Genomic DNA, 72,089 nt, shown 5'->3' on the forward strand with positions numbered 1-72,089 from the left:
CATTAATAACCTTGCTTAGGAAATATTAAGTTACACAAAGTAGAACTTACCTAAAGGAGGGCTGCCGCCAATATGACTTGAGGATTAGTATACCAACCAGGTGTCTTGGTTAGGGTTTCCATTGCTGTGAAGAGATACCATGGCCAAGGCAACTCTTAACTGGGGCTGGCTGACAAGTTCAGAGGTTCAGTCTGTTATCATCATGGTGGGAAGCATAGCAGCATCCAGGCAGGCATGGCGCTGGGGAAGCTGAGAGTTCTACATCTTGTTCTGAAGGCTGCTAGAAGTCTGGCTTTTTTTTTTTTTTTTTTTTTTTTTTTTTTTTTTTTGGTTTTTCGAGACAGGGTTTCTCTGTATAGTCCTGGCTGTCCTGGAACTCACTCTGTAGACCAGGCTGGCCTCGAACTCAGAAATCCGCCTGCCTCTGCCTCCCAAGTGCTGGGATTAAAGGCGTGCGCCACCACCGCCCGAAGTCTGGCTTCTAAGGAGTTAGGAAAAGGGTCTCAAAGTCCACGGACAAAGTGACATACTTCCTCCAGCTGACACACCTACTCCAACAAGACCATACCTCCTAATAGTGGTACTCCCTGGGCCTATTCAAACCACTACACCAGATGTGTTAGAAACTATAGGATTAAAAATTCTATACTATAAACGAAGCTTAGGGTTACTCAGAATACTTCTGCTAAAGGTTATTCACCAATATATAACTCCAATTAGGTCTCATTCCCATAACAGGAGACAACCGTGACTTAACAATTGACCTTAACTCTATCCCCAAAGAACATGCCTCTAAGGGACAGCTCAAGGAGGCAGCGCAGGATCACAGCCAACATTAATCCTTGTTCTTCCTGTGCTTTTATTAGGAAAAGCATATCTGCCAGGTGGGCAAGATGACATCAGGTAACAAAAAGAACAATACTGGTGTACTTAAGAAACAATTCTGCCAATATCCTGTAGTCTCCTGTCTCATTTAAATTATTCAGAGTGTAACCTGGAGCCTGGACCTGAGGGATGACAGTGCATTCAGAATGCATAAGCCTGAGGCTTATGTAAGCAAGTGAAACTTTCTGTTTGAGGCTGGTTCTTTTTTGTGCGTTAGCCAGAACCAGTCACATGCTATTATTAAAGTACGTTTTCCTTTATTAATGTCTAAGGGTGTGGAGTGGTTTCTCACTGGGAAGGCTTCTTGATCCTACAGCATTCAGACACCTCCACTGCTCTGTGTGGCCCTGCCTGCCGTTGACCCCTGACCCCACAGACTGTCTGCCTATCACTGTTTGCCACATATGAAGTTTTTCTGCTTGCCTTCATTCTCCTGTAGTCTCCCCACTGTAGGCTGAAAGTCTGCTTTGCAGCCCCGACTCCCCTCCTTATCTATCTGTAGTAGGCCTGGAAGAAATGAAGATACTCTAAAGAGATGCTGTGTCTCTCAGTCTGTCAGACAGTTGTGACAATGAATGCCAAAGAAATGGGAATTTCTTCAGGGTTCTCACGCACTAGCCACACAGGGAACTTGTCACCCAGGAAGAAAAAGTTCTAAACAACTTGTCAAACCTACCTTGCAGGATGAGACTGAAACCCAAAGAAAGATGGTTACTGGTGGGCATGACTGTACCTTGACCAGGATTCTTACATGTGCATAGCCTCGGCCCTCTGTTTAAATTCTAATCTCATTTCAGGCCTGTGAAGACAGACTCTGGACTCTGTCCCTCTTCTCAGTGTGGCCACACTGAATAATCTATTTTTCTCTACTTTCCAGTACTCATTTTGTTTTTTTTGTTTGTTTGGTTGGTTTGGTTTTGGTTTTTGGTTTATTGAGGATGGTGGCCAGACCTGACTTGGGGCACAGTTTACGACCACCCCCAGTTTGATACATCTTGTTTTGCTTCAGTTGATCAAGCTACACATTGCTATATCCTGAGTTTGAGGACAAACGTTGCCTGACTCCTCACAAAAAAAAAAAAAAAAAAAAAAAAAAATCACAGGAGCACAAAGTCATGTGTGGGGTCCTGTCCTGTCCTCCCCAACAACCCCCACCCCTCCACCCAGCACATAAACCTTCTCTAGCTAGCCCTGAAGGAGACTTGAGTTTCTGTCTGCAGGGTCAAGCCATCCCAGAGGCCTTAGGTGATGGAGATGAAGTTCACCACCTGAGGACCCACATTTGCTTTGTTTTCCTTCCCTAAACTTATGCTGGCTGTGTACATCAGAGATGTCTACCAGGTGATGTGTAGAAGCTCAGGAACACAGTCTCATATTTGGAACATGCATAGGTCTAGATTCAGATAAAGAGTTATCCAGGCTTAGGGAGAGAAATGTTTTGATTAACACTGGCATTTGGCAGGAACCTCACTTGGTGTCCCGGTTCAGGCAGCTACTGTTTATTTATTCAATACAATAAGACAAAGTCATTAAAACCCCCATTGCTGGTAATTGTCTCAGAAATTGCATTCCTTGGCCTCACAATTAGTTTGATACAAAGCAGGGAGACACTTGGGTTAATAACCTCAAGTTTTTTTTATGACTCGATCAATATTTTGGTTGCTGCAGGCTGCTTTGCCATTGTAAATTTTGAGTACAGTGCTCGTGGAGTGTGTAAATATTTAGCTAGCCATTGGAGCATCAATTAATGAAATCATTTCTTTAATTTAGACGACACCACTGGCAGTGTGCCGCTGTGAGGCATTTATGCTAGCTGCTCTCATTGGCTGGGAGACTGGATTGCTGTTATGCTGTTTGGCTTAGGCCTATACCACTTCATGGCTTCTTGCTGCAAATATTCCTTGTAGATTAAGCACCTTCAGATAGAGCCGAATAATTGAGGTGCATGCCACAGATGGTTTTATCTTGATTTTTAACTCTACAACCATGCTTCTTTATCTGTTTAAGATCTGTAGTATTTATGTGAGCGCCTGTTAATCTTGCAGATGAACTGGGAGTCACAGCTGAGACTGATCGATCCATCCTCCTTTTTAGAGTGGGATACTATTAAAAAAAAAAAAAAAAAAAAAAAGCAAAGAAAACCTAGCATAGTCAGAGTCCTGCACTATGGTTCTCAGATACCAGAGCAAACTGTACAATGATACTCTTTTAACTGGATCTTTTTTATCTTCTTCTTAAAATTTGGTTTTGGAGTCCGGCATGGTGGCACATGCCTTTAATCTCAGAACTGAGGTGCCAGAGGGAGGTACATCTCCCTGAGTTGAAGGCCAGCCTGGTCTACATAGCAAGCTCCAGGTTAGCCAAGGTTACACAGTGAGAGCTACTGTCCATAAATAAATAAGTAGATAAATAAATAAATACTGGTGGTTTAAGTGTTTGCTTTGCAAGCATTAAAGCCAGGGTTTGGATACCTGGAACCCATATAATTGCCAGTTGGGCAAGGCATGGAACTTTGCCTGTTATTGAAGCTGTGGAAGGCTGGAGACAGAGAGTCCCCAGGCTGGCTAGCAAGATTAGCCATATCGGCAAGATCAAGGTTTGATGGAAAATCTGCTCCAAAGAATAAGAAAAGCAATCAAGGATGAGTCCCAACATAACCCCGGACAGCAAATACACACTCTCACGCATGTGCCTGCACACAAGAAAAACATGTATACATGCATGCATACTACACACATATACAAAATGGAAAAGAAAACATTTGCCGGCTTTGGGCTTGAGATGTGGTCTAAGGTATTGTCAGGCCGGCCCTGAGCTCCGGAACCTTCTGCTTTCTCCCTCCAGGTGCTGCTATTAGAGGTATGTAGCAACACACCCAGTTTTCAGTTGGTTGTTCTAAATCAAAGTTTCCAAACTCTGCTCCTGGGAATATGTTTCCATGGGTTGCTAAAAGTATTCTACTTTGTTTCTATTTGGAAAGTCAAATGAAAAAAAAAAAGGGTGGGGGGAGGTTGTATTGTTTAGTTATCAGTTTCTTCAAGGCAAAGGCATCTTGGGGATGAAGGAGTGTGCATACTGTGTCCTATGTTCTTCAAGTTGAACTATCAGGAGGATTTTAACTCTTTAGCTGTGTCCTAGAAAGGACTTATCTTAATGTAAGCTGTCCTAATACATAATTTCTTGGTTTTGTCACTTGGTTTTTAAGCAATCACAAACATGGAATAGAGCATGCATTTTATATGTACTAAAAGCCAAGTGTAGTGTTTCATACCTGTAATCCAGTTACATGAGAACCTTAGGCTGGAGGATTGAATTTTGGGCTAGCCTGGGCTACATAGCAATACTATATCTCCGGACACAGGAATAGAGCTCAGTCAGTGGCTTTATAAGCACTGGGATCAGAATTTTATTTCTAGATCCACATTAAAAAGCTGGGTTTGGTGACACTTACTTGGTGACACTTGTAATCCCAGTGCAAGAATGGAAGAGACTGTCTAAACAAACAAACAAACAACAAAATCCTCCAACAACAGAAAACAGGTCGCTGGAGCAATGCCCAAGGAGGAATAACACAGAAGGTTGTCATCTTGCCAACACACACCTAGGCACACAGGTGCATACACACTGAACCACACACATTCACTCACACACATGTGAGCATACACACACACACACACACACACACACACACACACAGGAAAATAAATTCTCTCCTCATTTTCTATTATACATATCAAAGTACACACAGATAAAATTGCATATTGTCTAGAATTCCCTTCAGAACATCCCAGCAGCCTCAGATCAGTCCTTGGTCAGAGGATAGGGATTCTGTCTTTTTCAGTTAAGAATACAGTCTCAGTCTATTGCTCAAACTCCTTTCCAACTATTTGGACTAAGTTCTTCTACAGCCTGGGCCTTCCAAGTAACTGGGACTATGGACATTCAGGACCACACCTGGGCTAGGACCCTGTCTTTTTCATCTGCATTTGTCTATTGTTCTAACACGGGTCTTCAACCCCAAAGGATGAAAAGAGGGTTCACTCCAGCAGATCCTGGTTCTTGAAGTCACTGAGAGACTCATACAACAGTATTCATGGACCATTGGACCACAATCTAGCTGCAAGAGAGGCTAGACAATACAGTCTCTATTCCAGATCTCCTTAGTTGAAGCACTGTTCTATCGATCTATCTACTTATCTATCTATCTATCTATCTATCTATCTATCTACCTATCTATCTACTTATCTATTTATCCATCCATGCATCATCCATCCATACATCCTTCTATTATCTACATACCTACTGGTCACCTTGAGATAAAGGTCAAAGTTAGTCCTCCAGAGAACAAATTGCCCATCGTCTGTAACGTAATGATGTAGGGTAATAAGCCAGGTTCAAATATCACTGGGACTTTGTCACTCTGGGGAACTGTATTGTCACTCTCTGACAAACTATTTAGAAAAGGCAGCCTTCAAGTTGTGAAAGAGGTAGTGTAGCAGTCACAAGCACCACTGAGGAACAGCCAAGTTCACACTAAGCATTCCAATCATGTGGGTATTTGCCTAGGCAACGGCTGGACTTTACAGTTATTACTTCCCAGGTCTAGGTTATAAAGTCATGGATCTTCTAAAAGTACAATATAGACAGCAAAAATAAACCCCTGACTTTACTCAGACTACTATAATAATACTTAAAGATCTTTTGAAATGTCCCCTTAGAATGAGCTCTCTGCTGGTATATGAACAGTTTTGGATAAGATGTCATGGGGTTGGGGACATGGCTCAGTGGATAAAGCAAGCCTTAGCCGTACAAACATGAGGACCAGAGTTCAGATCCCTGGAACCCACAAAAAGCAAAGTTGCTTGTAATCCCAGCACCCAGGAAGCAGAAGACAGTGACTCCCTGGAGCAAGCTGGCTAGCTAGACTAGAAGGAAAAAGTGGGGAGCTAGAAGATGGTTCAGTGATTAAGAAGACTGGAAGCTCTTCCAGAGGACCTGGGTTCAATTCCTGGCACCCACAAAACAGCTCGAATTTTCTATAATTCCAGTCCCAAGGAGTACAACACTCTCTGGCTTCTAAGGGAATGACACACAGGTATACATGCAGGTAAAACATTCATACACATTTTCCTGCAGTGGGGAACAGGATTAAGTAGCAGTAAAGACACAGATAACAGAACCTGATAGGCAGAGCCTCCTACAACATCTTTGTTTCTGAAGTGAGATAGAAGGGAATTGATAAAACCAAAAGCACACAGTGAGGTGGCTAACTTGTGGGAAATAACAAAAGAATCTGCCTAAATTCTAAAGCCATCTTACTGACAGACCCTGTCCTCTGAAAATGGTTCTCTCAACGGGAAGTCAGTATAGATAAAGACTTTCTCTCTTTCCTCTGTCCTCCGTATTCCTTAGGACATTTTTTTTTCTTATTAAACTTGGCCAATGCGAATTAATTAGAACAATATTAATTAGAACATGTGCTGGGTTGTATAAGAAAGATGAGCTACAGGAGAGGGCTGCTTTCTCTGAATCCCTAACCAAGGCCACATGTGAGATTTGGGAAGGAGATCAGCCAAGAGAGGCCAGAAAGGTGTCTAAAGGGATGGAGAACTGACCCTGGTAGGAAAGGAATTAGCCAGGTGAAGCAGGAGGTGGCAGAGAAGAATCATTACCACACAGACTTCTAGCATGTGAAGACTCGGCATGAATACAGGTCTCAGGGGTAGACTGTAACGTGGCGAGGGATGGGGAAGCCTAAGCAAGCAGACAGGGATGAACTCACGGAGGCCTGAGACAGTTACATTTGTTTGTGTACTGAGCACTTCCTTGGGAGAAGAAAGCCTGGGACAAAGAGGACATGGGGAAGTGATACAAGGAGGGTTAGGTGTGTGGCTGTACCACAAGGAGGTGCAGGACCATAGTACACAGGACTTTCCTAGAAAATGAACAAGAAAAACCGTGGCTCAGCTTTTTTTTTTTTTTTTTTAAATTTGAGACAGGTCTTATTTCATAGCCCAGGCTTGTCGTGCCCCACTCGACCAGCAAGGAAGACGCGAACAACCGGATCCTTCTCAACAGCCTTTATTGTAGAAGCGCTTCATCATCTTGCAGGGAACCCGAGTGCCCAGGGCGAGCTGCTTATATACCCTCAGCCCTGGGCGGGGGAAGCGTGTGGAGGTGCACGATTGGTCAGAATTGCAGTGCTTAATTAGCATACCCCGCTCGGGAGGGGGTGATTGGTCATGATTGCAGTACCTCATTAGCATATCCCACTTGGGAGGGGTTGGCGCCAAAACTGAATTGGCCCAAAGATGATCGCATGTGCAGTGCACTTGTTTACCAGTAGATCATACCAAAAGCCGGCGCCATCTTGACCAGCCAAGTCGGATCGGTGGCCTACACCAGCTGGCTTCAATTTCTTGGTAATTTTTCTGCCTCAGCTTCCTGGTGCTGGTATTATAGACTTGGTCCACCACGTGTAGCTTTTAAGACCTTTTAAGTGGAGAGGAGTGATAATCTAGCCATCTCTCCTCTTCTTGCATTGCATACCAGTCAGGTTTCACTCCTTAGAAACCAACTCTCTTGTTCTTTTATAGGCTTCCTCCTGCCCCTGGATGGTCATGCCTGTGGTGAGGCATTTATCCAAGCAGGAAGCAGACATGTCAGGAAACAGGGGACACAGTAAACAGGATGGGAAAGGTTCATGTCTAATGTATCCCAAAAGGGTCCCATCAAGAGAGGGGTGTAACCCAGCAACACTGAAGGAAACTATTTTGAAGAGACCGAGAGTGAAGGTAGAAGGGCCAGTTGGGGCATTACTGTAGCCCAGAGAAGGGAGCAGATGTTGCCCGAAGCTGCAGAGTAGATATGGAGGTGGGAAGGTGGGAACATATGAGAAAATTCTGGGGCAAGGGCCTAGAAAGAGAGCGTAGTGGTTAAGAGAACTTGCTGTTCTTGCACAGGACCCACCTTGGGTTCCCGACACCTACATGGTAGCTCATAACTACGGTAACTCTTGCTCTAGGTTCTGGCCTCCTCAAGCACGAGGCATGCACACAGCACACCTATATCCATTCAGGCAAAACACTCATTTAAAAATTAAAATTTCCAAGGCTAAAGAATGCATTGTTTGAGAAATAGGGCTGGTTGTAGTGGCGCATGCAGGTAGGATTTTCTGAAGGAGGCAGAGGCAGGAGGATCACGAGTTCGAGGCCAGCCTGGTCTACAGAGTGAGTGTCAGGACAGCCAGGACTACACAGAGAAACCCTGTCTCGAAAAAAAACAAAAACAAAAAACAAAAACAAAAAAAAACAAAAAAAAAAAAAAAGAGAGAGAGAGAGAAATAAGAAAAGGAGTCAGAATGTTTAGTTTTCTGACTTGAGCAACTTGGGGAATGGATGATGGTATGTTTCGCTGAGTAAGAGTCTGAGATGGGAGGACCACTCACGCATGACCTGAGGTTTGGACACGCCTATGAAAACCTAACTACACAGTTTGAGTAGTGGAAATGGGTATCAAGGGCTGGAGACGCTGAGGCAAGAAGCTCACATAGTCCTGGCATTCAATGGCCTTACAAAGACAAAAGAGCCAACAAGAGAAGAGGGAAGGCTGCTGGGTTTCCTGGCAGTCCTGGAATCCATGCATTTGGGAGGTTAAGGCAGGAGCAAGAGTCCACACCAGCCTGTGTCACATAGTGAGACTGTGTCTCTCAGAAAGGAAGAGCGAAGACATGGGAGGAGAACAAGCTTAGAGCTTTGGCGGTCTGAAGCCCAAGGAGGCAGGATGGAGAGGTGAATGCTCCCCGGAGACAGTGGCCGGCAGAGACTCCACCGGAAGTCATGGGGGAGGAACCAAGTGATGGGGCACTGATGAGAAGGAAGAGAACTGACGACTTATTCTGGACTTTTCACTGGGAGGAAGAGGAGGCTATGGGTTTGCCATCAGTCCCCAAGGCGACGATGACCTAAGTTCACGCTCAAACACGCACATAGGTAAAGGTGGAGGGAGAGAGCCGACTCATGTAGAGTTGTCTCCTCACCACCACACCTCCACTCTCCAACATGCGCAGATCACACACACATAAACATAATACATAAAAGTATTCTCTAAAAGAAAGAATAATAGAGAAGAGGGGGCGTGGTTTTAAAGCGCCGTTTTTAAAGAGCTGCTCACGTTCTGTCTTAAGAGAGACCACATTAAGACGTAAACACCGAAGGAAGGGTTTAGGTATCCGAATACAGGGGAAAAGGGGTGCTACATAGTGTGAGGCTGGAAGGAGCAGGAAGGAGCTGGGATCTCGGTTACCGGTACAGAGCCTAAGCTCAGGGCAGGAAGTGTCCACCACGGGTGAGGGCATGTGGGGACGGAAGCTGAGGGGCTGGTTGAACGGCAACAATTTGTGAAATGTAGGAAGCAGGCCAGAGACAGACATGTGAGGTGGGGGAAAGGGATGGGCTTTGAAACAGAACAAACTCAACGTAATGATCTCAAGAGAATGTCAGTCCGGGAACACCTGGAAGAAAGATGACTGAGAAGGGAGAGGTGGCAGAGGTGGGGTGTCACCCCCCCTCAAACACAGCCCCCCCCCCCCCCAGATTATGCTTTGCCAGGCTTGACTCTGATCTAGCTCAAAGGTAGGGAAGTCTGAAGCAGCCACCCCAGCTCTTTGACTTGCAGAAGGAGAAAACTCGAAGGCTGCTGGTTTTATGAACTCACAAATACTAGCTTACCACAGGAGCCAACCATTTAAAAATGTCTTTTATTGTGGCAGGGTGGTGACACTTCCAAATGCTAAGACTAGAAACCAAAACACTGAGCAAGCACCCACTAACAGCTTAACCCAGAAGTGTGTTAAAGCACTCTGCCCCTTGGGCTTTTTCTCTTTAGCTAGAACAGGCCCGCACTGTTCAACCGGTGGTGAAGGACTGTTTGGATTATTTGTGTCGGGCACCTCCGTAGGTGAAATGTAGTGAAACTCTGGGCAGCAGCTCCAATTACAAATCTCGGCCATATAAAATAACAGGAAATGTGGGGCGTGGAGAGTTCACTGGGGAGATTAACTGTTTGGAGGAGTACCACATTAGCATCTTGGTGTTTAGAGAAAAGATAGCCCGCACAGCTTTTAATAGTGTAAAGAAAATTCTGCCGCCAGACTGAAAGAGAGGACTGTCCATTCTGTTTCTGGAAGGGCTAGCGTTCAGTTTGAAAGCCATCTCCCTTTTCTGTAAGAAACATGGGGTTGAAAATGAAAGCCAGGCCAGGCGGTGGTGGCGCTCGCCTTTAATCCCAGCACTTGGGAGGCAGAGGCAGGCGGATTTCTGAGTTCGAGGCCAGCCTGGTCTACCGAGTGAGTTCCAGGACAGCCAAGGCTATACAGAGAAACCCTGTCTTGAAAAACCAAAAAGAAAAAAGAAAATGAAAGCCAGATGGAGCTGCAGCAAGATTTGAGGTTTATTTTTAATAAATAAATAAATAAATAAATAAATACCTGGCTATCTTAATTTTCCAAGATGACCTTCCAGGGTTGTTGGCTTTAATCCCCTTTAACTGTCCTCTCCCAACCCCCATCCTGCTTCTTAACACTGAACAGAGACTTTCTACACATCAGCTCACCCGTGCCTTCATTTTTTTCCTGTAGGTATATTGCTATTCAGATAAGCTTTTCCTGTAGATACAAGCGTTCTAGTCAGGTAAACTCAAAATGTCTAGGGGATACTAGCACTAGATTGAGGATCCAGAAGGGTGGGCCAACATTTGTGGCATAGCTGGGAAAACCCCAACTGATCAGGCATGCTGGCATGTGTACAGACTTGACTACAGCTCTCCAAGAAAGGTATCTCACACTTGGTGCAAAATAACCCAGCCCTGCAGTGTACGCTGACAGTGATCTGCTGAGAAATTTTACTGGAATTGATGTTCACAGTGTATGGGGGAGGAACAGAGAAAGGGGTGTAGTAATGAACACACAGGACCGACCTTCAGGCAAAGGGTTCGAAAGCCCAGACAGAGCAGCGGGGAAGGTGAGGGAAGGATTAAACCTGAGAGCAGAGTTAGTCACTTACGGTCCCTTGGGAGACAGTAAGGGGAAGGAAGATGTTGTTCAAGAACATGGACCCATGGTTGACCAGCTTCATCCAACTAAGAAACATTAGGTTTTCCAGTGTTTCTGGCTGAAGCGGGTGTTTAAAAGATCCAAAAGACATCCCTGGATAAGGGGATCCCCGGAAGAACAGCAGACTAGCAGACTAGTCAGTAGGCCATGGCACAATTTGTTTGGGGTTTGTTATTTGGAAATACCTAGTCCCCTGGAGGCAGGCAGGGCCACTCTGTTTATAGCTGGTAGAGGGTCTGTGATCTAACACTCTTGAATTCTAGAAACACCCATGGGTAAGTGTACACAGAGCAGAGGCATGTTTTCATGTAGATGTATCACTTTGTTTTGTTTTTGTTTTTGTTTTTGTTTTTTCAAGACAGGGATTCTCTGTGTAGCCCTGGCTGTCCTGGAACTCACTCTGTAGACCAGGCTGGCCTTGAACTCAGAAATCTGCCTGCCTCTGCCTCCCAAGTGCTGGGATTAAAGGCGTGCGCCACCACCGTATCACTTTGACTGGGAGTGTCACTCAGCCCAAGTGTTCCTAGAAGGGACTTACATGACAGGGAGGGGCTTTGAGGGAAGGGGATGTGCCCATGTCTACACTGCTTGAATTGAACCTGCCCTCAAAGTGTGATGCCTACTTAGTATCTAAGCTGACTGAGAAGCGGGCTGTCTAAGTTAATAAATTATGTTTGTGGCCAGTTTCCCTTGCTGTGGGACTCAGATAGGCTGAGAGCACAAGGAGTTAAGGGCGTTGGAGTCTTTGGTACCTTGGGTCTCAGGCGTGGTAAACAACAGTGATCCCCGTAGAAAAGAGATGTGAACTAAGCAGGTGTCTCCAGAAGAAGCCACTGTGGGCCTATTGTTTCAAAAGGAGAGTTCAAAGGTCAGACTAGCAAGGTTCAGGAGAGTCGACAATGCAAATGCATGGTCCCTTGCTTTCTGAGACCTAACAGCAGAGCCCATGGCTTTCTGAGCAAGAGAGGCTTCATCCTGATCATTGCATCTGGTCTCTGGTTTCTCTATCCCCCTTCCCCATCATCTTCTGTACACTTAGGTGCCTGTTATCTCTCATTCTCTCTATTGGAGACAGAAGGTCGGACCCAGGGCTTTGCACATGCTCCACAACTGTGTTTCTCCCCTACCCCAGCCATTGCTGTGCTTGTCTGTTTGTTTTGAGGCAGTGTGTCACTATATGTAAGGTTAGGCTTGAACTCATAATGCTCTGTCTCAGCTTCCTAAGTGCTGACCCAGCATGCTTGCTGACCCAAGCATGACCCAGCACGTCTAGCTGCCACTAAACCTTCAACAACCTTTGTATTAATGGTCAAGACTGAGAAGATACAGAATCCCTGAGTCCAGGGGAGATCCATTTTAGCTGGAAAGACAGGACATCAGGGCCAATCAAGGAATCAGAGGCTTGTAGTAGTGTATACAGTGTCAGGAGTCTCCTCTGTCCTGTTGTTTAGGAGAGAGCTAGAGAGGCAGAGGCTAAAGGAAGTCCTGTCAGCTCCCAAGGCTATTATCCAGAGTTAAGGAGCTGGACCCCTGACTGAAATCTGAAAGTGTCAGGTGGAAAGAAACATTTTAAAGGAGGAAGAATCTATTTTGGCTCACAGTTTCAGGGGTTTCAGTCAGTGCGTGGTCTGCTGACATTGTTTCTGGGTATGGCAGAGCATCGAGGCAGAAGGACACATGAGCAGAACTACACACCTCACAGCAGCCAGGAGACAGAGGGAATGCCCGGACTAGTGACTTCCTGCTTCTCCTGTTACCCCAGCCTGTTGGACAATGTCTCTGGTGTTCACCATGAAAAACTCCTAGGTATTTCTCAGTCTAATCAAGTAGACAACAAGGCCAACTGTCCCGCTGGAAATGGCTTTGATTCTTTTCTGCTGGAAGCCACCTCTGGATGGTGCTCTCAAGGGCAGATCTGCCCACTTTTCCAGCATCAGTGAGAAATTAACCCATGATCTGCTGGCTCCACCTCAACCAAATAGCCAACTTTCTCATCAACTCTAGCCTTTTCTCATCTTCTTCTTTTCTTTTTTGTGGTTCTAGGCCCATAAACCCAGGACCTCGAAAATATTAGGTCAGTGTTTTATCATTGAGAGATACCTCAGCCTACCCATTCTTCTGTTCCTCCTGTCTTTTACTCCACAGAAAGACTGGGAGATCAAGATGGGTGAAGGGTGGAAACATTACCTGACTGGGATCATTGGGAAGAGCCATCGTTAGGTCACATGAGTGATTCCTCAAACATTGCCACTTTTTAAAGACCAGTGGTCTTATCAAAGCCAGTATCCCTGCAGACCACTACTTAAACCCTCCTGCTTTTGTTGCTGAAGCACATGTCCTCATCCCTACCCTGTGTGCCCCACATATCCCGACTCTGTAGACATCTATCTCAGCAGGCAAGTCTGTTCTCTTGTCCTCAACAGGAATGTGAAGACAGCTCTTTCCCCTGAAGTCTGTTCTGCATCCTTCAGGAGGAGAGATTCCCCAAGGCCCTGTACAAATCACAGGCTCTATCCACTGAACCTACTCCCCGAATTAACTGTCAGGAGAAGGGTTGACCAGGTCCCTCTTAAAACCTCAGTTTTCAGAAAACTCATGGCAGAGGTTCTAGGTGTGTGTCTGTGTCCTCTCGCATGGCCTTAGGGGACAGGAGATGCCCAGGTATCACATAATCATCCAGTTGGTATCTTCACTTGTCACTTTTACACTGAATTGCTTAAAGGTAAGTATTGAGGCCAGAAAAAACAGGATCTGGTTTTGCTTGATTAGTTTTATTTTACAAGACATGGTCTCTTGCAGCCCAGGCCAGCCTAGCTAACCTTGATCTTGCTATGAAGCCAAGGCTGGCCTTCAACTCCTGATCTTCAAGCCTTAGCCTCGTGAGTGCACCACCAAGCCTGGCAGAACTCTGTGGGTTGCTTCTTTTTTAAAAGTCTCCTTCTTCTTCTTCTTCTTCTTCTTCTTCTTCTTCTTCTTCTTCTTCTTCTTCTTCTCTCTCTCTCTCTCTCTCTCTCTCTCTCTCTTTCTCCTTGTTTGTTTATTTGTTTGTTTGGTTTTAGTCTCTCTATGTTGGTAGGAAGGCTTTGAAGTCCTGGACACAAATCATCCTCCTGTCTCAGCGTTTGGAGTGACTAGAATACATGTGCTGGTTTGCTTCTTTGCTATCAATTTAAACAAGGTCTTGCTGCATAGACCAGGCTAGCCTTGCTACATAGACCAGGCTGGCCTTGAGCTCACAGTGGTCTGCTTGCCTCAGTTTCATGAGCACTGCAGTTACAAGTATTGCACCCCATCTGGCTCTTTTTTGGTTTTGTTGTGTTTTAAGATAGGGTCTCACTATGTAGCTGGGAACTCACTATGTAGACCAAGATGGCCTTGAGCTCACAGAGATCCTCCAGCTTCTGCCTCCTGAATACTAGGATTAAAGGCACGTGCCTCCAAACCTAGGCTTTATTTTTGTTTATATTCCATAAGCCTTGTCCAAAATTCCCAGGACTGTGTGCATGGGGGTGTCCATGTGTGCTGGGAATGAGACTTATATAGTTCAGCAGTGGGGCACTTGCCTAACACAGAGGAGGCCCGGGGCTCCATCTCCACCACTGCAGGGAGAATGAGTAGGGACAGGATGGATATATTCTCTTCACCAATTGAAAGCATTGGTGTCTCATGATAAATATGAGATAACCCCTTCTGTTCTGTGTAACCACATGCTTTTCCTTATGTGCCAAGTTCCCGAAATAACGACTCTGAGACTGAATTATTTATGAATAAATGCCTAGGCCAAAAGCTTTGGCTCGTTCTCCATAGCTTGTAACTCCCACTTATTCTATTCTAAGTCCTGACACGTGGCTAGTAACCTCTCTCGTCAGCTTTGTACCACGGTCTCCATCAGCTTTTGGTGAATCTCTTCCATGACTGACTCTATCCCAGAATCCTTTCTCCTGCCGGAACTCCCACCTCCTATTTCCTGCCTAAGCTAATAGGCCAACAGCTTTTATATTGACAGATGATGCTTCCATACAGTACACAAGAGATTCTCTCTACAGTCCTGAGCATTGATTTTGGAGGGGAAAGCCTTACCTTGCTGACAGGCAAAAACTGGTCAACATCTTCATGTTCTGCATCCTCAGGTATAAACTATGGACAGCTATAAACGGCACTGTTGCTGCCTAGTGAGATCCTCTTGACCCCAGAGTCTCTGGTATGTATCAGCACATTCAACTCATACACACCAACTTCTGAAGGGTGGGGCTTGTATAATTATCTTTGTCCTATGTGCTCTATACAGAACCTGACTCAAAGAGCCAGGATATATGTGCTGGCCCAGTGAGCTTATCCAAAAGCATCACATTATAAGGCCCGTGTCTCCTTCTTTATGGAAGAGTCTTTATACCAGGCTCTATCTCAGGTTCTGGAGTAGAAGAACAGAATTCATCCAAAACAAAGTAACTCTTTTGGGGCTAATGTGTTACCTATGATTAGTCTCTAGTTGGGAACAGTGTTTGCACTTTACTGAATTAATAGCCAGATGAATTAAGTTCAACCTATTTGAGGGCTGAGGTGTCACTCAATGGTAACAGGCACACCCAGAAAGATTTTGGATTGAACCCTCAGTATCACCACAAAAACGAAACAGAGCAAAAGTCATATTTTTTTTTTACAATCTTAAAATTTGAATATGCTTTGGCAAGACCCTGACTTTGGATAGCTTTCCACGTCATCTATGCACCTAAGAGTAAGGACAAGCAGCCAGAGATAAGTTTGAGAGCTAGGTTTAGTGGCATAGGCTTATAATCCTAGTACTCTGGAGGCTGAAGCAGGAGGATCACAACCTCAAGGCCAGCCTGAGATGACAAGTGAGTTCAAGGCCAATCTGATCAACTTAGTGAGATGCTGTTTCAAAATAAAAGAAGGGGTTTGGGCAAGGTACAGTGGCATTGCCTATAATGTCATGGGTCACCTGCTCATCTGCATCCTGTATTGGAACATGGGTAATGTGAGCACTTCCTTCTGAGCCTGTGGGCAACACAACTTGATAGACACTGCGGTAGACCACAGAGAGCCTCAGAGCTCTGCTGTTGCTGCCACTAGCTAGTGGGCTTGATTTCCCTTCCCACTAGCCTGGACTCTACTTGTCACTGACCATGTGCTTGACAGAAGACAGTTCCCTCTCCAGGACATGCTGCTCTAATCCCTAGAATCTGTAGGTAGATAGTACATATTGTGGCAAAGGGGAATCTAGGTTGCAAATAGGATTGTTTCCTAGTATTTGCTGTCCTTGAGCTGGGGCCACAAGGGTACTTAGATGTGAGGGAGGGAGACAGGAGTCCAACAACACAAGGACTTGACTAGCCATTAGTAGCTTTAAAGATCAAAGGAGCAACAAGCCAAGTAGTACAAGCAACTGTTAATAGAAAATGGAAAAGGCTGGGCCAAGGATGTCGCTCAGCTGACAGAGTGCTTGCCTGGCATGAATGATGTAGGCTTGGGTTCCATCTTCTGAACCACGGAAACCTAGCACAATGACACTAGCCTGTTATCACAGCACTTGGGAGGTAGACAGGAGGATACGGAGTTTAAGGTCAGAATTGGCTATGTTAGGTGCTGGTGAATAGTATCCAGGTAGACTGAGGCAGGCACTGATGGGTGGCATTGGCAGTTGAGGGACAAAAGTTGCAATTCCTGGGACTGAAATTGTCTAATAATTGTACATTTTTCTCTTCCCTTAACTCTTTGTTATTCTAAGGCCAAATTAGCTCCTGCTGCTAACAATAAGATATTAAGAAAAAAAGGCTTAGTTACTAGGCTGGTTTTTTATCTGGCTCAAGGGCCTAACACTGGCCTGTCAAGAGGCTTGAGGTTTGTTAATTCTTTGTGAATAAGAGAGAAAAGAAAAGAAGGAAGGAAGGGAGGGAGGGAGGAAGGAAGGAAGGAAGGAAGGAAGGAAGGAAGGAAGGAAGAGAAGAGTCACATACAGAGACAAAACAAACACTCCTAATGAGGCAGAGAAAGAAAAGCTGCAGCAAGCCTTTATGTCTGTTCTCAGAATATTATATATACTTTCTCTAAAAATTTACCTCATACAACTATCAGGCAGAACCATTAAATAGGATAACTTACTACATGATTTTCTAAATACTTTTAGATTCCAGTAAGTTCATGTAAGTTTAAGGCAATAATTCATGTCATAGATTGCTAGGAGCTAAGGAATCAGAGAAGACTTGTTTACATGTGTTTCCATTAAAACTACGATCCCACTAACATTCATTAGCTGTTACTAGCTGCCCCCCATTAAGTTCATTATAAGTTTTTTGTTGTTGTTGTTGTTTGGTTTTTGGTTTTTGGTTTTTCGAGACAGGGTTTCTCTGTGTAGCCCTGGCTGTACTGGAACTCACTCTGTAGACCAGGCTGGCCTCGAACTCAGAAATCTGCCTGCCTCTGCCTCCCAAGTGCTGGTATTAAAAGCGTGCACCACCACTGCCCGGCTAAGTTCATTATAAGTTTAAAGCAATATTTTTTACACCACAAGTTAGCACGGTTTGGTGAAGATACAAATCATCTGTTTTGTGTCTTACTAGTTTTGAAGTTTTGTATGTATAAACTAGTCAATATTTAATTTTCTCATACCTAACCTAGAAGGAATGTTTTCCTTGGTCATAAATTTGTTCCAAGCCTGCTTTCTTTTCCTTGTGTAATTAGTCCATGGCACATGAAGGTGTACAAAGCTCTATATGCAGCTTTTACTCTATAGAGATCTTGAAATTACTTGTATAAATTTAGGAATTCTATAAAAATCATTATCAGGGATTATGAAATCGCCAATTTGTCTATATAGTATTACTACATGAGAGTATACCTTCACGTTGCTCTGTAGAAAATCTGCCCAATAGTGTGGGCTAATGCCCAGGAACAATTAGACTGTGTGATAATGGCAGGAAAGGTAGATCAGCTGCGAGAATCAATCCTTGGATGAAGTCTCTAAGAAATCTGAATTCTTGGTGCTTACCCATCGCAGGCCATGCAAAATGATGGGCCATCTCCAGAAAATTCACTTGCATGCCTTGACTTTTCCTGGATGGCTTCTGATAGGTTGCGCTATTAAGACCCTGCCTCAAAAAAGAAAAGAAAAGAAATAAAGAAAAGGCAACTAAAATGTATACTCTTTAACCTCTTCAAAGACAAGCAGCCTTACAGAAACCTGAGTTTAATCCACAGAGACCCATTTTAGATTTGTGACCTCCAGAACTATAACACTGTTGTGTTTAGTTAAACACTACAGATCTAGTCATCCCTTGCAGCTGCAACAAGAAGCTAGTACATACCAGTAGAGTTATGCTTAGTGGTAACTAAAGTTAAGCTTTTGATTTCAACCCTCTTGGAAGGCCACTGTCATGAAAGAGAAGTCCAGCCATGGTATGATCCATTATGGGAGGAAGCCTAAGCTAGCCACCTGAAGGGCAAGTGTCATGATTCCTGCCTCTTGGTGAGCACAGGGCACCCCAGCCATCAGCTGAGTGCAGCTGTGACCTTTGCCAATGGATGTACACAGGAGAGCCATCCAGTGAACCTGCCTCTGACTCATAGAACCGTAAGCTGGTAAATGGTGGTTGCTTAGACCCCTATGTTTTTAGATTGTGTCTATGCTTTTATACTGTAAATACTTAGGAGATATCTGTCCCATAAGACACCTCCATCAAGTGTTCATTATTGTCATGACACTTCAGCTGCATATATACAAATTCCCCAGGAACCTGATAAAGACATATCATCCTTTATGTGATAGTTGGAGCTTTGGTTCCACAAATACTTCCCCTTCCTGCCATCATGAGCCCTCATGCCACTGGTGCTGGGCTTTACCTTGTAGATTTTGGAGATCAGGACTTTTCTGCTCCAGCCTCCCAGGTGCTAATACTATTATATGCATGAGTCACCATGCCTAGTACTTGTCAAAAGTCCAATAAACAGGGACAGTAAGATAGCTCAGCAGGCAGAGCCACTTGCAGCCTGATCACCTAAATTGGAAGGGGAGGGCTGACTCTTGAAAGCTGCCCATTGACCTCCATATGCACACGATGGCATGAATGTGCGCAAGTCAGCACATGTGTAGACTCATACATAATGAAATTAAGATGTAATGAGTCGGTAATTATTGAACGTTTTCTATTAAAAACAAAAAAAGTAAAATAAATAAAAATAGAAGACTACCAGGTGTATAGTGTATGTTTGTTGTCCTAGACACTGAGAGGTTGAAGCCATTACTCAAGTCTGGAAACTTGAGACTAGCTCAGGCAAGTGCCATGAAGTGCTTATGTCAAAGAAAGTTGTTCAGATGGTTGTTTCAGGTTTTTTTTTTTGGGGGGGGGTGGAGTATAGGGAGCGTGTTTTGTTGTATGTGGGGAGTTGAGACAGGGTTTCATATGTCTAAGGTGAGCCTCAAACTCTCTAGGCAGCTGAGAATGAATGGTACCTTCAGATCCTATGGGGAGCGAAGTCCTGAGTAGATGTGCCTCGTTGGCATTAGCATGAATATGTCAAGGACCCCAATGCCTCAGAATGGCAAAGCCTTCCCTGGTCCATGCGCAGATGTTGACATTATAGAAAATGTTGATGATAGCTTTTTCCTCCAGGATGTGAAGAACCTAAAACTGCCCCCCTCAGAGACCACCCTGCTACCAAGATTAGCTAAACCTGCCTCTTCATTCAACTGTATGGCATAAACCTGCCTTCTCAGTTCATATGTATAAAATATATGTACTGAGTTTCTGGGCAACTGCCGATGCATCTCCATCGGAGGCCATGGCTTCAATTCCAGATTTCTATATGTGTGTTTATCTTTCCTTCATTTCCTGCTGCCCCTGCTAGGTCAACCCTAAGCCATGCAGGCTGCGGCAGGGTCGTCCTGCCTTTGTATTCTATATTCTTGAGTGGTGGTATTATAGGTGTGGGCTACCACACCCAGTTTATGTGGTGCTGGGAATCAAACTTAGGGTGCATGCGTGCTGGGCAAGTATTCCACCATGAGTCATCACCGGCTAGAACGCCAGTGTTTGTTTTGTTTTATAGCCAGCCAGAAGTCTCAGTGTGAGTTTCTTGGGACTGTCAGAAGAATCACTCCAACCTAAGGACTTTAAACAATGGAAATATGTCACCACCCCTAGAGGTTAGAACGCTGAAGTTGGAATGCTGGCCAGGCATGCTGGCCTCCTGAGGGCACCATGGAGAATCTTCACTTGCCTCCTTCTGCTATGGCAGTTTGGCAATGTTTGGGATTGTAGCTCCATCCCTCTAATCGCTGCCTCCACCACACCGCCTTCCTCTTGTGTGTGTCTATATTTCTAACTCTCCTTCTCTCTCTTCTAAAGTTACACTAGTCTTGGAGCCTTCACCTCATCCACTATGCCTTCATCTGAGCTAGTTTCAAAGATCCTATGTCCAAACAAGGGCACACACTAACTTTCTAGTGGACTTGAAATCTGAGAGGGATATTATTCAATCTGGCCAAGTCCCTATGTTTAATACTAAAAACTAAAGGTATGATCAGACTGCATCCAAATGAAAGCCTCAGGTACACAATCAGAAGCAGGAGAGTTTCACTGAGGAATGGCATGGGGTGGGAAGAGGTCTCTCGGAAGGCAAGATGGTATAGACCAGTTGTGTCCCTCCAAAACTCCTGTCAAAACCTAGCCCTCACTGGGGTGGACTGAAGAGATAGGGTCCTTTGCAAATTAATTAAAGCCTGAGGGCTGAGTGTGTAGTAGAGTACCTGCCTATAGTGCATGGATGAGACTTTGTGTTTGATCCCAGCACTGCAGATTTTAAGGAAAAGGGGAAAGAGAGAAGGGTAGTTGGGACTAGAGGCATAGTTCAGGGGTGTATAGCCATGTGCAAAGCTATGGACTCAATCCCTCTCTCCCCTTACCCCAAATCAACAAGGATCAACACTTTAGTGCTGTGAATGGATTACTGCCCTTAGAAAAGAGGCTTCAGTGCCCGGGACCTGGTTTTCTTCCACTGATTTCCTGTTAGTGCTACTGTACTGAGCAACCCCTGACCTGGATCTGGTGAGCATTAGACTCTGCTAGATGACTTATCGGAGGGATGGATAGAGACCCGGAAAATGGCTCCAGAAAACAGGAGCAGTGCCATTCCCCTCAGGCTCAGTGAGGGAGTAAGACAAGCTGGAGAGGAGGAAGGAAGCAGAGACAGGGCTCCTCTGAAGCCTTGTGTCCAGACCAGCTCACACAGAAAACAGAGCTGACCTGTCTAGCGCAGTCATCAGTGTTCTACACTCCTTCTTTCAGCTTTACACGGTTATCTTCTCTCCAGTTCCAAGAGGTGAGTTAGGGTGTTTATCTGGTCTTCATGGGCCTGAGTCTTCCCCTTCTAGCCCATCCCGATCCTGGACCTGCACAGGAAAGACTGCATGCTTCTGCAGCTCAAAAGAATGTTGCTCTGCTAATTAAGGTCAAAGTCTAGCACTGTCTGGATAGCCTTCTGAGCTCGGCACAAAATGGTGACTTCCTTTGTCAGCAGGACTTCTTCTCTGACCTTGTCTGGGGAGCCTGAAACTCCCACCCTCTCTGCCTGTGGAACGTTGTCAGGTAGCCTTGGTTAGATTACAGGTTCAGCTTCCCTTCTCCTGATAAGAACCATTCAAGTAGCAGATTCTATGGAATGCCTCTCCAAGCTGATGAGGCATCTCAGTACCTTAGCCTCCAGCCAATGACCTTTGTCCATCTTGGATACCCTGTCTGCTTCTCCCAGACTATATAATCCTTGATTGACCCTCAGTATAGTTGATCTGTCTCCTTGAAGCTGGTAAGTCACTATTCCCACTCATGGGCCTTTATCAACTCTGCTCCCTTTGTCTTCGTGGGCTGGTGGCCAGTGACCCCAGGGAGAAGGGAGACCCACAAAGGAGCAATGAGGAGACAAGATAGACAAAGGAACAAGTGACTTATTTGGAGGAAAACCTGCAGAGAAAATCTCAGTAGGAATTAGCACTTGGAAGCCTTAGAGATACCTTAGAAGTTAAGAGCACAGCTCTGCCAGAAGACCCAGGTTCAATTCCCAGCATCCACAAGGTGATGTAACTGATCCAGTGTCCTCTTCCAGGAGATCTGACATCCTCTTCTGATTTCTCAGGGCATGGGGCACACACATGGTGCAGACATACATGCAGGCAAAGCACTTATATGCAGAAAATAAATTCTTTTTTTAAAAATCGGAGCCTTCACTTATGATCTAGGCTGGAAGAGAGGGGGTGTTGTAAAGTTTCCCCTTTTTGCCCAAAGTTGCCCATCGCTAGGGGGCAACCAGTTAAAGAATGTTAGGTAAGCCAAAATTGTTTTTTCCTTGCTGACCATTACTTGGGGGTCTGCGGTGCAGGGAAGGCAAGCATCTAGAGAGACAACTTATGCTAGGTTTGGAGACCAAGTGACTGTAGTTCAAAGAACTGTCACCTTTCAGTCCCACACACAGGAGGTCTTTCAAAATAACATGGTTCTGCCTAACACATCCTTGGCACCCCTTCACAGGCGGTGTAGGGGGAGGTGCTGATACCAAAATCTGGTTCCCTAATTGGCTCTTGATTTGGTCAATAAAGATGGTAGGAACCAATCAATGGTCGAAGGGTCCAGATGGGGCTTCCAGGTCCCAGGAGGAAAAAGCAATGTGAGGAGAGAAGAGTCCTTCCCATCATTCTTTGGAACAAGAAGCACACAACAACCATGTAAGATCTTGGGGTAGCTAGAACCAGCGGCCTCTGCCACCAGTGAATGGCTGATATAGGCTAGCTAAAAAGGGTAGGGCAGGAGATTCTGCACCCAGCAATTGTGTTATCTGGCAAGTTCTAAGATAATAAAGTTGTCTGAGTGTTTTTCATCCATGGAACAAAGGTGGGCAGAGAAAGAGAGAAATCCGGGCTGGTAGCTGGCAGCTAGCTAGCGTAGTTAGCCAGGAGGAACCAAAGAGAAGCCAAGAGGGAGCTGGTGGAGCAGGGACAGCAGCTCAAAGCCTTCCCGGGTTAGGGGATGGTTGTGATCAATCCTGGCCTAAGCCAGATGGGGCAAAGGGAACCAGGAGAAGTCAGAGCTCGGGCTGATCTCCCAGGAAGGTGATAGTGTGTGTTTGTTTTTCTTTTTTCTTTTTTTTTAATTACATGCAACAGGGTGGGGCCCACACTCCTGCTCTGGAGAACATATCGGCACAGTCTCACTGTTTTAGCACCTGTCTCTCCTGTCTGGCCTTTGAGGGCCGGGGAAGGATGGGCATATGCTGTTTTAAAAGATTGAAGTGACCTGTCCTGTTGTCAGGCCATCACTAAGCTCTTTACTCTGTGACTATGGCAAATGGAGAATTTAAATGGCAAACATCACCAGGAGAAAGGAGAAGCAATGACTCGAACTCAAGCCAAGTTTCAAGGATTCTGAGAGCCATGTTTAGATCAGGAAGAGACAAGAGGCTAGAGCTAGGGGAGCTCAGGGGAGAGCTCACAGGAAGGGAAGGGGCAGGCGGGAATGGAAGGGGTGCATTTGCCAGAATGAATGAATAGTCGTTCTTCCAACTGAAAGAGCTTTTGGGAGGTCTGTCTGCAGAAGTCCCCAGCTTTAGCCAGGACGCTATGAACATAGCTGGCTGAAGACGGGGAGAGTGAAAATAATTGAAGTCACTTTCTGGACACCAATTTACTAAAATTAATTAATTAAAATAACATTGGTGTTGTCAGGGATATTCTTTTTACTTCCTGGTTACATATTCAAATATAGAACAATTAACTTAGCCCCAATATGACAGAGAATAAAGTAGGTAACCCCCTGGTGGCACCATAACCAGTGTGAGTGACTGAGTCTTCAGATAGCAGTGCACAGCTGCTACCTCAAATGAAGACAACAAAGATAACGCAAGAAAAGGCAGCTGATGCCTGAGGTGCCCATGCTTGGAATCCCAGCACTCAGGAGGCTGAGGCAGGTGCCTGTGGCTATTGTGAGTTCAAGGCCAGCCTGGGGTACAGAGTGGAATCCTGTCCCGCAACAAGATCCTGGGGTGACTCCAGTATTAGGCAATCTGAGTTAAATCCTGACCACTTTCTCAGATGGCCAGTTCAGGGCAGGCTAAAGAACAGGCCTCCTTTTTGGTGTTCCTCGGTCTGCTTTGTCAACTTTTCCTTCACAGTGAACTTATCCTCTTGTTGATCAATTCTTTCGGGACTTCTTGTTGTTTTTGTTTGGGGTAGGGTCTTGCCATGTAGCTGGGGCTAGTCTTGTACTCAATATGTCGAACACACAATCATCCTCCTGCCTGTGCCTCAGAAGCGCTGGGATGACAGGTGTCACCAGGCCCTGGCATGATGCTTTGTAGTGACTGTCCAGGACCCTGTGGGCCTCTTCTGGTCTCTCATGCTGCTCAGTGTCACTTCCATTGAGCTGGGTGTGGACCCAATGCTGACGAGAGCTGCCCCCTAGAGGATCCATGTGCACCCCCTTTAGGTGACAGTCATATTCTGAGAGGGAGTGTTCCAGGAGCAAGCATTCTAAAGGCCAGGCTGATTTCATTGTGAGCTCCTATGTCACTTATGGGTATTTAATGTCCTGCTTAGCCAGGTGAGTCTCAGCCTAGATACCACAGAGGAGAATTATCTTCATCTTCCTTTCTCTAAGAAAAAAAAAAAAAAAAATATATATATATATATATATATATATATTCATTATCTGTGTGTGCTCATGGTGTGTGTGTGTGTGTGTGTGTGTGTGTGTGATCAAGGTGTGTGAGGGCATGGATGTTGTGTGTGGAGGCATGATGTGGGGTAGGGAATGCATGCCACTGTGAGACTGTAGAATCAGAAGAAAACTTGATGGTGTTAATTCTCTCTTTCTACCTTTACTTAGGTTCTGGGAATCGAACTCATGTTTACAGGCTGCGTGGAAAGCACTTTTACCCACTAAGCCATTTCTTCAACCCCTGATTCTTGCAATTGGAGGTGCAGAGATGAGTTTGCAACTGTCTTCAATCTATACTGCCTAAAAATAGATGCGACTAGGGTCAGAATCCTGGCTGGCTGGACGCCTTTTCCACAGTCACTTTGAGGCCTAATTATGAGCCTATTCAACCACTGGAAAGTGGCCATTATTGATTCTGGTGTTTGAAAAGGAAGTTAAGTGGCTGTATCAACACCACTCAGCCTGATAAAAAGGCCAGCAAGTACAGGCTGGACAGTGCTCCACCAGGAAGGCCTAGTCCTCCCACTGGGAGCTGTTATCTTTTCCAGGCTTAGAAGCTACTGAGCCAGATGCCTGTAAGACTCTGTCAGCCCTTCTTAGCTAGCTGATTCTTCCGGCATCAGAAGAGGGCCCAGATACCTCCACTAGAACTTCTAATGAGAATGCTCTCTGACATGTAATCATAAGCAAATGTCTGTGACCTTTAAAAGATTTAAATCACATTTGTTTACTTATTTTGTGTGTGTGTGTATGTCTGTGTGTGTGTGAATGAGTGATTACATGTGTATGTGTGTATGTCTCTGTGTGTGTACGTATTAGTATGTGTGTGTGTGTGTGTGTGTGTGTGTAGGTCAAAGGACAAATTGTGAGAGTCAGTTCTCTCTTTCCATCATGTGGGTATTGGGAATTAAACTCAAAGTCTTCATTTTGTTAAAATAGGTGGCAAAGATTTTTAACCCACTGAACCATGTATCTGGTCTTTTTGGGAAAAAAATTGTGTGTGTGTGTGTGTGTGTGTGTGTGTAAGCCCATGCTTGATATGGTACATGCCTCCCTGTGGGAGCACATTTGGCCTGTGCTTTAATATCAGGCTATCTAAACGGTATTGATATGGCCACTTAACTTTCTTTTCAAACCCCAGGATCAATAATGGCCACTTTCAGTGGGTGGGTGAGCAGTCACTTGGAGGAGTTAGTTCTCTCCTTCTACCATGTCAACTCCAGAGACTGACCTCAGATCAGTAAGCTTGGCAGCAAGTGCCACTAGCCCATTCTCCGGACAAGACCATAGTCTTGAAAAGTAATTTTCACCACAATTCTTTTTAGCAACTGGAGCCTGGCAATCCTTGGCTTCTCCTCTACAGTAATCTTTTTTTCTCCAGACTTCTTTGCAGGACTGGCATGCAGCTCAGTGATAAAGCACTTCACTTGCCTAGCATTTGCAAGGCCCTGGATTTGATCTCTAGCCTGGGTCTGGGGTAGGAGGCCGGGTGGCTCATCTGCACGCCCAATCACACTTTAGGTTCATCTCTGCAGCTGTGTCTTACCTCACTCCAAAGCTTTCCGATGCACACTGAGGAGCCTGGTGTGGTAGCCACATGTCGTCCCAGCAGTGCAGGGGACTAACTAAGAGCAGGAGAATTACTGAAGTTTAAGAAGGCTTGTCTAAACTGCACAGGGAGACTGGGTCTCGCACGCGCGCACACGCACGCACGCACGCACGCGTACCAGATAGAGACTGGTCTACACACTCTGAGGCACTGAAGCTCAGGGAGGGAGTGCTGCACCAGGTTATTCTGACAGAATCCTCCTGAGGACCATAGAAGGTATTTCCTGCCGTTAGCACCCACTGCAGCTGAGGGTAGAATATGCTGGTCCCAAATCGCCTCTTAGCAGAAAGCCCTTGAGAATCAGACAGATGTGGCTTCTCTGACAAAGGGCAGAAAGAAGACCCTGAGAAATCAGAACTGCCTAAGTCCTCCCCCTCCTCCTGCTCCTCATGTTCCTCCTCTTCTTCCTCCTTCTTCTCTGTCTCTGTCTCTGTCTGTCTCTATTTCTCTGTCTCTCTCCTCTCTCCCCAGAAGAGATTTTGTAGCCAGGAAGGAGATATAAAGAGAGCACCCAGATGGGCCTGCACAGCTTGACTTAACTTTCAGGCTGGAGTGGTGTGGCTCAGTGGCTGAGCTCTGGCTTAACTCAGCAACATAAAAAACAACTCCCCTATTGGTCTCCCCACCGTGCCACAGCTGAATCCCATTTAAAGACTCACACCCTTTTTCTCTTGTCCTAGGAATGTCCCCACATGTAGATTAACCTTTGTTAAACGGTATAGGTGGCTGTGTGTGAGGCAGATCCATGCCTATAAGCCAGCACTTGGAGGATTGTGTGAGTTGAAAGCCAGCTTGGGCTACAGTGTGAGTTCAAGACCAGTCTGGGCCAAAGGGCACAATACTGTTTTTAAAATAATAAACAAACAAACAAATAAATAAATGCTGAAGCCACCACACACAATTGTCTTCTTGGAGGTTTCACTTCACTTCTGTGAGGTTCCTTGTGTTTATCCAACTGATCTGCCCTTTATCTTGCAGCATCCTTGTTGCTGAACCTCAGATGCTAAAAGGAAATGTTTTTTCTTCCTCAGCATGGTTTTCATTCATGCGTGCCTCAAGATTCTTCTAAATCTTGTGTGTAGTGTGTATAGACGTGTATGAGTGTGTGTATGAGAGAGTGTGTGTGTGTGTTTGTATATGAGTGTGTGTATGGGTATGTGTATGAGCGTGTGTGTTTGTGTATGAGTGTGTGTATGAGTGTGTGTATGGGTGTGTGTGTATGAGCGTGTGTGTTTGTGTATGAGTGTGTGTGTGGGGGGGTATTTGTGTTAGTGTCAGAGACACCCTTGGGTACTAGTCCCTGTGAGGCAGGGTCTCCTTGTTGCTATGCTACGCCAGCTTACTCTTGTACCCTGGGGAAGTTTTCTATCTTACACATCCATCTTACCATAGCCTTGCCGGCTTACAGATGTGGGTTATTGTGACTGGCTTTTCACACAAGTTCTAGGATTTCAAACTCAGTTCTTCACACTTGCACAGAAATTCTTTACACATGAAATCATCCAAAAGCTCTCGTCACCCAGAGTTTAATTTCATCTCTGTCTGAGCCAGATACCTTTCTAGGGTTGGATGGTTGCTAGCACCTCAAATGCACTGATCATTCCCATTCTAGGCATCCACCTCCTCTGCTGAGAAACCCACCTGCTGCTCCTTTAGGATGGAGCCTCCTGTTCTCTGTGCTCATGTCACACCAGCTCCCAGTCAGTTTCCAGCAGAGCTCCTGAATAGCAGGTGTGCTGGAGAGTTTTGTTTCAACTTGACCCAAGCTAGAATCTTCTGAAAGGAGGTGACCTTAACAGAGAAAACGTCTCCATAAGACCCCTCTGAGAGGCATTCCTTAATTAGTAACTAATAGGGGAGGGCCCAACCCATTGTAGGTGCTGCCATCCCTGGGCAAGTGGCCCTAGGTTGTATAAGAAAGCAGGCTGAGAAAGCCACAAGGAGCAAGCCTGTAAGCAGCACCCCTTCATGGCCTCTGCATCAGCTCCTGCCTTCAGGTTCCTGACCTGCTTGAGTTTCTGTCCTGGCTGCTTTTGATGATGAACTGTTACATGGAGCTGTGAGTGAAATAAAACCTTTCCTCCCCAAGTTGCTTTGGACATGGTGTTTCGCACAGCAACAGAAACCCTAACTAAAATAGCAGGTTTCCTGGAAAAGTGTAGAATAAAGTTCTCAGGTTGAAATAGCACCCAGAGTGGTAATGCCACAGACTGGAGAGTTGAGAACTCACCACCACCCTCAGACAAGGGCTTCACAGGGCTTTTATCAGTGCTATTGAGAGATAAAGCAAACTTTAAGTTCACAGTGGCGGATGGAGCCTCCTAATAGAGAAATCAGACGAAGACCTGTGGGGAGGAACCTGACTTAAGAGGATCAAATCTTTTGTTTTATCCATTTCCAAATAACAGATTTACTTGGAAACTTCAAGTATATCTTCAGCTCTCTCTAACCAAGCCACAAAGACCAGCATTAACTGAGGTTTTGTGTCATATAAGTGAAATTAGAGTGACAGTCTTTCAACCGCTCTCAAGCATCTTGGTGTCAAGCACGGTGCTGTGCACTCTTAATCGCAATGCTTATGAGGCCACTGGTGGGTCCCTAAATATGACGTCACCCTGGTCTACAACATAGTGAGTTCCAGGCCAATCCGGTCAACATAGTGAGAAATCATCACCATCTTGGGGCTGGGACATGGCTCATCAGTAGAGCTCTTGCCTAGCATGCCAGAGGACATGGTTGGACTCCCCAGCATAGGGAGAGGGAGGAGGAAGGTTGGGTTGCGGCAGGTATTAGAAAAGCCGGCTTGGCTCCCGGCTTAGCCACCAAGTTCCTGCACTAATGCTGGCTACAGGTGGGCCTCCTGGCCTCATCTGAGTGTCCTCATCTCAGCAGGCTCTCCTGTGCCGGCCAGAGCTCCCAAGTTCCCTTAACAGCCATGCCAGCCCCACACAACGTCCATCCTCCCCTCAACTAGCCACCACACCCATCACCCAGTAAATCAAAACTCTAGATGCTTAAAGTTACCCAATGGATTTACATATATCAATAAAATCTCAATACACAAAATGCCCACACAATTTAGACAAGTTATCCCAATTTTCCTAACCTTTAGACTTCGTAACTACCTATTTACTTGAAGCCACACGGGTCCATGTCCACTGCCATTTCGCCTTCCTTGCTCTCTCTCTGTGTCCCCTCTGTCTCACCCTCTGTCTCTCCCTCTCCACCACCGCTAGCTCCACTCCCTTTCCCTGTCCAATCACAGGCCTCCTGCTGCAGATAGCTTGGACAGGGAAATTTCTGCCACAAATGTTGAAATCCTTACATCTGTTTGCTCTACAACACTCCAAGTGTCCAGGCAAAGCCTCTTAGGAATGGAATTTAGGTGAAGCAGTGATCACAACTTTAATTCCAGCCCTAGGGAGGCACAGTCAGGAGCATCTCAGTGAGTTTCAGGACAGTCAAGGCTACACAGTGAAACAATGTCACAAATAAACAAACACACAAACAAGAATGGAATTCAGGCCAAATACGGTAGCAAATACTTATATTCCCAGTACTCAAAAGGCTGAGGCAAGGAGATCTTGATTTTTAAGTATAGCCTGGGCTCTGGAATAAGACCCTGTCTCAAACAAAAACGAACAAAAACCAAAACACAGCAGTAAACATCCAGAATTGAGTGAGCTTAGGATCCTCCCCGTCAAACAGGAAGCACTGGGACCACATCATACGGTAATGACTGAGATGGAATGAGACTCGGAGAGCAAAAGACTTGGAGAAAACTGTTGAAAACAGATTGCCTGGTGTAACACTATCCTGGTGCCGCCGCCCTTGCCCCTGAGTAAGGTCTTCCCTTACTACTTGCCAGCGTCTGCTGCCTCAAGGAAGGAGGAACATGGCAGAAGTGCAGCAAAAGGAGTTTTACCAAGCTTATGGTTTGCACAGAGGCAGGGGACGATCCATGAGTTCAAAGCTATCCATCCACAGAGCCATCTCTCCAACCCTTTACTTTTTATGATTATCATGTTCTTTGCAACACAGTTCTGTCATAGAGCTCAGGCTTGCCTTGAACTTGAGATCTGAACTTAGTCTTCCTTAATTAGCTTCTTGAGTGCCAGGATGGCAGGCAGGGACCACCATGCCTGGCTTCTATATAGAGCACCAACACTAGGAAGGGTCCTGGGGCCCCTGGAATTTCCCTTCCCCTCAGGTCAAGAGTTGGACCCAGAGCATTGACTCGACTTCCTGCAGATGAAGGACTGGTACGTGCAGTGTTATGAGCCATAGGTAACTGAGTAGAAGCAGATGCAAGCGGGGCTCTGCCCTCTTACTATCTGCCTAAAAGCAGGATGCACATCGTGGAGGTGCCATCCTCTCCACCCGACAGGGCAGATGTTAATCACCAGAGACACTTGACAACTTAGGGGCCGTAAAGGGTATGTAGAGTACTCCTTGCCCATAAGTCCCGCCTCCCTTGATGGCTCTATCTACTGGTCTTCCCACATCTGACACTCTAAGAGCTTAAAATCCTTCCCTTTGTCTGTGGTTACTGTGACTTCTGTTAAGATATCAGCTGTAACCTTTACTTTATGTTGCTGGCTTGCATTGCTCCCATAGACCAGGGCATTGTGTCTGTTGTCAGGCTAATTCACAGAGACAGCCAGAGCGCTACAGATGGCTAAAGGAAAATGTTCTCTTCTCTCCATGAAAAGGCAGGAAAGAGCCTTTGGTGGGCCCGTGTGTGTGTGTGTGTGTGTGTGTGTGTGTGTGTGTGTGTGTGTGTGTGTATGTGTGTGTGCGCTCAGAATGACGATCTGGGTGGCAGTTACTCGGTGGTCACGTGGACAAAGTTCATTATGCTGCTGTTAAGTCTAACTGAAACATCCCTGGTGCCAAATGCCTGCAACCTCCTGTATGAGAGGCAGAGACAGGAGGATCCCCACAAGTTTGAGGATATCCTGGTCTACATAGCAAGAGCCAGGCCAGGCAGAATTATAGTGTGAGACTTTCTGAAAGCAACAAAACCAAACAAATCCAGCGTGCTAGGATTCATAAACTCCAAGAATCCTTCCACTTAGGAAGCTGAGGCAGAGGGATTTTGAAGTTCATGCTTGTGTAGTTTCCATGTTGAGTTTCAGGCTAGCCTGGGCTATATAGCAAGAACTGGTCTTGAAAAGAGAAAACATGGGCAGGAGAGATGGCTCAACACGTAAAAAACAGAAACAAACAAACAAAAAAAACCTTCCTGCCAATCCTGAGTTCATTAGGAGAAGGAAGTAACCAGGTCTGACACGATGTCTTCTGACATCTATACCCATGCCATGGCACACGTGCCCCCCCCCCCAACACAAATACATATAATTAAAACAAAACACTTTAAACTAACAGTAGCAACAAAACATCAGGCAAACTGTGGACCAAAGCCTGTAGATTTTTGCTGGTCTGGATGGTTAGGCATCACCATTTGTGCGGTCCCTAGCTGGCTGTAATCCATGGCCAGCACTGAGAAAACATATGTGAGACCTTCCCAGCACATCCTCCTGGGGACCATATAGTGACTAAACAAGGCTTATTTAGCCTTTGAAAGTAAGACTCGCTTCCTTCGGTGGGGATGGGCGGTGGGAGAAAGAGACCAAAGCCTTCCCTTCCTAGTCCCCTGTATGATTCAACTGTACAGATATTCCCAGCAGGCCTAGCTGTCCATCAGCTCTGCCTAGACAGCCACCCCCAGCAACAAGGATTTCTCAGGGCCAAAGGCAAAAGTACAAGTCCCCTGGCCAGAGCATCGAGTGTGGGGACAGGGAACAGATATCTATGACTACAAGAGACTGCCTATAGGAAGTGAAGGGCCACAGCAGGCACCTCAGTGCAGAGATGGTTTGCTCAGGAGTACCAGGAAGGCGTATAGGTAACATCTGTGGTCAAAGACACATACTTTTGATGCCTCCAGTGAAGTGAGACCCAGAGTGACTTAGGCTGGGGAGCCCCGACTAAATTCAATATAAAAGCTTTGTGATTATAATCTGGTGAGTATTTGCGGCCATATTTATCACTGAGAATGGCTGAAGTCTTCGGAAATGGCTTTTGGGGTGGGGGAGCACACAGAACTGGCATATCTCTAAATTAGGTAGTGAAGTAGACAGGTGCTGAGTTACTGGACACTAAGAACTCAGTGTGAAAATGGAAACATCTTACAGTGTGCTCTTGCAATCAGACATTTCAGGTTATCCCCTGGACACCAGAAAAGAAGAGACATCGAAGAGATGTCTATCCAAGGAGTTTGGAGCTTTCTGCAGGTGGCCTTGGGCACAGCCTTCTCTTGTTAAAGGGCACAACGATTGCAAGCCATATCCATTTCCCCGAATGATTCCTCGTGGTTCCCCAAAGTCTCCTAAGCAGCCAGAGTTCCCCAAAGTCTTATCATCTTACCGGCAACTCATTTACTCTGTAGACCAAAATGACCTCAAAGTCACGCTGTAGACAGGCTGGCCTCATAGTCTCAAAGTTCTACCAGCCTCTGTCTTCCAAGGGCTGGGACAAAAGGCAGGCAGCATCACACCTGAAAAAAAATAAAATAAAATAAAATAAAACAAAACAAAACCAAAACATGTGAAACATTTGTCAAAAAACTTGTTTCTTAAATGATCCGATGGAACTGGGAGGACAGATCTTATCACTGACCCAAAGGAAAGAGGAACCCAATATACATGAATACAGGAAGGCTGAGCTGAGTACAAATGAAGGCAAAAATTATTGCTTCCACCTGCAAAATGAGTAGGGGTTAAATCTCTACCAGGAAGACTTTTTTGTTGTTGTTTATTTTGTTTGTTTGAGAAAGGATTTAATGAAGTCCAGCCTGGTCTTGAACACTTGATCCTCCTGCCTCTATCTTGAAAGTGCTGCAATTATAGGCATGCATTGTTGTCCTTGGCTCAAAATTTGTGCATTTACTAATTATATACAATTTACTGAGTTGAAATATAGTGTTTAAAGTATCTGAATATTTGGTGTACATGCCTGTGGACCACCCTGGAAGCAGAGGATCATTTGAACCTAAAAGTTGGAGACCAACCTGAACAGCACAGCGAGATCTTACCAGAGCCAGGCATGGTAGTGTGCACCTGCAGTCCCACAAAGATCTGAGGTGGAGGACATTCTGGGCTACATAGTAGGGCCCTCCCTCAAAACAAAAGAACAAAACCTGAACAGAGGAGATGACTCGGCAGGTAAAGGGTCTGCTCTGCAAGCTCAAGGACTGTGGAGATTCCTGGCCCCCACCAAAAGTTCAGCATGGCATGATGGTAAATCTGTCATTCTGAGGTTGCAGGGACAAAAGCAAGTAGGTTTCTGTCACTGAATGGCACTGAATAGCTGTCCTAGAAAATCAGAAAACTCCAGATCAAAGAACAGAAGCATGCCTTTTTCTACCTACCATTCTTGAACTAGCCCTGTTGTGCTGATTGGTGCTTCTCTAACCACAGAGATTTTAATCCTTCAACACACTGCCTTTCCATCAAACCATAGTGAGGAGAGGACATTCGATTGCCTGGCTTGGGCAGGAGGACTGGAGATTTGGGATCCAGGTGCCATTCATCATTAAAATGGAGAGAAAAGGTGGGAGTGGACAGCCTGTATCAAAGGAGTCTCTAGCTTAGGAGTTTTCGACCTTCCTAATGCTGTGACCCTTCAGTACAGTTCTTCATGTTGTGGTGACCCCAACCATAAAATTAATTTTGTTGCTACTCCATAACTGTAATTTTGCTACTGTTAGAGTCATATGTGTTTTCAGAAAGTCTTAAGCAGCCCTTGTAAAAGGGTTTTTCTACCTCCAAAGGGTCTCAGTCTACAAGTTGAGAACCAGTGCTCTGGGGCCCCAGACCCCAGGCATTTGCTCTGATGTTTGCTTTTAAAACCCAAAAGCTCCAGAACGTAGAAAAGTAAGAAGTTGATACTCATAGGCATAGTGTCCCTCATGGTTAGTTTTTGTCAATTTGACACAAGCCTGGCCAATACCCAGAAACTCTTAGTAGAGTGAATCTCTATGAAGAATGGCCTCCATCATACTGAAGTGGTAGGCACGTCTGTGGGACATATTCCTGACTGTTGGTTGATGTGAGAGGCCCAGTCCCTTTGTGCAGGGTCCCATCTCTGGGTAGATGGGCCTGGGCTCTATAAGAAAGCAGGCTGAGCAAGCCATAGCGATTGAGCCAGTAAGTGGCATCCCTCTACGGTCTCCGCTTCAACTCCTGGCTTTTCCAGTGATGGACTGTGACCTGGGAATTATAAGCTGAAAGAAATAAACGCATTCCTCTCCACATTGATTTGGATCAGTGTTTTATCACAGATCAAAACTATGACAACCCAACTATGGCCATGGCCCATGCCTATCTATAATCCTAGCATTTGGAAGGCTAAGGCATGAGGACTGCCATGAATTCAAAGCCAACCTAGGTTACATAGTGCGACCCAGTCTCAGAAAACCAAACACCAGCCCTATGACTTGGGAACTCCTCCTGTTGGCTTAGACCCAGCTTATCCTTTTCCTAAGGACCCTCTCAGCCTTTCCTTCTAGCCCATCCCCATTCTTTAAGTTTGCAGCTGAGCAGCAGAAACCCTTACTACCAGGAACTCCCAGTGGCCACAGTGGGCTGGGACTCAAGTGGGGAATTTTCGCTATCTCTCCTGTCCTCCACTCTAATATCCTCCTATGGTGCAGAGAGCCTCCTGGCCTGGAGAGGGTAGCGGCAGAGGCACAGAGTAGGACTCTGGTGATGGCTTTAAAGTCTGAGGGTCTCAGGGCTTTCTGGCTCTCTGACCTGTATTGAAATGCTGATGATAACTTTTAAAACGTCCTAAAAACTTTTTCTGAGGGTAAAAGGCTGCAGGTTTAGGTGATTAACACCTGTAGCCTAACAGCAGAGGATTAGGCAATGTGGCCTTTGTTCTATCTCAGCAGGAACTGCTGGGCTCTAACTTATGCCCGCTAGTCTGAGGTCCCAGGAAGAAAAAGACACTTAGAGAAGTTATTATAAAGTTTATTACTAAGTGTAAAAAGTCTCCTATGAAAGCTATCTAAGGGGAAAAGTGGAAAGGTCCTAAGTGGGGAAAAGGAAACTATTCTAATAAGGGAAAAATTCTAAGGGAAAAAATTCTAGGCAGGGGAAAAGGAAGGGAAGGGACAAACGACGACGACGACTACTCTCTTTGTCTTTGACTTCAGTGCTTATACATCTTTCGGAGAACATGATCACATGGTACAAAGTTCATCACAAGTTCACACCAAAAATCAAATCGTAAATTGAAATAGAAGTTTACAACAGAGAATATTTACATATATATATCCATTAGGAGTAATTATCTGGCTAAACATTCATCACCTGTCTAGCTCCACAGGTTCACTGAAGGTTTCAAACTTTAAGTTATTAGTGAAGTTTTGTGTAGATAAATCCAGGCAATATTTTATCTTCTGTCCTAGAACCTACAATAAATCATTGGTTCCCTTTTAATGACTTTTAGTTAATTGTTTTACAACCTCTTGGAATGTGCTCTGAGTAGAAGATCTGGTTACCATCTAAGAGCAATTAACTGATGACCCTTGGGAGACTGGCAGAGTTCTCATTGCAGTTTTGACTATCAGAAAGGGACCTAATAGTAGTCCCACTATAAAAGAGCTTAATAATAATCATTGATATAATTTTAGGAATTCTTACAGGATCATCATTAAGACTTAAGAAGTCATCTATTTATCTACATAGCATCACCACAAGACAGTACATCTTCATGGATCTGCAGAGATCTGCTCCAAAGGGGTGTGCTATTGCTTAGTGATTGTTACATATGTTTAATAATAATAATAGGAAACACATATTAATAGCAGGAATCATTCCTAAAATAAATCCCTTACAGCCTTGCTGATAAGGGCTCACTTTTCACAGATTATATAATAATCCAAGGCAGGCCATTTTAGGATGATCACCTGCTAATCATTAGCTTGTCTTATTGTGGCCCCTGACACTATGGCAATCCTTCTTCAAGATCTTCCTCCCACCCTACCCCCTCCTCCTTAGTACCCCACCTCTTGGTGTGGACCTGGTCCTCCTAGCTCTTTCCTGAAGACCCTCTCAGTATTTTCTCTTGCCCATCTCCATTCCTTTGTGTCACATGCCAACCCACAAACTTCTCTACTAGCAACCTGTCAGCCACCTAGAACCCAGAATGACTGAGAACAACCGAAGAAGGAAACATCCACCCAGCAAAGTGAAGGCCAAATACCTATCTATACCAAGAGAACCCTCAAATATCATAACCCCAGATGCCTAGGTCCCAATGCAAACATGAATAGCCAAGGCAATATGCTTTCTCTAGAAGCCAGTAGCCCTATTACAACAGGCCCTGAAAAAGAAAGAAAAAAAAAAACCAATTTAAGTAAAGTATACAATGAGAACTTCAAGCAATTATAAATATGGTCAAGGGCCTCAAAGAAGGTATGAACAAATGCCTAATAAAGACCATGATAAACACAAACAACTGAATGAAGTAAGGAAAACCATCCAAGGCATGCGAATAGAAATAAAAATCAATAAAGAAAATCAAAAATGAAATAAAACTAGAAATGAAAAGGTTAAGATGAGAAACAGAGGCCGTTGAACAGGTTACAAGACATGGAAGCGAGACTTTCAGATACTGAAAACAAAGAAAATATTAAATAAAAAAATCCAGGCATAAAATATCCAGGAAATATGGGACACTATGAAAAAGACCAAACCTACATATAATAGGAAGAGAAGAAGAAAAAACTCAGGTCAAAAGAAAAAAAAAAGTCCCTAACACATCATAATCAAAACACGAAATGTAAAAAACAAAGAATATTAAAAGCTGAGAGGGAAAATACTAAGTAACATAAAATGCAGGCCCATTTGAATAGCACCTTAGTTCTCAATTGAGTGACTAAAAGGACAGTTGTTCTACAGACTCTGAGAGATCAAACCCCAAACTACCAATTACAATAGAAGAAGAAAGAAAACATTATACAATAAAACCAAATCACGGAATTTCTACTTGCCAATCCAGCTCTACAGAAGGCATTAGAAGGCACACATCAGTCTGAAGACATAAGCCATACCCCAAAACACACAGGAATAAATAAGCCCAGAACTGTACATCAAAAGTTAGGGGCGGGGGAGGGAGACTCTGCATCATAACAACAAATCAATAAACACTGCTCATTAATAACTCTCAATATTAATGACCTCAGTTCTCCAATAAAAACACACAGACTAACAGATTGGATTTGAAAACTGGATTTATCTCTCTGCTACATCCAAGAAACACACCTTACCATCAAAGACAAACACAGTCTGGGGGAAACCCTACTATAATTATTATGCTAAAGAAACATTTAAATAAAATGACTCTTAATGACATAATGCTAATCCCATAGTCAGTGCCTTGCTTAACCCTCAATCGGAGAAGCATCTTCCTGCAGTAGATGGTAATTAACACAGACCCACAACTGGATGATGTGCAGAGTGAGAGACGTTGGAGCAGCAGTCCTAAGCAGGATGTCTGATGCAAACATTTTCCCCCTTCTTCCAAGTTCAAGGAGCTATTGTAAGAGATGGAGGTGATGGCTGGCTACAAGGAAACGGTGTCTTCCAGACACATTAGGACTATTGCGCAAACTCACACAGCTGTGGTAGCACGAATAAGACCTACATAAGTTCAAGCCAGACAGGATCCCAGCCCTGAGAACAAACAGGGAAGTGGACATGGCGTCCCACTCATAACCAAGAAGCTACAGGCAACTGATAGCCCTGGCAGAAGGAACATCAGTTTTTTCCGACGGAGTTTCACTGGGTATATCAGCCAGACCCCAGGGCAGGCCCCATGCCCAGGAGTAGCTGGCCAACACAGAACAAACTCCCTGGTATTTCTATGGACTTTTCCCCATTTGGTTTTGTTTTGCTATTTTTTGCTTTATCAGTCTTTTGCTTATTTTGATTTCTGTAGGGTTTTTTTTTTTTTTTTTTTTTTTTTTTTTGTGGTGTTTTGCTTGTTTATTTGTTTGGTTGTTTGGTTCTCTTTCTTGAGAGACAACGAGAAAAACATAAAGTCGGGTGGGTAGGGAGGTTGGGAAAACTTGGGAGGAATTGGCAAGAAGACAAAAAAAATCAAAATACGAAAATGTTTTTCAATAAAAATAATAATAATAAAAAAAAGAATTGAAAGTGTTGCCGATACAAATTCTCAATAAACCCCTGCAATTACTCAGAAACCAAGAAAATCTAGGAACCCATCCATAATTTAAAAACAAAAAACCAACAAATAAAATAATAATTTCCTTTAAAACAAACACCTCAAAGCTAAATGTGAGGGAAAAAAAAAAAACCCAACTAAATGAAAGGAAGAGAGAAGAAAAAAGAATAAATAAAGCTGATCCTAGTTCATGTCAAGATGGCTCTGGAATTTTTGGCAAATCGGTGGCAGCCCACAGATGTGGGGGATGGGAGAAATAAGGACACCGGTCCAGCATCTGCAGGCTTTTTCCATGTTTGGTATCTTTCCAGCCGTTCCCTCCCCACCCACTCAGGGTGCCACCCTGCCCTTCTCACTGACTCAGGCCCTGTCCCTGCCCCCTCCCTCCCTCCTACCCACCCTCCACACAGTGAGGGATGAGGCCTGGGCCCCATCTCCTCTGGTCCAGATTTTCCTTCAACTATGGGTAGAGAGTAATAGTGCGCAGGATGTGGCTAGGAAACACCCACACAAGGCTCAGCTGATTGTGAGTCCATTTCGGGGTACACATCCGCACAGGCTGCAACACCCTCAGAAACCATGAGGGCACGTGTCATTTAAGGGGTGTGCCCAGCAGGGCCTCTGGGGCTCCTCCGAGGCCTCAGCAGGAAAGGGATGAGTCAGGGCTGCTGAGCTGGCTCGCCTGGCCTGACACTGGCCAATAATTAACATGACAATTGCCCTGCAGGCACTGACTTGCCGACCGGGCTACTAAAGGGGTGTGCAGGACTTGAGTTCCTCCCCTGCCTCTTCTCTCCCTGAGACTTTAGATCCTGTCCCCATACGTCCCACCTCCAGTCTCCCGACGCCAGAAAGGAGGAGCCAGAAAGAGAGAGGTTAGGAGCAGTCAGTTTCCAGCCCCAAATTCACCCAAGACTGCCAGCAGAGACGGTCATGAAAGAGCAATTGTGCGGCCCAGTGTTTCCTTCAGACACCCGCCCAAGAACGGGATGGTAAACCCAGAAGCCGGGTCACCAGCCACATCCTCCAGGGACACCTTTTGCTCGCTACTGACCCCTCCTGGAGTGATGAAGACTGCAAGCTGAAGAGGCCCAGAGAAAGGAAAAAAACAGCAAAACAACTGGTTCTGAGTTTGCTTTTCACAATGTTGTTTTGTCGGGACTGAAACTCAGTATGTCCCGGCTCCCAAGCGCTAGGTTTACAGATGTGCACCACCAAGCCTGGCTTTAGTATTGGGAATCTTGTTTTTTAAACAATGTCATGGTGGTCCAGGCTGCACTGAAACTCAGCAGTCTTCCTGCCTCAGGCTCCTGAATGCTGGTATTGCCAACACACTTGTGCTTGGTCCTGAATTGTTTTAAATTTAATTTATGGTGTTTTTATAGGCATGTATGTGTATGTGTCACCTGCATGCCTAGTGCCTTCAGAGGTCAGAAGAGGATGTTGATTCCCTGGAAATATAGTTGCAGATGCTTGTGAGTCACTATGTGGGAGCTGGGAATCAAGCCCACGAACTCTGGAAGTGCAGCCCCTGTCTTGAACTCCTGTGTGGGGAGGGTGAAATCTGTCTAAATTTGAGGTCAAAGGTTAAGAGACTCACCTGGGCATTCCCTTTCCTCCAAGGCCCGTCCCTCACACCTGACATTTCACTTAAACCTTCCTTGTGCTTTATCTTGTAGAAAATGGGGGTGCTACTGAGTCCTTAGGGCAATTTCACAGTATTTGGTAAGTGCTAGTTAAGAATGGTGGATAGTAGCCTGCCTGTGGTGGCGCATGCCTTTAATCCCAGCACTTGGGAGGCAGAGGCAGGCAGATTTCTGAGTTCGAGGCCAGCCTGGTTTACAGAGTTCCAGGACAGCCAGGGCTACACAGAGGAACCCTGAAACCCTGTCTTGAAAAAAAAAAAGAAAGAAAAAGAATGGTGGATAGTGGATACTCTAATGGCCACGAATGATCCCATTTGTGGGTCTTTCCCTAGCAGCCCCATCTGTTCATGGCGAGGTCAGCTATTACTTAGGCTCTCCTAAGGCAGTTCTGGGGAAAATCTGTTAATTCCCGAAGATCCTGGGTCTGAGACAAACTCTGCCTGCAGTTATCTAACTCAAGGATGGGAAGAGCAAGAATAGAGACATGCTGACCTGTGCTGGTGCCTCCTGCTTGAGGGTGGTGCTAAGGGCAGGTGGCAAGGTGGAGGCTGAGGATCCTGGGAAGACAGTGAGGTGAGGAACAAGAAGCCCAGATGAGCTGAAAGAGTGGGGTTAAAGGCCATTAAGGAAAACCTTCTGGCAGAGACTCTGATTAGGCGGCAGCCTAACGTTCTAGGCATGCTGGGTTGGATCATCTGGCAAGGGGCCACCTCTCGGAAGACAGAACACTTAAATCTTGCTAAAGGATAGATAGAAAAATTATTCCTTTACTGAGATACTGTGCCTTTCTGTGCTAGAGAATGTCTGTCTCTGTCACAGTAGTTCAGTCATGTAGCTACGTAAACCTACCCCTTCTCTGAGTTACTTTTCTTCTCTTTTCTGGCATCCTTTTCCTGACAAGTTTAACTTTCTTATTCTTTCTCTAAAACAGTTCTTCCACCAGGTTGCTTGTCTATCATGTGTTTGATTTCTATGCCACCTTCCAAGCTTGGCTTTTTCTTCCTGCCTCTACCTACCAGTGAAGTTTGTAGCTGGGCTGCCCTGAAGTTTTTCTGTTAAATTCTAACAAAATTGTCTTTGAGTTGCCATTTGAGTCCATTTTTATTGTTGTTGTTTTGGGTTGTTTTGTTTTGTTTTGTTTTGTTTTGAGACAGGGTTTCTCTGTGTAGCCCTGGCTGTCCTGGAACTCACTCTGCAGATCAGGCTGGCCTCGAACTCAGAAATCCGACTGCCTCTGCCTCCCAAGTGCTGGGATTAAAGGCGTACACCACCACTGCCTGGCTCATTTTTAATTTTTAAAAAAAGATTTATTTTGGGGTGAGAGGGATGGCTCAGTGCTTAAGAACACTGGCTGCTTGGCCATAGGACCCAGATTCAATTCCCAGTATCCATAAGGCAACCTATAACTGTTTGTAACTCCTGTCTTAGGGGATCCAACGCCCTCTTCTGGCCTCTGTTGGTACTGCATGCATGTAGTACATGGATATACATCAAATAGCCACACACATAAAATAAGAGTAAAAAAGCCCCTCAAAACTTTAAGTTTCTTTTATGCCTATATGTGAGTGCCTGTATGTGTATATGTGGACTGTCTGTGTGCCTGGTGCTCTTGGAGACCAAAGGAAAATGTCAGATTTCCTGGGCTAGAGTTACAGACAGTTGTGGGCTACCACACATATGCTGGGAACAGAACCTAAGTTCTTTGCAAGAGCAGCAAGTATGGAGGCTGGAGAGATGGCTCTTTGCTTCTTATTGCTTTTGTAGAAGACCCAGGTTTGATTCCAGCACCCACACAGTGGCTTACAAACACTGGTCACTCCACTTCAGAGATTCTGATGCCTTCTGCTGACCTCCATAGGTACCGTGTGTACATAGTACACATGCATACATTCAATCAAAACACTCATGCACATACAGAGGAGGAGGAGGAGGAGGGGGAGGAGGAAGAGGAGGAGGGAGGAGGAGGGTGGAGAAGGAGGGAGGGAGGAGGAGAACCAAGTGTTCGTAACTGTTGATCCATCTTTCCAGAACTGTAAACTAATCAATGAGACTAAGAACCCTGAGAGGGGACCCCAATTTCCTCTGTATCATCAGGTTATGGAACTGGTTTCCAGTGAGTCCTCTAAGAGAGCAGGCTTACTGGGGGAAGAGGGATTTCAGGAGCTGTTGAGAAAGCAAGGGGATATTTTGGAACAATAGTAAGGAGAACCCTGACTCAACGCTGGCTTAAGACCACAGCAGTGGGTTCTGCTAAGGAGTAAGAAGGATGCCATGCCATGGCTCAGAGTAACTCAAAGAAACAGCCCTTTCCCCTGCTGCCTTCATTATTGTCTTCATCCTCAAACTCGTGGCAAATGGGTTACCTCTGGGTAACATGAGGGTGTCCTGAGCAAGAAGAAAGACCCTCTCTTCTTAGGGGCTTCTTCTTCTTGTAGAGATTAGGTCATTTTTCTCAGAAGTAGACCAGGCCTGGGTCTACTCATGCTCGACCGGAACCAATCCCCGGTGGGGCAGACCAGACAGACCCACTCTGGAGTTCTCCCTGAGTCCTGGATGGCGATGCAGGGAAGGCACAAATGTCTGTTAGAGAAAAAGAAGTGGGGCAGACACAGAATGTAAAGCCAAGGTCGTCCTTTGCAGCAGAGGACAAGAGGGAATGGACACGATTTTGAAAATGATTCAGTTTTAGTTTTCTATCTGCTGATTGTTCACTGGCTCTCTCTTCTGTAGGAACATTACACTTTCAGCTAGCTATAACTGATCTGTAGTGTAGAGAGTTGGCTTGGCAGTTAAGAGCACTTCTTGCTCCTGTTGAGGACTGAGGTTTGGTTCCCAGAACCCACATGGTGGCTCACAACTGTCTATAACTCCAGTCCCAGGGATCTGATGCCTTCTTCTGACCTCTGTGGATACTAGGCATGCATGTGGTACACAGACATAGAGGCAGGCAAATCACACATACATATAAAATAGTGAAGTAAATCTAAAAATAATTGATTTGTCAATTCTTAACTTTCTGCTTTTTCTTCGTATCAACTCTACTGTGGCCAAAGATGTCCATTCTAAGAAAAACAAAAAACAAAAACAAACCACCAAAAAAAACCAAGCCCACTTCTTTGACTTTCCCTGTCCTTGGAATAGTTTTCCCCATGCCACCTAGTGGGTAGCCAGACCCTTCACAACCAGCCAGGTCAGGCACAAAACCAGTTGCTTAGTCTACATTAGTCTACGTTGTGCAAAAGAGTTTGAAGAGAGACCCCCCCCTGCACCCCCAGCTCCTGTCATCCAGGTCACCTCTCCTTGCTGAGCTCTGGCCTACAAGTGTCTCCTTGAGAGAGGGTCCATCCAAGGGGTTCACACAATGGCTGACGCTCCACATTGAGCCACCAGCTGCTGGATTGCTTAGTAGGTGTCCACAGGCTGAGGAGGGAGTATTATCAGCAGGCTTTTAGATCGACATTCTCTCAGGAGAGAAAGCAGAGAAAGGTCAAGAGGAGAGGCTGGCTCTGAGCCCAGGGGACTCTCCCAGGGCAGCTTGGGAGAGCAGCAAGAAGATTATGTAACTGAAGCAGGCTGTCACCCCTCAATGGACAGGCTGGGTAACAGATTATCACCCACTAACTGTTCTAAAGTAGATTTTTGGTTATCATCTCTGCTGAGCACTGCTTTTGGCTGTGGGGTGTGTATGTGATTTGAGGCAAGAGTTTCACGCTGTAGCCCAGGTTGGCCTCACAATCCTCTTACCTCAGCCAGAGTGCTAGGACTACTGTTGTTGCTGCTGCTGCTGGGAATAGAACCCAGGACCCCATGCATGGTAGTGTTGCATGACAGTGCTTTGTCTCCAACCTTACTCTTTCTATTCTCGGCGATAGCTCAGTATAAAGAGGTCTGGATTTCTCCTGTTATTTTTGATTCCAAAGAGCCCTGAAGATCCAGCAGCTTCTGTATCCATTCTTAGTTACTGAGATTGCCTTGGAGTGGGTACATGCTGGCTCTACTTGTTTGTTTTATAACCAGTCAGCAAACATTTGTTAAGCCCTTGCCTTTTGGGAGACACTAGAAGAAGCAGAAGAAGTAGCTGCAGGCTTTCACTGCATGAGGCCGCCTCAGGTGACTGGCACCTGCTGCCATCAGCAAAGGAACTTGTGGAAATTATTTGTATGGCTCAGACTACCTTTCCTCTTACCTCAAGTTCTACTCAGAGATTTCAGCACCAGGGCAACTGAATTCATGACTCCCTGGTATTTCCTTTGGAACACCATTAGCTTAGATAGACATAGGTGCCTCTGATTATCAGGTCATAAGGGGGAATCTAGGACTGATCTGTTGGCAGCCGACTTTTAGCAGAAAGTGGCTATCAGCTTTGCAGCCATCTCAAGCCATATACCCTGATACAAGATTTGTTTTTCAACAGCCTACAACGGCTGAAGCACACTCTGATATCCCACATATTTTGTGTTGCTGTTTACTGCCCCCAGCTGCAAGGTGCACATGGTATCCATGCCTGCAAGGCGCAGGGTGCACGTGCTATCCACGCTATAGACGCCTGTAAGGCTTACGTCATATCAACACCTGTAAGGCACGTGATATCCACGCACCTACAAGGCACGTGGCAAAAGCCTATAAATACCCCAGATTTCCCTTCATGAAAGAGAATACATGAGAGAATTCCCTTCATGAGGAGAGAATATGGGAAACAATGAGAGAGACAATAAAGGAGAGAGAGACAATAAACGAGACTTGAGACTTGATCAGAATCTCTGTCTTGTCTCCATTCTTTGCGTCTCTTCCCCTTTATTCCCCCTCTCCCTCTCTCTCTCTCTCTCTCTCTCTCTCTCTCTCCCTCTCGACCCTGACCCGAAGACCGGAGTGGCAGCTTGGGCCGGGAAGCAGTGGCCGCCAAGCGTGGAGTGGAGAGGGCCGCAACACTGATCCAAAGTCGCACTGTAGCAGAGAAGCTAGCTTGAGAGAAGCAAACTAATAACAGAAGGAGTAACACTCCGAAAAGATGCAGGTTGAGACTGGTGGATTTAAGGTCTGCTAGGACTCCCCAAGGCCACTTGTGGCTTGGAACATTCCACAGATGGTACACACCCTCCATTTTCCTTCAGCTGGGACAGGTCTCTCTGCACCCTGTACAGCCGTTACCAGATTCAGGCTCACAGTCTGTGCATCAACTAACAAGGTTTAGCAGCTAAAATAGCTACTATAGCAGTGATGAGCAGATAAAGGTTCTTGGGTGTTGAGGCAGCCTGCCTTAGGGCTGGACCTCTGCACCAGGCTGTTAGTCCTCACCACACTCTGCTCCTTTCTGGAGTGGTGTGGGCACCTCACACTCAGATGACAGGCAGCTAACTGGGATGTTGTCCTGCTGACTTCCTGTGATGTTCCTTTAGTCCGCATCTCTCCATCCCGCTGTGGCCCGCCTCCCTTCTAACCCCAGAGTCGCTTACTTCCATCTTTATTATACTTGCACACTTGCTCAGTGTCAGACCCTTGCTCTGGGAAGGAGACCAGGCAGCTAAGGGACCCCATTCTGTCTCCCTTCTGTTGCTGTGACAAACACAACTGAACGCAGACAACAGCACACGTCTTAGGGAAGTCAGAGCAGGAATTTGAAACCAGGAACCATACTTGCTAGCTGGCTCACAGGTCCTGCGTGCCTGCCTACTTTCTTATACAGTCCAAGGACCACCCGCTCTGGGAAGGGTATCACCCACCATGGACTGGGCTCGCCCAGATCAATCAATAAGACAATCCCCCACATACATGGCCACAGGTTAATCTGATCTGGGTCTGGGCAATCCCTGATTTGATATTCCCTTTTCAAATGACTAAACTGTGTCAGATCGACAGTTAAAGCTATGTAGGACAGACCTCAACTTTAATTTCTCAAGATCTGTATTTGACACCCAACAATTTCTGAAGTTCAAACTAGACAAAGGCAAGGGCTCTGGATCTTTCTGAATTACACACACACAACACACATATATACACACTACACACACAACACACTCACACACATACACACCCATACCACACACAACACACACATAATACTTCCATACACACACCACACTCAACACACATTCACACATACTACACACTCATACCATACACCCTTACCACACATACTCACACAAGACACACACACACACACACCCTCACTACCCACACAACCACACATACACACTACACCCAATCACATATACCATACACACAACCACACACATCACACATACTCATACACACCACACACACACACCCTCACATCCCCCCCACCCATAATACACAACACACACAACTACATATACACCCCTCCCCCCGACACACACACAGAGCATCCTGCATCCCCTGGGAGTTTTCACAGGGCAGTATTTGTATCTACTGCCTGTTTGGCCTCCCAGGATCTGCTGGATAAGAACCAGTCTCCTTCCTGTCCTCCTCTTCCTGCTACACCTGGGTGGAGCTTGGGGAGCCTCCCCCAACTCAAGCCTCTGTGACTCAGTGGAAACCGGTGGCCACGTCCTTATTTCACCCACCCACACTGACATTCCAATGGCCAGCTCACTGGCTTCTGGAACTTGACCCACAGGTCCTGGTCTCAGCTTAGAATAAATAGCCATCTCTTCATGGGACAATTTACAAGCAGGACCAGCCCAGGATGGGGAGGGCTCACATGTGTCTGACCTACTGTGGATAACTAACCTCTGCAGATCCCTCTCCTTGACCCCTGGCTGACCTGGGACTCTTGGTAAAAGGAACTAGAAACTGAAACTCAGTTGGCTTTAGTGCGGCGTTGAGTAAAAACCGGTTTAAAATGATTTAGAAGGGGCTGGAGATGTAGCTTAGCAGAGATGTTGAGGCAGAAGAAGTTCAGGATCATCCTTAGCCAGGTAACGAGTTTGAGACCAGTTTAAGCTACATAAAACCTTGCCTCAACATTTTAAATAAACGAATAAATAAATAAATAAATAAATAAATAGTTAAAATGCAATCTCCAGTACTATAAACAAAAACAACCCAGCCGGAAATTGGCTTCTTTGGCTGGACTTTTGCTGGGAGTTCTTTAGAAATTCACAACTCTCTCAATCAACCAAGGCTTAACAGACATTTGCACTACCCCGGGACAAGTGCAACTGCTTAAATACGCTGTCAGGGCCCCAGACTGCCTCTATCACTCTGCTCTTCATCTTCAGCTCCTGACTTCAGCTCTCCAAATTACAGAAAACTCTGAGGTACTTCCTGCTTTCACACTGTCCTCTGGACAGAAGAAAGAGGAAGGACAAGAAGCATGCTACTTCCCGTTTCTAAAAAACATCAGAAAAGCCTTTCCCAGAAGCCTCACGTGGCTGAATTTGTCTACACTCCCTTGCACAGCCAGGTGTCTGTCACACACTCATCCCTAGTAAGAAGGAGTCTATGGGGAAGGGGAGAGCCTGCCATGTCTGCCAGAGAACGGTGGTGGTACCAGGCAAGTGCTTACTCTGTGTGCAAGGGCTTTGGGATTGGAATCCAGTGGGGCGGGCAGGCATTCCTGTGCTCAAGTAGACTTGTTTGACTCTGTCTGGCAGTGTGTCCACACTTATGTCCAAAATCCCAGCCATTCTGGGTGATCACTCAGGGAGATCTTGTAGACAGTAGCCATGCCATTAACTACTTGCTAATGTTCAGATGTGAGGCAATTATCTGTTCCAGAGTGACTACCACACCCCAGAGAGGCTGAGCTGAGTTCCTTGGAAAGACATAATAGCTCACGGGGAACCAGAATGCAAACTGGGAGTCAGGGACTCAGAATGATGCTTCTGCCAAAAGCCAGTGTCCTGAGGGCAGAACCTCATCCTACCCAGTAGCCCAGCTGGGTTCTCAAATGCAGGGGGTGGGAAGCGTGGGGGGATTAGTCAGGCTGCATCGAGGTGGCTTTGGACCCATGGCCTTATTTTGCCTCATGGTTTCACCCTAGGACGGTCAATAAACGTGTCTTCCAGACTCCTTTTGAGGGATAGTGAAAACTATGCAGAGGCCATGCATGCTGGTGTCTATAGTGGCAGGTTACAAAAAAGGTCCCAGTGTCTTATTGTCCCTTACTCTGTAATCCACTGGGCAGGAGCCACTTTTCCACTGTGATTTATTCAGCTACAGAAGGCAATAGAGGCTTTGCTCCAGCTGTTAATCCCGCCGGGCAAGAATTAGACCACTACCACAATTTTTGAGCCACACTTGATGCAAGCTTTGTTAAATATTGACCAGGATGATAGGTCTGTATGGCGGGTGTTTCCCAGAGCATGGAGCCAAATTACATTAGTCAGAGGCTTGTAAAGGCAAAAACCATAAGACCATATGCTTCCTGCCTTCATCCAATTGGGGGCAAGCATACATTCTGACATATTTCCTATCTATGTACTTCCTGTCTACATGTGATCAAGTACGTTCTGTGCAGTTGGGGCAACCAAGCTTGTTATCTTACATGAACGGCCTCAACATTCTAGGAAGTTATCTGTGCTTGGACAAATGGGGATCACAGGTTTGTCTGTCATTGGGCAAGTGGGGCTTACAGGTTTGAGGCATTTTTGTTTTATAGATCTATCTTTTTTTTGTTGTTGTTGTTTTGGTTTTTTTTTGTTTTTTTGTTTTTGTTTTTTTTGAGACAGGGTTTCTCTGTATAGCCTTGGCTGTCCTGGAACTCACTCGGTAGATCAGGCTGGCCTGGAACTCAGAAATCCGCCTGCCTCTGCCTCCCAAGTGCTGGGATTAAAGGCGTGCGCCACCACTGCCTGGTCATTTTATAGATCTCTTAAGCACAGTAATTTAAACTTAAAACATAGCTTTAACCTTCAGGCAGCCCTCGGCCGTTTGCCTGGTCTCTTTGCCAGGCTATTACACCAGGGACTACAAAACCTCAAACTCAACACAGCACCTGTTTCAGACCCAAAGTTAGGGATGGCTTGTGTCTTAGCTACTTTTCTCCGTTGCTGAGATAAAAGGCGATGACCAAGGCAATTTATAGAAAGAAGAATTTATTTGGGCTTCATGCCATTGGGAGGCATTGCCGCAGGCAGACGTGGTGGTTGGATCAGGAAGCTGAGAGGTCACATTTCTACCCCAAGTACGAAGCTGGAGAGTAAGCTGCAGGTAGGGTGAGCCCATATAATACCCAAGCCTGCCCCAGTGCATGTTTTATCCAACAAGGCTTTGTATCTTAAGGCTCCCCGAAACACCAGGGCACCAAATTCAAATACTTGAGCCTCTGAGGGATAGTTCTCATCCCAAAACACTACAACTTATGAAACAGAAAGACTTAGTTGGTAGATTATTGTGGGACTTTAGACACTTGTTATGTACTTTATGTGTTCTAGTAATTGGTTAATTTCATTTTGAGACAAGATCTCACGTAGCCCAGGCTGGACGTGAACTCATCCTGTGGATGACCTCATCTCAAGATGACTTCTCGCTGTGAGGAGTCATCATGAATGACCCTGGCAACTCTTATCAAAGGCAGTATTTAATTGGGGCATTGCTTGTAGTTTCAGAGGACTAGGCCATTATTATCATGGTGAGGAGTATCCATGGCAGTGTGGAGGCAGGGGTGGTGCTGGATGAGAGCTAAATCTGATCTGTAGGCAGAGAGAGAGAGAGAGAGAGAGAGAGAGAGAGAGAGAGAGAGAGAGAGAGAGAGACTGGGCCTGGCATGGGCTTTGAAACTTCCAAAGCCCACCCTTAGTGACACCCCTCCTCCAAGGCCACACCTAATCCTTATATCTTTCTGAAACAGTTCAAGGACTGAGCGTGCAGACACAGGAGCCTACTAGGGTCATGCTCATTCAAACCACCACCGTGGGTAAGACTGGCCTTGAACTCCTGATCCTCATGTCTCTACCTCTCAGGGCTGGAATTACAAGTGTTTACAGTCAGGAATGGGACTTATTTATTTGCTTTTGGACAGGGTCTCTCTATGTGCTCAGTTGGCCCTCAGCTTCTGGTCCCCTTTCCAGGGTACTCAGCTGATGTCTCCACCCACATCACTGTCTGCAACTACGCTGACACCTCTCAGTGTGCAGAATGCACACAAAGGGGAGAGAGCCCCCAGACCTCCCTGTAACTGGTTCTTCCTGCATGCCGTTCTGATGGCATTGTTCTGTACAGTCAGTGACTTCAATATGCTCTTAGCCTCTGCCAACCACGCTAGAGAGAACCTTTCACTCTCCTCAGACTCCAGTCATCTGAGGATGTGTGGGTTAAGGGGGAGGCACCGTGGTTGGAAGCCACCCGGTTCTGTGTGGAGGCAGCGAGCTGGCGAAGGCTGCTTGCTGTTTTTAAGCTGAGTAGGTTCCTGGGTGTCAGGGGCTGAGGAAGGGTCCTTTAAGGACACTCAGCCTTTCCACCGAGGGAGCTGGCATGAGCCAGAAAGGAGAAAGAAGCACAAGGAGGTGGAAGGAGGTAGCTGGAGGCAGGAAGACAGACACCAGAGCAGTGGCCACAATGGATGCCACTCTCGTGCCAAGGAGGAAGGCACAGCCTCAGGCTGGATTTCACATGCCATGGCATGTATGCCCTCATGTTGGCTGTCCTGTGGATCATGGGGACAGCTGGCCAACACCGGGGGCCAACAGACTCTTCAGTAAAGTCAAGGTGTCCTTCTTTGGATGGCAGCATCAAGGGAAAGATCTCATGAGAACTGCTCTGCAGGACTTGAGTCTCCTTTAGCTTTTGGCTTTCTTTCTTCCATAGCCTCCTTTGCCGTTCCTATCAGGTGCACCCTGTTCACACACACACACACACACACACACACACACACACACACACACGCCCCCCACTAATGGCCTTGGTGCTGCCTACCCAAGGAGGAAAGCATGGAGCCTGGAAACAGGCAGAGAGATTTCCCTTCTAGACAGGCATAGATAGTCTCTCTCTCTCTCTCTCTCTCTCTCTCTCTCTCTCTCCCCCCCCCCTCCCTTCCTTCCTCAAAAGCCCCCTCTTTCTCTCAAGGCAGGCTTTCATGAGACAGCCCAGAATTCACTATAGAGACCAGGCTGGCCTCGAACTCACAGAGAGCCACCAGTTCTCTGCCTCTCAGTGCTTAGATTTAAAGCCTGCAGCACCACGCCCAGCCTGGTATGGTAATGCCCAAGAAGTGCAGAATTAAGCTGTTCATCGTGGGTTTCTTTATTCACCCTCAGGCAGTGCACGGGACTTGGAAGTTGATTTTAATGTTTAACGTAAAAGGTGTTATCCACTGCCTACGAAAGACTTGTGAAAAACAGGCAGCAGCAACAAAGAAACAAAAGCAACTGGGCAGGTTTGTTTCCTTCATGATCTAATGGGTCTCTAACGGGTCTCTGGGAAGATGTTATAACATCCTTCTGGTGGAGGGTGGGAAATGGAAATTGTCACTCGGTGGGTATGAGAAGACTGATGTCCTTCACTTAAGTGACAAACAGCAGAGAAAGGAATAAACCAAAAGAGAGGAAATGAAGTGTGCAAACTATCTGTGTTTTGTAGCAAACTTCCTGCAATGCGAAGGGCCGCAGTGGCAGCTAGCTAGGGTAGGTAGACCCTCCCACCGGCTCCCCACCCCATGTCTCCAAGGGTGCCTGCGGATCTTGAGAGGGCTTCCAATCTTTTGGCTATTTATTTGTATGGGTCTGGTTGCTTCCTCTTTCTCAGCTACCCTGTGGCCACCTGTTTCTGGGGAGGTCTGCCTCGCCTCAGTAACAACCAGGAAAGCCTAGAGACTGAGAAGAGGGCTGACTTCCCAGAACCTCAGGGACACAGAGGGGGAGGGGTGAGGACACCTTGGACATGAGCTCCCATTAGCTGAAGAAACTTACTGTTGTGTGCCTCGCTGTTCTGCTCAGCTCCCAGGATAGGCCACACAGCAGGTACTTCTGCTTGCCCTCATGGGAAGGGCAGGGTTAATCACAGACTGATTAAAGCTGACAAAATCCAGGGCCTGCTAGGCAAGGACCCTACCACCAAGCTGCTTCCCCCCAGGACTTACTTTGTGTATCAAAAGGGCCTGTGGTGGTTCATACTGTTTGCCAACTTGACAGATTTGAGAACATCTTGGACAAAGGGCTGGACATACCTGTGAAGGATTTTTTAGGTAAGTTTAGGTGGGAACATACCCTCACGTGGGTCCTGGGTTGCATCAAAAGGAGAAAGCAAGCTAAGCAAAAGTATCCTTTGCTCTCTGCTTCCTGACTGTGGACATAACGCAGCCAATAACTCTCCTACCACCCGCTAGCCCTGCTAGGTAAAAGGTATCCCCAGGAACTGTGGCCAAAGTTAACCCTTTCACCTTTAAGCTGCTTCTGGCAGGGCTTTTGCCATAGCAATGAGACAAGCAACTACTCAAGAACACAGTACTCAGCTGACTCAGACGTAGGGGCTGCGTTGGGTCATGATCCCAGTAGTTCACATTGGTGCTTCATCACGGGGTCCTTGTGTAAGCATCTGTGGGGCCAGGTATCCCTTCTGAGCCCTTCCTCTCTGAAGCATACTTCACACTGCCATGAGACCTCATGACTGTGACTGGCTCACGATGTCCTAGGGCCACGGTGGGGCAAAGTGTCCCTTTTATTAGCATTACGGGGCACCCCCTTTTCTGGATTGTTTCTCCTGGGCTACTGACCCGAGAAAGAAGAGTAACAAGCAAGAGTTTACTCCTCTCTGCTGTTTTAATTAATTGGCCCTAAATTAAGCTGCTCAATGAGCTGGGGTGTTGTTCTGTTGTTTCCGCTGGCTTCAAACTCCCGGACTCAAACAATCCTTTTGCCTCAGGCTCTTACGTAGCTGCATTGTACACCACTGTGCCTGTTAGGAGTGGACTGTGTTACATCACAGTTTCTGTGTGTTACAGATTCTCTAACCCGGTTTGACAGCTGTGGTTCAGAGACTCTCAGAAGCTGCATGTATCTGAGCATGACCAGAGGCCGAGCACGGTACATTCATGCGACCGGCAGGGTGGGGCTGGCTTAGTGCAAAGTTCCTAAATCATTGCTTCAATGACTCAGTTTTAAGATTTTCATCAAGTGAGTATGATTCTGGGCCAGGCACGGGGCAAGGGCAACAGAAGAGGTGGACACGAACACAGGAGACGGGAGGTGGGAGGAGGCACTGGGGAGTTGGGCTCAGGACTCCAAGAAGCAAGTGGCTCAGTGGGTACCTGTTGTGGGTAATATTTAAAAATGCCGCTGCACGGCCGACTATCTAAGCGGCGGCTTTGCTTAGCTCAGGCCGCCATGTTCCGCGGCCAGAAGCCAAGCGCACCACAGCTGGAAGCGGCCAGAGGCCACATGCGCCACCACAACTAGACCCATGAGACCGTGGCTCTGGCTACAGGTACCCACAAAGGGCACTCAGCATGAAGGGATGGAATACAACCACTGTCACACCCAGTGCACTCCACAGTGGGGACCGAACTCTAGCCCCAGGAGAATCTCAACCGTGTTCAATTGGAGTTAGGCCAAACATGACTGACACCATCCTCCCCAGTTCCCTAAAAATGGACACATGGATTCTGGGAATGACGAAACCGGACCTTCTTCTCTCCCCTCCTCTCTTCTTTTCTCTCCCTCCTTATTCCCTCCCGGTGTTTACAATACTGGGGGTGAATCCAGGGCCTCATATGTACTTACGCACTTCAGCACTCGGTTACAGCCCCAGCCTAGTAATTTCTTTCCTGAGCAGGGTCACTGCATCTAAAGCCCCAGATAGAGCAGGCATTTGAAGGTGGCTGTCTGCTCTCCTGAGAGACAGCCCAGTCTAAAAAGTGAGCAGCACCATTCCTGGACATGAGTTCTGGACTTCATTTAAAGGAGAAAGCTAGTTGATCTTGATTGTGGGTGTTCATCATTCTCTTCCACCGTTTTAAGGGAGAATGGATTGGCTTTGGCTCATAGTTCCAGGTTAGACCCTGTCATAGCAGGGACGTCTGTGGTGGGATCACGAGGGAGCTAATCACATTACATCTGTGACCAGGAAGGGTGTGCAAAGGTGCACACTCATGTTCAGCGCTCTCTCTCTCTCTCTCTCTCTTTTTTTTTTTTTTTTTACTTCTACAGCCCAGGTCCCACCAACAATTAACTCAGAGCTTCCCACACCAATTAGCATAATCAAAAGAACCCCCTACTGGAATGTAGAGGCCCAGCTTCCAGGTGATTCTAGATTCTGTCAGGTTAACAATTAACATGAAGCTACCTAGCCGACTAGTAACCTTTCCTCTTTTGGGACAAGGCAACCAACTAGGCCAGGCCAGCTCAGGGTTACCTTCAGAAAAATGGTGCAGGAAGAAGGCTCCAGTATTGTATGCGAAGGCTCCAGTATTGTATGCGTGAGGCTAGCACCGCTCTCCAGAGATGCCTCTAGCCCTCATTCTAACAACTCCACCTCAAGTAAAAACATTTATCTGAGCCAGGTGTGGTGGTGCATGCCTTTAGTTCCTGAGTCGAGACCAGCCTGGTCTACAGAGTAAGTTTCAGGATAGCCAGGGTTACTCAGACAAACCTTGTCTCAAACCCCTGCCTCCCCTGCAAAACATATATCTGCATGTACAGGAAATATGACATCAGTACCTTCAGGGAGATAAATGATAGGTGCCCTTTGACCCCTTCTTTTTATATTTTTTTGCCCCAATTCCTTTGTATAAAAAATGCTCTACTCTTATATTCAGAAGGAAAAAATTTCTTTTCTTTCTATTATTCTTAAAAAGCTGTCATATTGTGGCATATTTCCTTTTTATCTTTTTCTTCAAGATCCAGCAAAGAATAAAGAAGCTTGTGACACTGAACCCATCCTCACACAGAATTCTTTTATTCTTTAATTTTAGAATCTTTTTTTTTTTTTTTTTTTTTTTTTTTTTGAGACAGCCCAGGCTGTCCTTGAACTCCTGATCCTCCTGCCTCTACCTCCTTAGTGGTAGAATTACAGACACAAGACACCATGTCCAGCTTAATTTTAGAACTTTAAAAAAAGTATCTTCCCTCCACGTGACAGGTAATATGGATAAAAGAACACTCCTTTGTGTCTTCATAAATTTTACCCATCATGTGCTGCTGTGCAGATTCCTTTGGGATGAAGCCCCAGGCTCTGAGGGTGAAGTTTCATGGAGAATGTGTGCTTAGCATACGTGAAGCCATGGGGACAATCCCTAACATCAAAAAATAAACAAGATCTAAACCAGGTGGTGGTGGTATATGCCTTTAATCCCAGCACTCAGAAGGCAGAGATAGGCCGAGCTTTAAGTTTGAGGCTAGCCTGGTCTATAGAGAAAGTTCTAGAACAGCTAAGCTGCACAGAGAAACCCTGTCTCAGGAAAAGAAAAAACAAAAAAAAACAAACAAAACAAAACAAAAATAACAACAACAAGCAATTAATCAAGCTAAGGCCAACCTGACTTCAGGGGTCACTCCCTTCACAGCAGGGGAGAGGTATCAACCACTTCCTCACACACTGCCATACCTCAGGTGGACACTGGGCCTTGCACCCATGCACCCTGGAGTGTTGGAGATAACACACTGCCATAGGGCCTCTCACTGGAGCCTCTGCCAAGATAGTGTGGCCTTGAAGGTATGTGACACCAAGTGTCCCTTCCCCCACATTGGCTGGATATGAGCACTGGGGGACTGAGTGGGGTGAACAGTTTCTGGCTTTCAAAGGTTTCTTCTGCTTTCAGAGTCCCTCCCAGGCTGATCTTCCACTTCTCCAGAGTCCTTGGCTTTTGTGTTTGGGCCAGCAGGAAAAAAGCCCTTGGCTTGACTCCTTATCTGTCAGGAATCCAACAGTTCCAGGGGACTTGCTTGGTTTCAAGTATTGCCCAGTTCTTCGCTCTATAGTCGAGCTTTTAGCCAGGATTTCTTGGCTCTGGGAAAGATTGAATGCCTGCCTCCCTGAGTGCTCTAGGTCTGTGTTTCATTTGCAGCTGCCCTGGCGCTGCGCTGGGCGACAGTCTCAACCCTCCCCTGCCAGCCCAGCCCATCCTGCAGGCCAGCAGAGGAGGCCCTTTGTGTGGTTGTCCTGCAATGTGGGAGGAAGACGCTTCCGGTTTCCTCCTCAGCCCTGTGTCCTGCCTTTACTTCAGCACGGCCCAGGGTCAAGGGTGGCACTGATTTGAGGAGTGTGCTGGCTATCTCTGAGACCTAGCAAAGAACGGGATGCCATCCCTAAACAGACCCAGCCCTTAACTGCTTCTAAGTCAGACTGCGACGGGCTCAGCACCTGGGGCTTTCTTTCCTGATAGAACCTTGCAGCCGATCTTTCCCCACTGGGCTTGGCAAGGCTGTAAAGATTTGGAACCAAAAGAATTCCTCAGTCCTGTAGCACATTAGGCCTCAGGCTCTGGCTGCCGAGGGTCTCCTTCCTGATTCCCCCGGGCACTCCCTGACTTTGAAGTCCTCTTGCCTTGTACGCCTCCTAGGTGATTCCATCCAAGTTCCGTCAAGTTGACAATCCCTGTCTCCAGTGGACAGTGATGGAGGAAGACACCGATACTGGTGTCTGGCCTCCACGGGCACTTACACACATGTGTGCATGTACCCACACGGACACACAGAAACCATACATCCACACATTTAACTATACATACATATACACCAGTGGTTCTCAACCTTCCCAGTGCTGTGACCTTTCATACAGTCCCTCATATTGTGGTGACCCACCAACCATACACTCACTTTGGTTGCCACTTCACAACTCTAAGCTTGCTGCGGTTATGGACTGGAACGTAAATATCTGATATGCAGGATGTCTGATGTTCGCCCCTTAAAGGGTCGTCATGACACACGGGTTGAGAACTGCTGACATACACAAACGTGTTTTTAAATCCTAGGCTTGGGCTGTAGCACACTGGTCGAGTGCCTTCCTAGCCTGCGTGAGGTTGAGCTCCATCCAATAAACACACCAATAAAAAACGGTGCTGAAAGGTGGGTGCTGGCCTGGTGCAATCACAGGGCCTGGTGTACTCTGCGCACACACTGGATTTGACATAAATACTCACTGGAAGAGGAACACAGAAACCCACGTTGTGAAGACGGTGCCATCCCAGGATGGCTACTGCAAGACTGAAGAGGGAAGCCAGGGAGTTCCCTGCTTCCCAGGGGTTGGCTGTGGATAGGAGAATGGGCGGGGTAAACAGAAGATGGACAGGCGAGGGCGATTCTAAGCATCCCTTCCCAGATCTGAGCAGCGCTGCTGAGGAGGTCGGATCAAAGGAGCAGGAAATTCCTAGCAAAGGTTTCAGGATGATTAATAGGTTGAAGGGTACGCAGCATCTCCGCGTCCTTAACTAAGTGCTCTCTCATGGGAGCCCAGGATTTTAGAAGACAAAGACATCCAGAAGAGTCTGGGAGCCATTGGGAACCAGAGATTGGTCCCCTTGGATTTCAGAAGTAAGGAAAACCCATTACCCAACCTTTTAGGGACCAATATTGAGTTCCTGTTTCGAAAGGTCTCCCTAGGTAATTAAGGATTTGCTGAACGCACAGAAGGCACTCTGACACCCGGGTTAGCTAGCTCTGAGCTCTGCCACACTAAGATCTTTCCAGAACACACCGCACAAACTGCTCACAGGCAGGGCTGCATCCTTTATATTCACCCAGTGACCCAACAACGGCTTCTCCAGACTCCTACCCTAAGGATGCAGCCGGATCATAGCTACTTGCCTTCCCAGCCCTCTCTACCCAATTCCTAATTCCATTGTCAGGATTGAGAAAAGAAAAAGAAAAAAAAAGAAAAGAAAGAAAGGAAAAAAAAAAAAAAAGCCCACAGCATCCTGGGTTGAATGATTTTAACTCTGCCAATCCCAGGAGGCTCCAAAGTGCCGTAGCTTCCTGTTGGGGAATAGTGACTGAGACATCTCCCTAGGCTACTAAGGTTTGGGGTCGTACCTCCGACCCCCAGTCTCCGCGTTTGAGCACCCGAGACAGGGTTTCTCTGTGTAGCCTTGGCAGTTTTGGAACTCGCTGTGTAGACCAGGCTGGCCTGATACTCCGAGATCAACCTGCTTCTGCCTCCGGAGTTTAAAGGCGTGCGTTACCACGCCCGGCTTTGTTTTTAAGAACTGAAACAAGTTATCAATCGGAAACTCCCAAGATGTCCCCAGACACCTCCCAGAGGCCACTGGATCTTGAGGTCTCCATGACTTTCGTGCCGTGAGGCTCTGGGGTCACGATCCCCACAGGGTTTTCTCTGTGGTCATTGGTCCAACTCCGTTTGGGACACCCCAGGCTGGGGCGTTCTGGAGCCGCTCTGCATCGGTGCATAAATCCTGCTCGTCCCGCCTGCGCTGAAGTTAACCTCACCCCAGCCTCGGCTAAATTCTCCACTAGAAAGATGTGAGCAGGATAAGAAAGGTGCTGGGGGAAGGAGCCCGAGATGCAAGCGCCGTATTTAAAGAACACACACACAGACACACACACACACACACACACACACAAGCAACAAGCCAGGCCAGCCATTCTCCCAAGCTGCAGCGCAGCGCCCTCTGGCGGCCGAGCGGGGTGACAGCTTGGGGAAAGGGATGGAAAGTGTCCGGAATGTTCTGAGAAATGCCAAGGGCTAAGTAAGGAAAGGAGTCATTCTAAAGACAGGCTTTCTGTGTTCAGCCCTGGCTGTCCTGGAAGACCAAGCTGGCCACAAACTCAGAGATCTACCTGCTTCTGCCTCCTAAGTGTCGGGATTAATAGTAAGCGCCATCCTGCAGGGCTCCTCCTTCCATTTTCAATGGATCCTTGAACTCTTCCTGACACAGCGCCACCCCTTTACCTGCAGTTTGGTTTCCTTTTAAATACAGGCGGCTTGCTATGTTGCCTAGAGGCCTCGAAATCGTGTTCTTAAGCCATCCTCCCTCCTCAGCCTCTGGAGTAACCTGGACTACATGCTTGTGCTCTGTGATGGTGACATTTAACAATCGTGTTTAACCATCGTTATACTTAAAATACCGGTGCAATTTAAAGATTCCCCACCCTCTGGCCACCCTCTACTTCCTTGCTGGCTTTGAGTGTGCTTGTCCCTTGTGGCACCTATACATTTCTCTCCTTTTCTCATGCTCGGTCACTAAACTAGACTCTTCACATCCTCACCACAGTCCAGAGCACTGCAGTAGCCCCCTGGCATGTCTGGACCTCTCCTCCTATTACACTCAGGATTCCAGTGGAATCTACGGGGACTCTCTCAGCTCCTTTATGTATTTCAGTCTGGCAGGAGGCAGCCACCCTGCTGGCTGAGGCCCCTCTTCCCCTGTTAGCAAGTGCTCATTGCTTTCGGCTTTCTCTCTCTCTCTCTCTCTCTCTCTCTCTGGAATTTCTCTCCTCTGGCCATTCCCTCACTGAATTCAGGCAGGCTCTCCCTGCCTTCCCACTGAGTCCCTCTTTTCCCAGCCAAAGGTTCCTATTTATCCCACTTGTGTCTGGTGGGAACACCTCCGACTTCATACCTTCCTTCTCTCTAAAGTGCTTTACTGCTGTATCCGTTCCGTATTGCCACATTGCAGGCTGCCACTCCTTGGCTTAAACTGTAGCTTCAAACAATAAACATTTATTTGCTCCAGAGTCTGTGGGCCAGTTGGTGAGCCTGCCAGCCGGCCTCTGCTGAGCTGGCAGGACACGGCTGATGCTTGGCTGTCAAACCTAAGGTGAAACCGTGATGGGGCCACATGTGCCCCATTCAGCAGCCTGGTCTATCTTAAGCATCTTCCCATTGCCAAAGGTGCAAGTGCAAAAGCTAGCTATAAGACTTCTTGAACCCAGGCTTGGAACTGACACATGCTTACTTCTGTGACATAGTCAGGACAAGTCACAAGGCCAGACACGGAACTGAGCAAAGACACTTCAGCTCTTGCTGGAAGGAGCTATAGAAGACAGCAGCTGTAGTCTAGAGAAATAGTTCAGCCATTCGAGGCTAAGGCTCACACCAAAAGGACAGGAGGACTGTAGCCATTTAGAGTCCGGTTCAGCATTATGCTCGCAAAATGATGGCTGGCTCCCTACCATGACTTGAAGCCACCAACACAATCATTACTGCCGGCACCAACTAGACCCACATTGCCTACAGCACTGGCGCCAACTGGCATTTATATGACCCGTGGAGGCACCAGGGAAGTGGCCTTGTCAGTGCCTTCCGGGTCCCTTGTGGAAGCCTGTCTGTCTAGAACTGGGACCAGTTTGCTGTCACAGGCTGTCTGTCACTGAAGTCAGACAGGGCTGAGGAGAGCTGCTGGCACTTCTTCCTGTAGTATCTAGGCATGAGTGGTGACTTCTTAGCTTCTGTTTCCTGTCTGTAAATAGGAGTGGCCGCAGAGCCACATGCAGAAGGCAAGCCCCACAGTCTGTGTTTAGAAGGGCTTCAGAGCTCATAGCTGCGAACAAAGCTGCTAGGTGAAATCGCTGTGGAGGAACCCCACACAAATATGTGTCACTCACAGGGTCCTTTCACAGACACTCCCCTCTCAGTGACCTCTGTCCTTTGTTGGGAAGACTTAGGCACTTCTGAGGCCTAATATCTACCCAGACTACACTTCCTGGGCCTGCACCCTGGTTTAATTTTAAACCTACTAGCTCTAATATTTAACCCAGGGCTTGGCTTGGTAGGTATCTGTGCTGGCGAGTCTTACGTCAGCTTGACACAAGCTAGAGTCATCTGGGAAGAGGGACTTGCAATTGAGAACATGCCTCCATCAGATTGGCCTATAGGCAGGTCTACAGTGCTTTTTCTTAATTAGTGACTGATAGGGGAGGGCCCAGCCCATTGCGGGTCCACTCCGGGACAGTCGGTCCTGAGTGGTATTATAAGACAGCAGGCTGGGTATGCCATGAAGAGCAGGTCAGTAAGGAGCTTCTGTTTCCATTTCTGCTTCGGGATTCTGCCCTGGCTTCCCTCAGTGATAGACTCACTAGCTGTAACGTGAAACAAACCCTTTCTTTCCCACGTTGCTTTTGACCACGGAGTTTTATCACAGCATTAAAAAACCCCACGAAAATGGTGCCCAATAAAATCCTTAGAGAAAGAGGGGTTCATGCTAACAAATTCTGAACAGATTAAAATTTCAAGATACTCTCAATTTTGAAACTTATGAAAGAGATTTCGTTTTGCTCTGCTGCCAAGGCTGGCCTTGAACTCCTGAGCTCAAGTAATCCTCCTGTCTCAGAGTAGTTAAAACCAATGAGAAAAAAGCTGGAACTCTGAAGCATTTTAGGTCAATTGGTAAAGTCTATCTAAATATTCTAAAATCTGAACTACTCTGCAATCAAACACTAGGGACTAGAAAGTCCCTGGCCTTTTTGGTAAGGGATCCTCAGCCCATAGTTTCTCTTGACTTTGGGTGAGAGTACTTCTGTTTTGTTCTTAAGTCAACTGAAGGGAAGATGTTCCTAGGAACCGGGAGGAGGGGCGAGCCTCCTCTTGGCCAACATCAGTCTCTAGAAAGTGGGTAGAACAGGTGGGGGAGGGCTGGGGTGCCCCATCAGGAGACACCCCAACCTTCATGATCAGCATTTCCAAGCTCTCTCCCAGCCCTCAGCCCTTCAGGGTTGGCAGTAAACCCCAGGTTCTGATGATGGTTTCCTAGGGTGTTCAGACCACAGAAAATTGTCATCCTGGCTCTGCTTCCCCACCCATCATGAAGCATGACAGCCTACGATTGCAACCAGTGTGTCTTAGTTAAGGTTTTACTGCTCTGAACAGACACCATGACCAAGACAACTCTTATAAGGACAACAGTTAATTGGGGCTGGCTTACAGGTTCAGGGATTCAATCCATTATCATCATAGCAGGAGCATGGCATGGTACAGGAGGAGCTGAGAGACAGTTTCTACAACTTGTTCCAAAGGCAGATAGGAGAAGACTGTCTTCCAGGGAGCTAGGATGAGGATCTTAAAGCCTACACACACGGTGACACACCTACTCCAATAAGGCCACATCTCCTAATAGTGCCACTTCCTGAGCCAAGCATATTGAAACCATCACACAGTAGATTCTGAAAGGTGAAAGGAGGCAGGTTGGCTGGATTGAAAGAGACATCAGGCCACAGTGAGCATGGTGAGAACAGATTCTCCGGAGACAGCTTTAGTAAGCCAGCTCTTTTAATGGGGGAAATAAGAGCTATTAAACTTTTGAGGGTGGGTTGGGGCTTTCGGGGTGAATGTATGTCATTGGCTAGAGCCAGTGCACTGGGGATGCCTCATTTGCATAATGAGAAATTCCAGGTGCTGCTGGACATGACCTTATAAGGGGAGAGAACGTTTAACTTGGCTACAGGCTATGTGACCTCCTCAGGGGAACAAAGGTCGGTGCAGAGCTGTGTACACTGGGACACACGCTGGGACACACTGGCCCAGGACAGGAGGGGGCAATCCTATGCCTGGCAATTTCAAGATGAGATTTCTGTGGTATGAACATACCTCAGCTCCACTCTTGCTCTGGTGGGCTGTACACACACCCCTTCCCCACATCCCAGGGCTCCCTAGCCCCACAGAAAATGACGGCACCCAGCACAGATGAAAAGGGAGTTGTGACTGGGTGTGCCCGGGCACCGTTAGGATGTGTTGAGCATCTCACAGAACAGGTTCACATACACCCACATGTGTGTCCTTCAGAGTGAGAGCAGAGACAGAAGCATGGAACAGTGACTGGAGGAACGGGATGAAGAGCTCACCCTAGGGCCTCGGGGCTTTTCCCGGAAGTCCTATCAGAGAATCTGTGAGCCAGGTGCACAGGGGAAAGGGGTTCTTCCGTTATGGCGGTAGAAAGGCATCCTGGACCAGAAAGGGAAGGGATGGAAGCATAGCCGTGTGAAGGCTGAGTCTGTCATCTGCTTCTGTTTTTCACCGGTTTCATCTGTAGTTGGGCTCCTCTGAAAGGTAATCGCACGCCAGTCCGTGGCCGTGTTAAAGGTACAGAGACAAAAGGTAGGGAGATGGGAGTGAGTGGGTGCGGTGCGTGTGTTTAGTGGCAAGTCCGTGCTCAGGGTAAGCTTGAGAAAGCAAGTAGCGTCTCGGAGTGCACAATTCTTGGAAAAGGGACTTGAAAATCATAAAGTGGTGTTTCTCAACCTGTGGGTCGCAACCCCTTTGGGGTCGTGTACCAGGTCTCCTGTATAGCAGACACTACAGTTCATAACAGTAGCAAATTTACAGTTATGAGATAGCAAATGAAAATGATTTTATGGTTGGGGGTCACTGCAGCATGAGGAACTGTATTAAAGGGTCATGGCATTGGGAAGGCTGAGAACCACTGCCACAGATATAGATTTAGATTCCAAGTGGAGGGGTCTGATTGACAGACGGGAGGCTCATGTGTTGATTCCGAGCAGGGCTTCAGAGTCACTTGCTTACACAGATGGTGGCAGCTCTTGGGACAAAGGTGTTCCCAGGCCTCTCTCTGTACCAGAATTAACTCAGCCAGTGCATGAAATATCCACCTAGCAATGTGTGGTGGTGTGGGCCTTAACCACGGGACTCAGGAAGCAGAAGCATATGGATCTCTGTGTGTCTAAGGCTAGCCTGGTCTACATGGTGAGTTTCAAGACAGCTAGAGCTACACAATGAGACCCTATCTTAAAAAAAAAAAAAAAAAAAAAAAAGTCATCCAGGCCAGCCCTCCTGAAGCCATGCTGTTGTCGTGGGGCTTGCTGCCACTGGGAGCCATATTGATGTGAGTAGACTGAGTTGCCACCTGAGGTCATGGTGTTGTATGGTCAGTGGGGCTGCCAAGGGCCATCCATGCCTGGGTCCAAGGTCCTACTGCACGGGGGATCTGTGTACATGTCCATAATCTGTGGACAGATTATGGTAATCTGTGGATAGTCTTGTGGTGGGGATTCTGTGGTCTGTGGTGCATGCAGCCTGAATCCATATTGATGTCCATGGGCCGTACTGCTGCTAGGGGCCATATTAATATGAGTGACCTGTGCTGCCACCTGAGGCCATGGTGATGTCCCAGCCGATGTTGCTGCTGAGGGCCACGTCTGGGTCCAAGGTCCTACTGCAGTGGAAACCCATGATCCCCGCTCCTGCCGGCTGTGCCGATCCCTGTTCAGGTCGGCTGTGCGGATACACAGTTGGAAGAGCAGGACAGGGAAGGATTCCGTAACAACCTTACCTCCACCCCAGAGAGGGTCAAGGAAGGATTCCATAACAACCTTACCTCCACCCCAACTCTAACCCCCCCCCCCCGAAAAGTAGCAGCAGAACCAGGAAGTCATCAAAGAGAACTCTTAAATTATGATGGGGATGCTTAAGTGTAGCTATCCACAAATGATGGATTCTGGTGGGTGCAGGATGAGGAGGACTCAGCTCTATTCAAGGGCAGAACACTGAGAGATTGACCATGCTCCAGTGGGTATATAGATAACACAAAATGGACTCCTTTAAAAAAAAAAAAATTAAGTGGTGGTGCACGCCTTTAATCCCAGCACTTGGGAGGCAGAGGCAGGCAGATTTCTGAGTTTGAGGCCAGCCTGGTCTACAGAGTGAGTTCCAGGACAGCCAGGACTACACAGAGAAACCCTGTCTTGAAAAACCAACAAGCAAACAAAAACCAAAAGAACCCCAAAACAAAAAAACAAAACAAACAAAAAATATTTATTTTTCTAACTTTTTTGGGAGGTCGCAGGGGTCAGAGGCAGACATGGAAGGATTGGGAATGAGCTCACATGATCAGGGTGTATGATGTGAAATACCCCCCCCCCTCAAATCAATAAAATACTATGTTGAAACAAACAACAATTCCCACCTACCTAATCTCTAGGTATTGGGCTTTTGAATGAGCTTAGGAAATGCAAGTTTTTTTATTTGAACCTATTATTAAGGCTTATTTTATTTTAAATTATCTGTTGGGGGACATGTTCATGACTATAGGTGTCTCCATAGCTGACGGCTTTAAAAGTCAGGTTCTGGCCCCTGGTTGATCCAAGGTGACCCAGGAATCAGTATTACTAGGATTTGCTTAGTTAACATGGTCACTCGGCATTGGTGCTGGGGGGGGGGGGAGATTAGCAGGAAAGTTTCTAACCTATGCTCTTTTCCCACCTGTGCTCTTTTTCCTCCCTTTGAGATTCTGTCTTGATTCAGTCCAAGCTTGCTTTGAGCTGGATCCTCTCCGCCCCCACCCCCACCATGCTTGACACACACTGCCTTTTAATGCTGACCAGTGTGTTCAGCACCGGGAGACTGAGTGGGCCTTGGGATGGGGAGATGACGGGGGGGCGGTACTGTTTCAGAATATGTTTGGTTGATGAGAACCCACCAGGTGGGTTCCAGTACGAACAATCTGAAACACTCCCTACAGGCTTGTACGTTGAATGCTTGGTCCTTTGTTGGTGACGCTGTCCTGTGAAGTAATAGAAATTTTAGGAGATGGAGCCTCAGAAGAGGAAGATGTCATAGAAAGATTGCATTCTTCCTGGTATTTTACCCTGGTCCACTTTCCCTTCTGTTCTCCTTCCCAGCCCATGTCTTCCTCCTCCTGTCACCATGCAGTTCAGTCTTAAGACGAGCTAGAATCAGCAGAGCCAAGGACTACGGGTTGAACCCTCTGAAACTGTGAGCCAAAATAAGTACCTTTTCCTTCATGGTGTTTGGCTCAGAGCAACAAACTAAGACAAACACAGAAAATTAGCTGGATCACACAACCAAAACTCACCCCCAAAGATCTCAGTCTCCTCCCGTGCATCTTCTGCCAGCTGCTGTTCAAGACTTGGAGAATATTCTCACACTCACTAAATGTGAGAAGACCCATCCTTGGCCTGCACACCTGAGTCTGCTGCCTGCCTGGGTCACACCAGTGACACCCTGATATCTAGCACCACTGGCTATCTACGTCTCTCATGTGGTTAAACTTCAGGGCAGCCTGGCTCTCAGCCCTTGGTCCTCAGCCCCCACTAAATGTACCCCTTTCCCACATAAAACAGCATTTCAGTTCTTATCCAGAAATAACACGGGGTACCATTTACAATCCACTTAATATAAAAAAGGGGAAAGGTGTGCACGGGCAAAACTATTTTCATAATAAGATGCATTTGCTCTCTCCACTCTTGGCTTCCCTGAATGCAGAAGCAAACAGGAGACTCCGTCTGTCTTTCATTAAGCTAAACAGTAAAAATAAATAAATAAATGGCAGAAACGTAAAACAGTACCATACTTAACATTTTTTTTTGTTTCACAAACTATATTTTTCTAAATAAACCCACATGTAGTGGTTTTATTATTATAAGAAGTAACTATCTTCTAGGCTCTCAGTTTTCACTCCTAAATTGGTAAATGTTGAGAGGTATAACCCACATAGCCAGAGAATCCTCTCTGAGGTTCTTCTGGGTGGTGTTTGAGTATAAGACAGTGGTTCTCAACTGGTGGTGAGACCATGACCAGTTCTTAACTGGTCATGACACCACCACCGGGGGGGGGGGGCGGGGGGGGTCAAACGACCCTTTCACAGGAGCGGCCAAAGACCATCTGAAAAACACAGATATTTACATTACGATTCATAACAGTAGCAAAATTACAGTTATGAAGTAGCAATGAGCATAACTTTGTGGTTGGGGGTCACCACAACATGAGGAACCGTATTAAAGGGTCGCAGCCTTAGGAAGGCTGGGAACACTGATAAAGAACACTGGGCAACACTGTCTCCTTTCCTCTGCTCTCTACTGGCGAGGGTCTCACTCACCCGTGCGAATGAGCTAGAAAAGCCACCGTCCAGGCCACACTGCCTGCTCTTGGGGGACCTCTGGTTTTGAAGATCTTGACGGGCCAGGCCTGCACATGAGATAAGAAATCCTATGGCAGCATCTGTCAAAATGGTGGCACCTGCCCTTCCATTAGGAAAGCCCTACCTTTTATTCACTTCCCTGCTGTCCAATCCTGGGAGCAGAGGCAGCTGCACCTGGATTCATCTCTCCACACCCTGGACCCTATAAGAAGTCTTTTTGTGTGTGAGGTTTGCTGCCTGGTGGGGCTCTCTCATCAGAAGAAGCCAAGAAGCAATGAAGAAGAAGGAACTGAAGAACTGGAGCAGGGCGGAGGCTCCCGAGTTCCTCAGCTCAGCTGGGGATCGTCTCCCCTGGGAGCTGCAACACCTCTGCTGGGTAGGCTTCCTCTCAGAGCAGTGTGGTTCCTGACCTCCTGTGTCTCAGGATACCCTTCCGTTAGGAAACCTCCCCTCAGAGCTGTGTGGTTCCTGGGCTTTTGAGTTCCAGGGTAACCCTCCAACTAAGTAGGAACACTTACAATTCCCAATCTACACATGCTATGTTCTTTTCTTTATGCATACATCCATAGGACAAAGTTTAATTTATACATTAAGCACAGTGACAGGTTAGCAACTAGGATTATGAAGAAATTGAATGCGTAACAATGTGCTGCCTTGAAAGTAAAGTCTCCCTGGAAAGGAAAAGGGTCATGGTAAATATTTATGTTTGGGGACCTTTGGTGATCTCTGATGAGTGAAATGGAGGGCAGAGAACACCATATGCAATGCCTATTGAGTGAGGTCCAGCCACAATCACACTTCTTGCTAACGGGCTCCACCGCGAAGGATCTGACAGACAGAGACCCCTGGTCATTGGTGACTGAAGGGTAGTCGCCATTGAGTTCAAGCTCTTCTAAGGAAATAGGACACCAGCCCTCTGAATCTTACTGGCTCAGGTTGGTCACATGTTTAGTACACCGTGTCCTTCAGTGATGTAGGAGCCTCTCCTACTGTAAACAGGCTTCCAGTGGGAATTCAGTATCTCAGAGTTCCTCAGAGTAAGTCTGAGGTTTACACTTTATGGGATCAACAGCAAAGAAGTGAGCCATCAACAGAGCCCTAGAAACTCCTAGCAAGAATATGCTCAAACTGACCACACTGTTGAAAGTGGGAAGGGACATCCAGAGCCATAGTGGATCCTGGGGAAGCAGCCTGTGGGCTTTCCTGCAGTTCCGACCAGAGCCGACTAGAAGGAAGTGCCCTGTCCTACAAGCAAACCCAGCTTAGACCTGCTGTTTCCACGGTAACCATCAAAGCATGGCTTTCTTACAGATGTCACCTGTCACTTTCAGGCACAACTTAGAACTGAACTCTAAACAAAATATCATTGGCAAAAGCATTAGCTTCCCCCTTTCAATCCACGTTTTTAAGAAAGTGCAAACAGTCAGGCCCAAAGGAAACTCCACTTCTCCATGTTCTGGCAGTTAGACAGAGGTACTCCTCAGGAACTGGTTTCCTTCTATCCAAAGGAGCCATTTCCCTTTTCACTGCAGAAAGGACAAGTGGCTATCTGTGGTACTGGTTAGCAACAGTAGAGCACTTGGCCCCTGGGCTCCCTCAGTATCATAAGTGCCTCTTACACATTTCACAGTCCACGCTGGCACCCTAGCCCTTCCCACCTCTCCCCTACCCTAAACTTCCCAGCTCACAGGCTTCCCTCTCCCCAGGTTTTCATTTTCCTTATAACCCTGCTATTTCCATATGCTCCCTCTCTGTCTGCCTTCCTCCTCATCCCCGTTTCACTCCCCTACTCTCCTCTCTCTCTCTCTGTGTACGTGTGTGTGTGTGTGTGTGTATGGTGTCTCTGTGTGTGTGTGTATGTGTGTGTGTCTGTGTGTATGTGTGTGTGTCTGTGTCTCTATGTGTGTGTGTGTGTATGTGTCTGTGTGTATGTGTGAGTGTCTGTGTCTCTATGTGTGTGTGTGTGCATGTGTGTGTGTGTGTATGGTGTCTGTGTGTGTGTGTACTCTGCTCCAGCTCCTCTCATGGTTATGACCAGGTCCAGTCTGCTGGCCATGTTCAGTCTACTACTGCTCTAGACCCTTCCAGATGCCTCTGGCTGTTTGTTCTCTCATATCTACAATAAAAACTGCCCTTAGCTATACCATACGGCGATCATGTCAGTTTATACACAAACTGTTTAATTTACACAGAAATACTCATCAACATGGTTCTGTGGTATCAACTATATGGGGTGTGTATCATCAGGCTCTTGTGTATGTTGAAAACTAATTTATAATAAAAGCCAAGGGTGTAGTTTAGTGTTCAGGCCCCAGTATTACACATACATAATATATGCATACATATATACGTACGTACATATGTACATATGTACATACATACATACATAGAAAGGCATATGCAAACATTTTCTAGAGGGGTGGGGCTGGAGAGGTGGCTCACCTGGTAAAGGTGCTTGCTGCCACATTCGGTGACCTGAGTTGAATACTTGAATTTTATGCAGTGGAAGAAGAGCTGACTCCTGAAAGTTGTCCTCCTAGCTATACACACACACACACACACACACGGGGGGGGGGGGGGGGGGAAGGGTGAAGGAGAGGGGGGAGGGAAGAGACAGAGACAGATGAAACAGATAAATGTAAAACATTAAACTTTTTTTTTCAAAATTCCCAAAGAAAATAAAGCCTTAGAAGATTGAGATATAGAAGCCTCTCTTTTTCTCTTTCCTTTTAGACAGGGTTTCATGTAGTCCAGGATAGCCTAGAACTTACTATGTAGCAGAAGCTGTACATGAACTCCTACCTACAGCTTCCAAGTGCTGGCCGTACAGTATGTGTGCCATCATAGTCGGTAAAACACCTCATTCTTATTTTGGATAAGGCTAGTGTAACCTAAAACTTTAATTTTGAAGCACCTGAAGATTAATAAACCGTTAAAGTGTAATCAATAGGAATGTACAGCCTTAGGGGGAATAAAATCATTCACATGGCCCCTTTCACAGATAGCCCCCCCCCCCCTTTTAATGGCTAGCAATCTAAGAGTGGTCTTTGTATTTCCAAAGGGCCGTAACATGGCAATGTAGACGAGACAGACATCTGTGAACATCTGTGGCTAGACCTGCCCTCTGCTGCAGGCCAGCTGCAGCCCTGGGGAAAGTAGCTCTGTTTCCATCCCAGCAGCAACTGACAAGAGTTATAGCCTCCGAGTTGCCATGCCAACAGGGAATTTGGCTCTTAAAATAGAAGGCTGTGCTCAGGCATTTTTGGGGGTGGGTGAGTTTGGAGGGAGATTGTTGGGATGGGGGCAAGGAGATAAACTAGTGTCCCACCCAGCTGGTGACAGCTGTTCTGTCATCCTTCTGGCAGTGCGAGGAGAGGAATGGACACGCTGAAAAAAAAAAAAAAAAGGTCTGAGAGGACAATTTCCATCCATAGATCAGGGACAGACCGGTTCCTCTGTTTTGTTGTCTGGCTGAAGGAAACTTTTCTTCCTGCCTCTTTCTTGCAGAGAACAGACCCAAGAAACTGGCCACTGTGTCACAGGCTGCTTGCCTCTGAGGCCTCGGGTGGGATCAGGATCACACTGGGGTAGCGCAGAAGGTACTCATTTTCCCTCATGTCTAGGCTGCCTTTAGAGTCCTGTCGTTTGGAAGCTGCATGACAGCTGCCTCCACCTCCACTGGATCACACTAAAAGTATTTCTCCCAAGTTGGGTGTGGTGGCACACATCCAAGCACTTGGGAGGCAGAGGCAGGTGTGCAAATTGACATGACCCCTCCATGGTATAGTTAAGGCGAAAGTTTTTCTTGTAGAAATGAGGGAGAATTCAGCCAGAGGAAGAGGAAGTGGTAGGCAGAATGTGGCTAGCAGACTGGATCTGGCCATGAGAGGAGCAGAGAGAGAGAGAGAGAGAGAGAGAGAGAGAGAGAGAGAGAGAGACAGAGAGAGACAGAGAGAGACAGAGAGACACAGGGAAAAGAGAGACAGAGAGAGGCAGAGAGAGACAGAGAGAGAAGAGAGAGACAGAGAAGGTGAGAGAGAGCACGCAGAGTGGGGAGGAGGGAGACAGAGAGAGTAAGGATCAAAGAAAGCACAGCAGAAATAGCAGGCCAGCAAGGAGAGTTAGTAGCTGGGGAGGAAAGCCTAAGGGCTGGAGAAGTTGAGGGGAGGGAGGGGTAAGAAGAGCTGGAAGCTGGATGGACTCTGAATTGTCTAACAGAGCTGGGCAGTGGCAGCCCACACGGTTAATCCCAGCAGGTGGGAGGCAGAGACTAACAGATCTCTGAGTTCGAGGCCAGCCTGGTCTACAAAGTTTCAGGTCAGCAAAGGCTACACAGAGAAACCCTGTTTCAAAACGCCATAAATAAGTAAGTAAGTAAATAAAAAAGTACTTAAATAAATCAATGCAATGTCTAACAGGCCCTTGTGGTACTGAGGGAGCCTGGAGGCCAGCATGCACTTTGATGTGCTAACAGCTGCCACAGTTGTCCTTTCTGTCAGTGATAAGGGAAATGGTTCCTTTCCTACTACAGGAAACCAGCTTTGCAAGCTTCTGGAGGAACGTTAGCTTTTGTCTAACTGCCAGAATTTGGGGAAACGGAGTTTCCTTTGGATCTGACATCAGGAAGATCAGGTGTTCAAAGTCATCCTTGGCTATAGTGCATTCAAAGCCAGCAAAGGCTGCATGAGATCTTGTTTCAAAACAACAACAACAACAACAACAACAAAAGCTTATCAATAAAAATATGTCTTTAAGCAGACCACTCTATCAGCTATCATTTTTCCATCTATCTATCTATCTATCTATCTATCTATCTATCAACAGGTGATGCAATCTAGGGGTCTGGATAGGGTTCATTTTCTCTGCCAGTTAAAGAATTAATTTTTGGAGCGAGAGATGGCTCAGTGGTTATCAGCACTGACTGCTCTTCCAGAGGTTCAATTCCCAGCAACCATGGTGGCTCACAACCATCTGTGATGGGATCCGATGCCCTCTTTTGGTGTGTCTGAAGAAAGCTACAGTGTACTCACATACATTAAATAAATAAATATTTTTAAAAAGAATAAAATTGTTGGTTTTTTTTCTGAGACAGGGTTTTGAGGGACCCTCATGGCTTTTCTAGTTCCACAGCCTCCTTACAGCTTCCCCCCTCCCACCTGGGGTCAAG

General features: G+C 46.5%; 2 long non-coding RNA genes across 2 annotated transcripts in view; both read right to left on the reverse strand.

Annotated features, from left to right (window-relative positions):
• Window positions 1–23,663: 23,663 nt before the first annotated feature.
• Window positions 23,664–32,884, reverse strand: LOC143442948 (uncharacterized). The gene is made up of 3 exons (XR_013111574.1): window positions 32,753–32,884; window positions 27,965–28,114; window positions 23,664–24,649 (listed from the first exon to the last, which is right to left on the reverse strand). It is a non-coding gene; the product is annotated as an uncharacterized LOC143442948 (long non-coding RNA).
• A 31,856-nt stretch (window positions 32,885–64,740) lies between these two features.
• The window catches only part of LOC143442949 (uncharacterized), a 17,583-nt gene continuing 10,234 nt past the window's right edge, over window positions 64,741–72,089 (reverse strand). The window contains exons 3-5 of the long non-coding RNA XR_013111575.1: window positions 69,365–69,462; window positions 66,881–66,969; window positions 64,741–65,545 (exon numbers count right to left, since the gene is read on the reverse strand). This is a non-coding gene — a long non-coding RNA (uncharacterized LOC143442949). The remainder of the gene's footprint in view (window positions 65,546–66,880; window positions 66,970–69,364; window positions 69,463–72,089) is intronic.

This window comes from Arvicanthis niloticus, chromosome 7 (assembly GCF_011762505.2).
Source record: "Arvicanthis niloticus isolate mArvNil1 chromosome 7, mArvNil1.pat.X, whole genome shotgun sequence".
NCBI classification, from domain to species: domain Eukaryota; kingdom Metazoa; phylum Chordata; class Mammalia; order Rodentia; family Muridae; genus Arvicanthis; species Arvicanthis niloticus.